Consider the following 72089-nt stretch of genomic DNA (forward strand, 5'->3'; position numbering starts at 1 on the left):
AAGAGAGTAAAGTTTATAGTGGGGGAATACATACATATTGTGTGTGTGTATCCATACATCTATTCAAATAAACATATATATACAACTTTCAAATTCCTAAAAATCAATAGAAAAAACACAATATTGAATAAGCCCTTCAAAAGGAAAAAAAAGAACAGCCCCATTGCCAATAGGCATATGAAATGGTATTAAATTTCTTTGTTTATCAGGAAAATGCAAATTAAAACCATGAGCTACTATTACTACTACTATACACATACCCACACATGCACACACTCCAAGACTTTCCAAATTAAATAGAATAATAATACAAGTGTTGGTGAGAATATGAAGCAACTAGAACTGTCACACCTGCTGATGGCAGTATAAATTGAGATAAACAACTTGGAACACCATTTTACAGTATCTACCAAAGATGAGCTCATGCATAGTACATGACCTAATTTCCACTTTAGGGAATCTACTCAATTAGAAACTCATATATGTGTACACACACATAACAGCAAAGAAATTTAATATTTGGCTTAAATTTCCCTTTGTTACTAATAATGGAATTTGAAGAAATAATTTAACTTGTCTAAATATGAATATATATAGACATACATATATCTAAAAAGTGGGGAAAATAGTGTATACTTCATAGAACTACAGTGCTTGTAAAAATAGTGTCTTTTTTTAAGATAAATTATAAAATCAACACTAACCAGCCCAGGGGACGAGGACGAGAAGGCAGAAAGGCACAGAAAACTGGTAGTGGGGAACTGAAGGTAGAGAAGAGGATGGTGTTGACATGTCGTAGGGTTGGCAACCCTTGTCACAAAAAAGATGTGTATTAATTGTTAATGAGACGTTAGTTTGCTCTGTAAATATTCATCTAAAGTATAGTATAAAAAAGAAAAAAATCAACACTAATATTCTTGTTATTAAACTTAAAGACAAAAGTTTAAATTGATGGATAAATAATATTATTAGTCCCATTATTCCCCTTTGTCTTCCTACTTTTTAATACGTTCCAAAAAAAAAAAAAAAACCAAACCCGTTGCCATCTCATGGATTCTGACTCAGTGACCCCCATAGGAGAGAGCAGAACTGCCCCATAGAGTTTCCCAGGAGCACCTGGTGGATTTGAACTGCCGACCTTTTGGTTAGCAGCCACAGCTTATGCAGTAGATAATTCTACCTTTAATAATGGAAGAAATATGAGTTCTAAGATAGACCCTCCATTGCGTTGTCTGGTTAGCTCTCTTTCTTGAAGAAAATCCGGAGCACTCGCTTCCTAATCTGTTTAGTCCTGACCCCATAGATTACAGGGTTGAGGGCTGGGGGCACAACCACATACAAACTGGCTGAGAAGATGTGGATATATTGGGGAACATTGTGGCCAAAACGATGTGTTAAAAAAGAGAAAAATGCTGGCATAAAAAAGGCTAAGATAACAACAATATGCGAGCCACAGGTATTAAGAGCTTTAAGCCTGGCTTCCCAAGAAGACAAGTGGAAAACAGCATAGAGGATCCTGACATAGGACAGGACAATAAGAAGCACATCCAATATTAAGAGGGTAATGTTGCCTAGGCCAAACATAATGTTCATTTTGATGCTGGCACAGGCCAGATGGGCAATGCCCATGTGCTCACAGTAGCTATGAGGGATGATATGGTGCCCACAGAAGGGCAGCCTAAGGAGGAGAAACACTAGTGGAAGCACCATGTACAGGCTTCTCAGGATAGCAATGCCTGCAAAGATGCTGATGATTTTGCTGGTGAGGATCATGGTGTACCGAAGAGGTTTACAAATGGCAATGTAGCGGTCAAAGGCCATAGCTACAAGCACAATGCTTTCCATGGCAGTGAAGAAGTGGATGAAGAACATCTGGGAAAGGCAACATCCAAAAGATATATCCCTGAGGCTAAACCAGAAGATGCCCAGCATTTTGGGGATGGTGGCTGTGGAGAGGCCCAGGTCAATGGAGTCCAACATGGCCAGGAAATAGTACATGGGCTCATGGAGACTGTTCTCAGTCTGGATCACAAACAGAACAACAGCATTCCCCAGGAGCGCAACGAAATACACAAATAAAAATGGGAATCCAATCCAGATGTGCACATCTTCTAGCCCTGGGATCCCCACTAGGAGGAATGAAGACGGATAAAACTGGGTGTCATTAAGCACTGACATTCTTCCTGCCCAAATTAGATGTTCTGGCATGCCAGAGACAGTTCTTGGCTTCCAATTAGTGATTCTTGCTCCACTTCCTTCTTTTTTCCAGATTCCTTTTAAAATACAAAATAACATGGTCACGTTCCATCATTCCCATTCAAAAAGGAGTTAAAATACTCTTGTTATGCTAGCCCCACCTGATCATTACTCAGCACCAAGAATAGAGTCAGTCTCACTCTACTGCCACTTTCCCTACTAGCAAGATTGGGCATGAAGAGACCAGAGAAGAATATCTATCAGCCAGATGGAAATTTATAGTCAGGAGTGTAGCCAGAAATAAATGAGAAATAAAGATACAGAGTCTGTATTTTTGATATTTTTAAACACATTTTTGGTTAATAAGCATGATAATTTCTTGGGTATTTATAATGCCAACGATCCCTCTATCTGAGAATGTAAAATCCTAAAAATTTAATGTGTTTAACACTTTCTGTGTGTGTGTTTATTGTGTGTGTGTTATTGAATACTAGATGGTCTGCCACATAAATGTTCTCAATTTTAAAAGTTCCATAAATAAAGGATTTCAGTAAGAGAAGGCAAGACAACAACTAATTTCGATGTTGTGTTTCAGACATTAAACAATTTAGGTCTCATCATAACTGGTTTTTGAAAAAAAATCATATCCATTAGATATGAAAAATGGATAAAGACAAGGAAAGTGAGATGCTTGACAAAGAGTATTTTGCTGTTATGATGAAATATATGTTGGGAGATTATTTTAATCCAGATAAGTCTATGTCTTAGACACGCCACAGGAAACACATCTAGTAAAGATAGAGTCCAAAGAAGGACAAGCTACAGAGGGAGGGGTTAAATTTTCTGAGCTAATTTTTAAATAGTATGTTAGCCTTGTATGATGAGAGGAGGAAGCACTTTAGATACCCTACAATTTACTTTCTACAAAGACTCTATCCCAGATCTTAGTGTCTTTATGGATGCTCCCTCTTTAGCAACACAGAAAGAACTATTAAGTGATTTTGTTTTACAACACTTATCCAGACTCTATGGAAATTCTGAATTTACAGTAAATTAGAAACAAACTTGGGAGAAATCATTACTGGAAAACTTTGTGGGTAAAACTAGTTTTACAGAAAATACAAAAGAGGTCAAATGTGATGTGTGCAGCTGCACAGAGAGTTTGATTCAAATTTAATGGAATGCTTGGAGGTTGGAGTAAGTCAGAGTTGAGAGGTAACCATAAGAGATAAACGAAGATTAGTACACACTGCTTTAAATCCACGACAAGTGCCTGGCCAAAAAAAAAAAAAAAAAACTGAGCTGATTTGAAGCATATGAAAAAATAGAAGAAATGATAGATAATTTGGGAAATTTTCTCAGGGAGGATATATACATAGGACTTAGAATATATACATGAGCTCTGGTGGTGCAGAGGCTAAAGCACTTGGCTGTTAACCAAAAGGTGGGCTGTTCGAACCCACCAGCTGCTTCGGGGGAAAAAGACGTGGCTGTATGCTTCCGTAAAGATTACAGCCTTGGAAACATGATGGGGCAGATCTACTCTATCCTATAGTGTTGCTATGACTAGGAATGTATTGGACTATTTGAGGTCAAGGGGTTTTCTTTGGATATATATATAAACTTCGGTTACTGGATTGTTACTGGGGCTTAGAAGGGAATAGCTGAAGTTTTTAGTGCTTTTTTAATTGTAAAAATACAGAGAACACATTTGCCAATTCAACATTTTTTGTGCTTACAATTCATTAAAACCAGTTACATCAATCATGTTGCTTAATCAACTGCCAGAGATAAGGGTACAATTCTCCTATTTCTCTTTAGTAGAAAATACAATGAAAGTGGAGGGGTATCTGTCGTAATGGTTTCCATCAAATGTTAATGAACTCTTCTATGTGCCAGCCTTGATGGGCAAAGGATACAAATTTGAATAAGATCCACCATGTACCCTCTAGAGGATTACTTGTAGTGAAGAAGATGATATTCCAAAGCTGAAATTTGAAAACTGGATTTCAAGCATTATGGTCAGAGTATGCATAGAACGTTATAGAGTTGGGTTAATAAAAATTACATGGAAGAGGTTAGGCTTATACTAAGACTTTTTTAAACTATGAAAAACAAGAAAAGAAATTTCATGCCACTTGGAGAGAATAGCAAGGAAAAGAAAGCAAAATGACCAGTAAGAATATAAAAAAGGAATTTGTTGTCATTTCTATGATCTTGTCCAAAGATTCAGTAGATTAATGACCAAACTCTTAAGGGCTCAAGGCCTAATCAGCCATAAGGGCCACATACAGCAGAAACTCAGGGGGAAAAAAAAAAAGTATATATATATATATATCCCAAAAAACTCAAGTACTCACTTAACCCTGTGGAATTTCCAGGAAGGTTCTCAAAACTGATGCTTTCCTTCTCTCTGTGAAAACACTATTTCAAAAGTCAATAATCTTTGCTCTTGCTTAATCATTACATAAATGTATACTGATATCTTATTTCAAAATATATCCATATACCATCCCATCTGTGCTGGGTTTGCCAATAAGACTGTCCTAGCTCCTCCCAGCCCCCCTAAAAAATAAATAAATAGATGATTAAAAAAAAAAAAAAACCCGAGGGCTTTTGGGGAAAACAAGACTAGAACATAACTCTGAAACACTTTGTCAGGAGGGATCAGTCCCTGGAGAAGGACATGATGCTTGGCAGAGTACAGGGTCAGCGGAAAAGAGGAAGACCCTCAATGAGGGGGATTGACACAGTGGCTGCAACAATGAGCTCAAGCATAACAACGATCATAAGGATTGCTCAGGACTGGGCAGTGTGTTTCATTCTGTTGTGCATAGGGTCGTTATGAGTCGGAACTGACTCAGTGGCACCTAACAACAACAACATATATGTATAAATCACATCTATACCTGGTACAATTCTAGAAATTAGGGAAACAATAGCCAAACATACAGGATATAGAGGTACCTCTCCATCATCAGTTCACTGTCCCTATGGCTGTGTGTGTGAAACTTTGCAGAGGTATAAAACCCACCACCCACTGCCAGAGGTATATGCATATATAAAAAAACAAGAGTAGACTTGAGGGGTTATCATTAAAAGAATGTGCTTTCTTCATCGTTTTTTTCATATTTTCACTCATCTAATCCTCCATTTCTCCATGCTAGCTTGGCATAAACCCTTTCCTCATCTCTCTTACTATTTTTCACAGCCCAACCATAAGATGACTTACCTTGATCACCAAATTTCTAAGAGCAGAACTTTGAACAAAACCCTTGACACCTTTCTGGGGCACCCAATTTCCAATGCTTAAGAGAAGTACCTATATACATTGTTATTGCAGCCCTAGTTCCCTTGGGATGGGAACTATAGTATCTTTGAGAACTGGACATTTAATTATAGGCACTGGAGAATTCTCTTTGCAATCTCCTTCTCCCTACATTAAGCCTGTTGGTGTTGTTGTCACATGCCTTTGAGTAGATTCTGACTACTAATGACCCTATAGGACAGAGTAGAAATGCCCCAAAAGTTTTCCTAGGCTGTAATCGTTATGGGAACAGATCTCCAGGTCTTTTTCCTCACAGACCCACTGCTGTGTTCGAATAGCTTTCAATTAACAGTCGAGGGCTTTAACCATTGCACTGTGGTCCTAATACTAAGGCTTGTTGTTGTCGTTAGGTGCTGTGGAGTTGGTTCTGATTTATAACAGCCTTCTGTACAATAGAAGGAAACACTGCCTGGTGCTTCACCATCCTCACGATCATTGATATGTTTGAGCTCATTGTTGCAGCCATTGTGTCTTTCTACCTAGTTGAAAGTCTTCCTCCTTTTCCCTGACCCTCTAATTTACCTAGCTAAGACTAATTTTTTTTTTCTAAGACTAAAAGGCAAAATTTTTCATTACTTCTTTACTTTTACCAAATAATCCATTCCTTTACCAACACTGATAGAATTTGTGATATGATTTCTCCTTTCAAGATTAAATTTTAAAGTTCTTGCTTTTTGGCCCTGGCTCTATCATATCCTCATTACCTTATCCATTACTTCTCTCTCTCTCATTTATCTGGAAACTCTTTTCCCTAATCATAATAAAATATTCAAGTTGCCTCGACTAAACCAAAAGCAAAGAAGTTTCCAGAATAAACTGAATGCTTTGAAGGCCAGCTTGATATAAGAACTATATCCAAAATCAACTATATTTCTTTACGGCAAAAATAAACAAGAAAAACTCTTTAAATTATAAAATCTAAAATAACACAAAATATCACTTACTTTGGGCTAAATCTAGCAAACAATTTGCAATATTTCTATAATAAAATTATAAAAATTATTGAGCATAATTTTTTAAAAATAAATGCTTAAGACATACACTATGTACATGGTTTGCAAAAACAGGTAATTTTTTAAATTATCCTCTATACTGAGCTATGTATTCAATGTACTAAATATTCTTGAGGGCTTGTTTGTCCATTTGTTTTCAAACTGTAATATATATTAAAAAGCAGTAGGTCTCATGGTCTCGGGGAACATCCATCTCAATTGGCATAACATAGTTCATAAAGAAAATGTTCTACATTCTACTTTGGTGAGTAGTATCTGGGGTCTCAAAAGCCTGTGAGCAGCCATCTAAGATACTCCACTGGTCTTGCCCCTTTGGGAGCAAGGGAGAAAGAAGAAAACTAAAGATAAAAGGGAAAGATTAGCCCAAAGGACTAATGGACCATGTCTACCACGTCCTCCACCAGACTGAGTACACTGGAACTGGATGGTGCCCAGCTACCACCTGTGACTGCTCTGATGGGGATCACAATAGAGGGTCATGGACAGAGCTGAAAAAAAACATAGAACAAAAATCTTGCTCACAAAAAAAAGATCAGAGAAACCCCGAGAGTATGGCCCCTGGACACCCTTTTAACTCAATAATGAAGTCACTCCCAAAGTTCACCCTTCAGCCAAAGATTAGACAGGCCCATAAAACAAAATGAGACTAAAGGGGCACACCAGCCCAGGGGCAAGGACTAGAAGGCTGGAGGGGAAAGGAAAGCTGGTAACAGGGAACCCAAGGTCAAGAAGGGAGAGTGTTGACATGTCATGGGTTTGTTACACAACGTCATAAAACAATGTGTGTACTAACTGTTTAATGAGAAACTAGTTTGTTCTGTAAACTTTCATCTAAAGTACAATTAAAAAAAGAATTGAAACAAACAAAAAGTAATAGGTCACAAATTACCAGACAATCTTGACGAATTTAGCTTCATTAATTAAAATTGTTGGATATTGGTTCAAGAATAGGTAAATGGGCAGCACAATAGTCTAGAAACAGAACCACATATACATGAATGCATGATTTATCACAAAGATAGCACTGAAGAACAGTGAAGAAGGAATAGACTTTTAGACAAATGGGAAGAGTCAATTTAATAGCCAATATGAATCAATTGAATATTTAAACATAATAAAATTTGACCTCACTTCCTTCCATAAAGAAAATTTAATTCAAAATGGAATGTTGATAAAAAGATGAAATATATAGAAATAAAGTTTCTAGAATAAACCATAGAAGAATGTCTTTATGATCTCAGTGTAGGTGAATATTTCCTAATAGGTGTACAAGTTGTAAAAACGACCTTAAATTCTTGCTTCCCTGAGGAGTGCCCTTTCAATATGATGTTTAATATCCTCTCATCAAGAGATGGAGCCATTTTTCCTGCCTCTTTAGTTTGGTTGGGTATGTGATGTGTCCTTTGGTATTAGTAAACACAGTGTAACTAGAACATTCTGGATAAGATCGTGAGGGAAGAAGGCCTGTTGGCTTTGGACTATACTGTCAGAGATTAGCACCCTCTTCCACACCCCTGGAAAACTTCCCTCCAAAATGGTGGTGGTTGAACAACTTGATGAACGTAATTCATGTCATCGAACTGTAAATGTGAAGACAGTTGAAGAGTCAAATGCTTTGTTACATTTATATTTACATCAATAAAAAAAATGTTTCCAGAAGACACAGTAGAAGAATTTTGAATAGCAGAAGTATAGAATATAGGATCAGATTAGAGAACATAATGACAGCCTAGCAGAAATGCAGTTTTCATGTCCCAAAATAATGTAATTTGGCAATGCCTGAGCACCTCCTACATTCAAGTCATTTTGCTTGGTGAGAATCAAAGGATAGAACTGAGTTAAACTTCATTATAATATCAGTCTATTAAAAGAATGGGAATGTATATGACAACTATTCCTAAAAAGATATGCATATAACCAGTTGTTGTCAATTCCAACTCATGGTGGCCCATGTGTTGCAGACTATAATAGAGCTCCATAGGGTATTCAAGGCAGTGACCTTTCAGAACAGATTAGCAGGCCTTTCTTCTGAGATGCCTCCAGGTGGGTTCGAATAGCCAACCTTTTATTTAGTGGTTAGGCACTTAACCATTTGTGCCATGCAAGACTTCTTCTCTGTATGTATATACACTGTTTCCATTTTTTTGGTTGTGTGTGTGTGTGTGTGTGTGTATATATACATACATACATACATATATATATATATATATATATATATATATATATATATATATATACACCCATGTTTGTCAAGTTGACTTCAACTCATAGCGACTTTATAGGACAGAGTAGAACTGCCCCATAGGGTTTCCAGGTAGTGGCTGGTGGACTCAAACTGCTGATCTTTTAATTTGTAGCCCAGCTCTTAACCACTGTGCCCACAGGGATCTCTTTTCTATATGTACATATACACATGTGTATACGTACACACACACATGCACACTGATGTCCTATGTCCTAGCATTCACAACTTGTCTGTTAGATTAATGCAGAGCCTACTCCCTTGTCTCCAGTCTGTTCCTCATGGTACTCATCCTCCCCATTATCCTCAAATTTATGTTCCCAAATCAAGTCTGATTCTATGCAATCTCTGCTTAAAAATCTTTCCAGAGACTCCCATTTTCTGCATCGTATACTGTATGTAGGCATTATATGATAAAAATACAAACACCAAAATAATCGAAGTCCTTCACTTATTGCCCAATCAACTTTTTAACCTTTACTTGCACTTCATGACTCCTCAATCCATATCCTGGTCTTTGGTCACCAAGTGACCTCCATAAAAGTTATCACCTCTCATTTCGATTTGCCTTCAACTCTTCCCTCAATTACTGCTTTCTCCACGATAATTTTCCATGTGAACCAACCAGGTGTGATCTCTCTGTCCTTTGTATCTTCATAAGAGTTGTTACCACTATTTTAACATTATAACAGTGTATGTGTGAATACAGACATATATATATATATACACGCATATGAATATACACACACATACACACACACACACACACATATATATATATATGGAAACCCTGATGGCTTAGTGGTTAAGTGCTATGGCTGCTAACCAAGAGGTCGGCAGTTCGAATCCACCAGACTCTCCTTGGAAACTCTATCAGGCAGTTCTACTCTGTCTTACAGGGTCACTATGAGTCGGAATCGACTCAACGGCAGTGGGTTTGGTTTGGATATATATATATATAATACAAAACACAAAACAGAAAGATTTGCTAATGACAGTTTCTTAAGTCACACCATGAAGACTTCATGCCATAAATTTAATGCTTTAATGGCTCTTGAGGAAGACGCAATCAATATCATCCCCCATCCAGGCTTCAACTCCCTAAAGGATAGTCCCCTTGCTAGCAGCTAACCTTACACTTTCTCATGAGCTAAAGAGTTATATTTGGCATGGTGTTTCTCTGCAGCCATATTTATCCCCAGAGGATTCTGAAGACTAAGCTCAGGGATTCTGGGATATACCTAGACTTAGGAACACCATCACTGACTATAAAGGTTTTCTCCATGTGACTGGATAGACACTTGGAAGTGTTCCCCATCACCATTTTTAAGCATCTGCTCCCATGCTCATGATTCAGCTTCAGGTGAGAACAAGGAATAGAAGTATTACAGGGGTAAATCTCTCTCTCTCTGTCACACACACACACACACACATACAGGTTCACACACTCACACACACACGTGCATGTGTACACACATACTCACACAGCACACTGCTCACAACTAGACCATGACAAATACAGTCTCGTAGTAACATGAGTCTACTTGCTGTCACACAATAGTTTAGATTTTTTCTGGCCAGCAAATTAATTGTTGGCAGGGAACCAGTTCCTTTAACTGGACTTCCTGTGGTTCATCTGAAGGAAAAGAATGTTTGTTGCAGACCACTGTTGTATGTCTGTGTTTGGGGAGGGGAGTGGAGGTTTGACCAGTGTCAATATTCAAAGAAAATGATCTAGGTGTTATCCATGTGGTCTTCACTATTTTCTTCTTTCCTCTCCCTCACAACCTTAGTGAATTTAGAGATTGTCAATTGTGGCTTGGACCCTGAGTGCCCATATTGTTTTATGAAGACCTATCCAAGCCTTTTTATTGTAAGACCAATATACCTATTAGATCACACAGAACTCAGGGATTCTGGGTCATCCCTACATTTAGGAACACCATCTCTGGCTATAAAGTTATCTCCATGTGACCGCTCGAGCAGACTTGGGCGCCAGCAAATTGAAAGTTCTGACTCTGCTTCATGGCCCAATCATGAAAGTACCTGAATGGAGGATGTTATTTACTCCTACAATTGCCGCTGCAGCAGCATATTGACAGGGAACTGCCAGAAATTCAGGCAGGATTCAGAAGAGGACGTGGGACCAGGAACATCATTGCTGATGTCAGATGGATCCTGGCTGAAAGCAGAGAATACCAGAAGGATGTTTACCTGTGTTTTATTGACTATGCAAGGGCTTTCGACTTTGTGTATCATAACAAATTATGGATAATATTGTGAAGGATGGGAATTCCAGAACACTTAATTGTGCTCATGAGGGACCTTTACATAGATCAAGAGGTAGTTGCTCGGACAGAATAAGGGGATACTGAGTCAGGAAAGATGTGCATCAGAGTTGAATCCTTTCACCTTACCTATTCAATCTGTATGCTGAGCAAATAATCTGAGAAGCTAGATTGTATGAAGAAGAATGGAGCATCAGGATTGGAGGAAGACTCATTAACAACCTGCATTATGCAGATGACACAACCTTGCTTGCTGAAAGTGAAGAGTGCTTGAAGCACTTACTAACGAATATCAAAGACCACAGCCTTCAGTATGGATTGCACCTCAACATAAAGAAAACACAAATCCTCACAACTGGACCAATAAGCAACATCATGAGAAACAGAGAAAAGATTAAAGTTGTCAAGGATTTCATTTTACTTGGATCCACAATCCACACCCATGGAAGCAGCAGTGAAGAAATCAAAAGATGCGTTGCATTGGGCAAATCTGCTGCAACGGACCTCTTTACAGTGTTGAACAGCAAAGATGTCATCTTGAAGACTAAGGTGTGCCTGACCCAAGCCATGGTATGTTCAATAGCATCATATGCATGTGAAAGCTGGACCAAAAAAGAATTGATGCCTTTGAATTGTGCTGTTGGTAAAGAATATTGAATATACCAGCTACTGCCAAAAGAATGAACAAATCTGTCTTAAAAGAAGTACAGCCAGAATGCTCTTTAGAAGCAAGGATTGTGAGACTGGGTCTTACATACTTTGGACATGTTGTCGGGAAGGATCAAGGCCTGCGTTGCTGATGCCTATGCCTTTAATTGAAGAAGGTTCTTGCCTCTCACTGGTTAAGAATGAACAGGTAAGGCTCTGAGAATTTTTCCACACAAGCAAAGCTTTATTAAAAGAGGCTTGCAAGCAGAGACAAGGAGGGCCTAGGCAATGCTTACCCCCGTCTCCCAGAACAAAGAGCTTACATGGATTTTTAAAGGTTTTTGAGGGGGAAAAGGTTTATGTTTACTCATAAGTAAAGGCACGGTTTTCCAGAAAGTGGCTCTTGTGGGCAGGGATATGTTAAGTATGGTACTTGAGCAGCAGTTTTCTAGGATGGCTTCAAGATAGTTCCAGTCCTGGGATTCATAGCAGGACTTATTTTAGGGTGCTGGAGCTGAACAGTCTTTTGGTCCCAGAGTTCGATTCCGTGGATCTGACTGTAGCTCTCTGTTCCCCTGGTAGAAGGTCACATAGCGGTCAGAGGTGGATGTCCTGTTCATGTCCCTGGGACTGGTTCCATCCATTTGCTCCTGAAAAAAGAAAAAAATAGCTTTGAGGAAACCTGTGAGTGTTATGATTAGGTCTCCTTGACTCGTTCCAGGATGTGTTTGGTCTGTTGGTGATTGTCTGTCCCTTATCATCTATTTGCAACTCTGGTTACATACAAGGCTAGAGTCGACCTCAGGAGCCTCCAGATTCCCTGTCTTACCTGGAGAAGGACATCATGCTTGGTAAAGTACAGGGTCAGTGGAAAAGAGGAAGACCCTCAATGAGATGGATTGACACAGTGGCTGCAACAATGGGCTCAAGCAAAACAATGATTGTAAGGATGGTGCAGGACCATGCAGTGTTTCGTTCTGTTAGGCATGGGGTCGCTATGAGTTGGAACCAACTTGACAGCACCTAATGACAACAAGAATTGCTCTGGTCCCACCCAGCTTGAGAAACCTGTGAAGAAAGAAGGGAATAAATTGTTTCTTTTCAAACCAAGAAGCATTAGGTTATATACATGTTCTTAGGAATCTCGAGAAACATAGATCTGAGTGGCTGTGTGCTACTCCTTCACTCTGACTTCTTCTGTGCCATCCCTCCCTCTACACCTCCTTCTCCTTACTTGATGGTTCATTGAATATAAAGTGTGGACTCTTTGTAGTGAATTGATATTTCATCCTTTAGATAAATGAGTTTTAGCTATCTGCAGCTAAAATAAAAATAAAATATTGGAGAGCATTAATAATTTAAATAACTAGCTTTTATTGAGGCTATGCTATGAGCCAGTCTCTTTACATATTTTGGTTTCATTTATGTTTAAAACGAAACACGTTAGTTAGCATTTATTATCCTAATTTTACAAGAGAAGAAACTGTGCAGTCAGTTAAGGACGTTTTCCAAGATCTCCATCTAGTAAATGGCATCACAAAATTTCAAGCCTTGTCTTACTTCCAAGTCCACATAAACCACCTGTAATACATTGCCATTAGAGTAAACAGGAAAAACGGTCAGAGGGTAAAAACAAATCGCAAGCTCATAGAATTGAGAGATGTTGGGCGCTAAAGGGGGAGGATCTCTAGCTAAAAGATCTTATGGCATATAATGTATATATATAACTAAAGCTATTATCAATTTAGCTTTGGAAATGAACTTTCAGGCTGGGCTCTTTGTCAGTGTGAACATCTAGGAAAGGGTGGCCTTATTACTTTGCCTGCCAGGAGTGATCTTTGGGCTTATTAGTCACACAGGGTCTGCCATTGTCTATGGCACACAGCCGTGGAGAGACATTCTTGTCAAAAATCTGAGAGGGTGGAAGTCTCGTTGGTTTTGAACTCTACTGTAACAGATTGGTCCCTCTGACACTAGTCTGAATATTTTTCTTGATGTGGGAAAGTGTCACATTGAGAAAAAGCAGCACTGAAGAAAGGACTGACTCTAGACTGTAAATCTCATGATGTGTCATCCTACATAATTTCTGAGGAAACATCTCTTCAAGTCAAGACCCAGAAAGCACTGCCCTCTGATTTCCCAGCCTAGAAATTTTCCCCTTAGCACTGGCAAACTCGGTGCTCTGCTCTACACAGGGACAACTTTCTCTCCAGCTCCTCTAGAGAGATTCTGCTTTCCTTCTCATAGAAAACAGAATACTAACTCACTTGCCTTGGTATTTCTACTACTCAATCACTATCTGTAAATTTGCAGACCAACTTATATGTGCATCTAATGCATACTAAAAAATATTCTCTCTCTTTCGTATTCTCTCTCACTCTCTCTCTCCAAACACACACACAGATACAAACACACAACACTTGATTCAATTCAACAGCTGAATACCGAAGAACTAGAAGCAAACACTCATATGGCTGTGTTGGGAACATTAAAATCAATACCTCCTGGTTTTTTGCCCCTAGTAACACTGTTTTGTTGATAAAGATAAGGAAAATACATAATGAATATTATATAATAGTATACAATTCAGGTTACATTAGTTGCTACAGAGTTGTAGGGGTAAAAAGAGTTTTTATAAAAAAGTAATTTCATTTACAGGAATCTAAGATTCCTTAAAAACTTTTTACTTTCTGTATCACCAAAATTTGCTATATTTTTAATCTGCTCATAAACTATGTGCAAATTTAGGCTGGTATAATTTTGTATGTGATTATTTGTGTTAGAGATTGTGAGGAAGTTTAACTTGATTTGGCTGACAAGCTGAAGACAATCTATTGGAAGGACATCAGGCTCACAGAATGAACAGGAGGCTGGAGAAATGGGATTAGAAACTAAAGCAATTTCAGAAGATGGTTGTTGTTGTTATTGTTGTTGTTGTGTGCCTTTGACTCACTTATGACTCATAGCAACCCTATAGAACAGAGTAGAACTACGCACAGGGTTTCCAAGCAGTGGCTGGTAGATTTGAACTGCCAACGTTTTGGTTAGCCTGAACAATTAACCACTTTGCGACCAGGCTCCAACAGGAGATTAGTAAGCATCAAAAACAACATTGGTCTCAGAAAGAGTCTGCTCAGAATAACAGAATTAGAATAAGAAAATGACTAAAGGAGACCATCTGAGTGAATTTCCTTATCCACTTCACTGTCTAAACATTAGCGAGGCAAATGCCTAGATCTACATCATATCAAAACATAGACAATGGTATAAGGCAGCAGTGCTCATTTGGACTTAGTATTCTTTAATACTTCTACAAATTATTATAAAACTCAAAGAGCTTTAGTTCATTTGAACTATATCTATCAAAATATTTACCACATTGGAATGTAAAACTGAAAATTCAAAAACATTTTATGTATTATTTAAAAATAGCACTGATAAACCCATTATATAAACATAAATTACACTTTTTTCTTTTAAAGCAAATCTATTTTCAAAAATAGTGAGAAGAATGATATTGTTTTACATTTTTCAAATTGCCGTAAAGTCTGATTTAATAGAAGAGAGCTGGAATCTCTTTTTTACATCTGCATTTTGTCTATTATGATGTCACATTTCACATAGGCTCTGAAAATCTCCAGGGTGCGCTAATGACAGTATGATAGTAAAAAGGGAATATAATGTCTTATTATGAAATATAATGTCTTATTGTGAAAACAGCTTTGACCTTACAGACTCCTTGAAAGGGTTACCAAGACCGCACTTTGAGAACCACTGGGTAAGAAAATTTTCCAAAAGTACAAAGGGGTTATTTGCAAAAGGAATAAGAGAGTGCCGAAAAAAAAAGTAAACATCCACTTTTATATTCCTCTTGAATATTGCCAGTTCTTTCAAAGATATCAAATATTAAAATAAATAAAGCCTGGGGACAATATTTCCTATGATGGATCTTTAAAACAATAATGGGTGTTGAAGGCTTTGCTCAGTTATCTAAAAAAGAAGAAATCTCCAATGTTCGTAAGTTAACTATTTCTACCATTACCTCCAGCATGCTGATTAGAGGTCTTCCCATCCCTCCAGGACCTTGACAACAGAAAATATTAAAGTAAGTGAGATCCTTCCTTCATAACAGGATTTCAATGACATTTGCTAGGAGAATGCCTTCAATCAATGACACCCAGTTCCATCCTCCCTCCTTTCTCCTACTGGGAATACCAGGCCTGGAAGCTGTGCATATCTGGATTTCTTTGCCAGTCTGTATTGTGTACCTGGTCACCCTTCTGGGGAACATCACCATCCTCTTTGTGATCAAGACAGAACACAGTCTCCACCAGCCCATGTTCTACTTTCTGGCCATGTTGTCTATGATTGATCTGGGTCTGTCCACATCCACGATCCCCAAAATGCTGGGGATCCTCTGGTTCAATCTCCAGGAGATCAGCTTTGGGGGATGCCTTACTCAGATGTTCTTTATCCACATATTTACAGGCATGGAGACTGTTCTACTGGTGGTCATGGCCTATGACCGCTTTGTTGCCATCTGCAAACCTCTCCAGTACACCATGATCCTCACCAATAAAGCCATCACCATTCTAGGCTCCGTTGTTGTTGGAAGGAATTTAGTTCTTGTGACCCCATTTGTGTTTCTCATCCTGCGGCTGCCCTTCTGTGGGCATCACATCATCCCTCACACTTACTGTGAGCACATGGGTCTTGCCCGATTGGCCTGTGCTCCCATCAAGGTCAACATCATCTATGGGCTCATGGTGATTTCTAATATTATTGTGGATGTGATCCTGATTGCCTCTTCCTATGTGCTCATCCTCCGAGCCGTTTTTCGCCTTCCCTCTCAGGATGCCCGACTAAAGGCTCTCAATACCTGTGGTTCCCATGTTTGTGTCATGCTGTGCTTCTACACACCAGCATTTTTTTCTTTTATGACCCATCGTTTTGGTCAGAACATTCCCCGCTACATCCACATTCTTTTGGCTAATCTATATGTTGTTGTCCCACCTGCCCTTAACCCAGTCATCTATGGAGTCAGGACCAGGCAGATCCGGGGACAGGTTGTAAAGACATTTGTACAGAAAAAATAGTTCTAAAGAGTGAAAACATATATGCATACCCTACCCAAAATAAATAATCTGAGCTCTCTTTTACATCTTCTCTAACACAGGGTAGTGCTGGCCAAACTTTTCATTTTGTTTGGCAGTAGTTTAGGGTTGGCAGACAAAGGAAAGCTATTTTACTCCTTCCGTGTGTAACTGGGCAAAGGACAGAGAGTAATGGAGAAAACCAATGTCGTGAGAGCAGTGGTTTTGAAGTAGAACAACAGATGGAGAAGAGTGCAATGTCTTCATTTCTTCATATGTCTTCTCTTATACGTAAGATTAAAACTTGAAGGAACTCTCAACTAATAAACTAATTTTTATAGATAAAATAAGCTTATCCATCAGTTTGTGACAATGTCTGAATTAGAACATCTCCTGATCCACACCTTTTACATTATTTATAGTATTCCTCAAATTTCTTCCCCCTTCTTTAGAATAATTGACTCATTTATATTTTTATATTCTCTAGTCGTGTTCTCATTGCCATTCTTGCTCTCTTTCCTCTTTTTTCTTTCCCTTCAATCTCTGTCCCTTTCCTTTATTCACTCTTTTTCCAATAAACTAGTTTTTGTGAATTGAGGACTATGAGAGACTAAGGTATGGGCATTAAGGAGACACGATATTGTTTCCTCACTCTAAGCAAAGTTGTTTTAGATGTAAGTAATTGTATGTGTGCCCAGGTCTAAGTCTAATTGACTTTTGTCTTACAATTTTCCTTCTCTTCTATACCATTTACACAGGACTTTAGAAAAATCATAAAATGAAATCATAGTTTCTTAGGTTCAAGCGTAAGTATCAGTGTGATACCAAAATCAGAATAATCTAAGTATATTTATTAATCTTGTAGATACTCAATATTTAGTTCCATTTCCAAACTGCAGATATACCTGGATAATAAGATGTCCTTAAGTAAATTGAAAGAGGTATTCAGCTGAGATTTGTAACTGACCAGAGCACTCTTGCTGAGAAATGAGAAGCCTCCATATTGTTCCGTGATTTAGCTCCACTCTTTAGACCTGCATGATGATAACAAGCAATTAGCAGCACACCACGGTAGGGTACTAAGAAATGGGGGCATATGCAGCCAAGTAGACAAGGATAGCAACATTATCTGTGCAATTTCTGTGAACCTGGTCAGGCCTTCATCTGAACTTCGATACTGGCTAAAGCACAATTCCAGCACTGAAAAGCACCTTGTGAGATTTTGTTATGTCTGTGAGCATGGGTTAAAATTTGTTTGTGTTTTTGTTTTTTCTTCTCTCTACCTCCTGCCCCTAAATTTTATCAGAACACAGAATATTAAAGATGGAAAAAATGTTGAGGCTCAACTGATCTATCCTCTTCATTCTACAAATGAGAAAACTGAGTTGCAAAGAAAGACAGGAACTTATTTTCACAAAATATATAAACTGCACCCATCCTTAATATCATTTTCATGTAACAAGAGGTGGACAATCATGCAGATAAATTCTTTTGACCACACACTCATAACTATTTGGAGCAGAAAATATTTTATGTATGTATGTGAGGCTCCACTATTGGGTCCAGGTGGGGATATCTAGAAAAGCAGGAGATAAAGCAAGTAGCCTGGGCCCGGGGTTAGTAATGAGAAAATGGAAGTTACAAAAGTTCTGAGTGCAAGTGCAAGTAGGGTAGTACCAAAGAGTGGCAGAAATTGGTATAGCCTTCATTACTGCATTTGTAAGTACTGAGTGGCAAGAAATGACCAATTCCCTGGTCTGCAACATATGTACCACACATAACATGCTAAATAAAGGCTATGTTTTTTCTACTGGCAATGATAAGAAGGGGTCTGTGGCATGTATAAAGCAATCTTCTGGTTAAATCTGTAACTGGGAGTAGGAAAAGATTCAATATAAACATAACAATGTGCACAATGTGGATTAGAGTGCACAATAATGGTGACCATGAAGAAGTTCACAAATTGCAGTATCATGCTTAGTCCTGGGTGAGCAGAGCCCCTGACCTGGACGCCCATCTTAGGGATCCTCTGTGCTTTGGAGTAGATTACTCAAAAACAGTTAAGTCCCCTTCTGGTGCTTCGCAGTAGCTGGTGTCATCAATGCCATCTGGGTGGGGTACCCGAAGCCCAGAATAAACATGCATAGGTCAGTCCCCATTTCTCCTCTTCCGAGAACTCTATAACTCTCTTTCCCCAATGTCTACTAGCTCATGGGGTTGATCATTTGTCTTAAGATGCTCTGCAACCCACATCTATAGGTTTTTCCAAGGGCTTTGTGTCTGGGACCTGATTTCAAGGGGGCGGCCTGGAGAGCAGAAAACTCCCTCTGGACACCATAGTTCTTTCATGAAATCTATATAAAATGGGACTGCCAGAATTGTGCTGACATGTTGATTTAGGGTGAGTCTCACTCGTGTCAAGGAGCCCTGGTGACGCAGTAGTAAAAGTGATCGACTGCTAACCAAAACGTCAGCACTTTGAAACCACCACTGGCTTCATGGTAGAAAGATGTGGCTGTCTGCTTCTGTGGAGATTTATAGCCTCAGAAACCCTATGGGGTTGCTATGAGTTGGAATCAGGTCCACAGCAGTGGGTTTGGTTTTCTTCATCCCACTCATGTCAGGCATAAGATGAGTTCAGGCCTCTGGGCAACCCATGATCCACTACTCATCTCTAGCCTTTAGCCATGAGCATAGAGCTGTATATTGGCTCTCACCTACCTGCATTCTGACTCTGGTGCTGTCTCCTATCTACAGCATCCAACAATAGCAGTTACAACAGCAGAGATTGTTTACCCTATCTCCTCACCACCACTTGGCTCTGGTTACCAGGGATCATCCATAGGCTCACGCCAACTCTTAGGCAGCCCTTCAGAAGTGGCTACTCCAAGGATTTTCAAGGCTATCACTCTGAAATGCCATCAAATACTTTCAATCTTTGAATTGATGTGGTAGCATCACGCTTTCCTGATCTTAAGTAATACTAGCTGCGGCAGGGGTATTCCTGTATGAATGGGAACAGTCCTTTCACCCTGCCCACAGACCCATTGCCTATACTTCATACTGATGGCACTGGGTGAAAGTAAACAGTCAGCCAGAATTGAAAGAGCTTACATTCTAGAAATGCAGTGATTAAAGACCTAAAGATTTCAGATGGTTGGAAGGTGTATTTTTGCTATAAAGTTTCAGGCAGTAAATTTACGTGAACAGGAAAAAAATTATCAGGGGGTAGAGCCAAATGGAACTACAGACAGAAGCATCACACTTTCCTTCCAAACAAACACCTCAGAAACTAAGTAAAACAGAGACAAGTGTCAATCCTGGAACCCTAAGTGTCAAATAAAGAAATAAAAAAACTCGACCAAACACCAAATGGAGTAAGAAACTGACAGAGAGCAGACAGCAATGAGAGATATGCAGTGGGGGTCACCTATGAGTTAACATGGCTCAGATTCACCATCTTGAACTCCTCAGCCACCAAGATTAGCAGACAGGGAGTATGGAAGGCAGTCCACAGAGCTCTCAGCAAGAGTCAGGGCACCCTGTACCCAGGGATACAGGCTTTCCCACCCATACCCTTCTTCCCCCTGCTCAACCTCCACTGTATCCCAGCAGGCAATGGTCACTCAGCTGGGGAGGCACCAGCTCTGTGCCTCTTGGATTCACTCTGCCCACACTGGCCCATTCTTTCAGTGCCGTTTTTTTATGCTGTTGTTGCTTTGGAAACCCTGGTGGTGTAGTGATTAAGTGCTATGGCTGCTAACCAAAGGATCAACAGTTCGAATCTGTCAGTCACTCCTTGGAAACTCTCTGGGGCAGTTCCACTCTGTCCTATAGGGTCACTATGAGTAAGAATCGACTCGACAGCACTGGGTTTGGTTTTTTTTTTTTTTTCTTTTTTGGCTGTTGCTTTTTTTGGTTTCTTCTCTCTCTCACATTTTTCCCTTCCTTTCTCTAATACCTGGCTGGATGTGCCATCTCCACTTCTTCTTGACAGGCTGTGCAGCACTGCTTATCTGGGGAACTGCCTCCCAGTCCATGCTGCCAGTGGGATTCCTGGAAACATTTTCTTTTTCTCTTTCTTTTTTCCTTTTTGTTCTTCTTCATTTCTCAGTTTCTTTTCTCTTTCTACTTTCCTTCTTTTCCTATCTCCTGAACACCTGACACTGTGTGTCATCTCTGCCTCTTCTAGACAGGCAGGGTGTGCCTCATGGCTTGGGAGCCACTTTGAAGGTTCACTCCGCCATCCCAGAGGGGTCCCTGGGGGCATTTTTTTTATTTTTATTTTTTTTGTTTCTCGGTTTCTCATCTCTCTTTCTACTTTCTTTCTTTTCCTGTCTCCTGAATACCTGGCACTGTGTGCCATCTCTGCCCCTTCTAGACAGGCTGTGCAGTGCCTAGTGACTTCTGAGCCACTTGCCCAGTTCATGCTGCCAAGCCGGTGGGATCCCTTGGGTTTTTTTTTCTTTTTCTTTTCTTTTCTCAATTTCTCATCTCTCTCTACCTTCCATCCTTACCATTCTCCTGAACAACTGGAGATGTGTGTCATCTCTGCTCCTTTTTTTTTTTATAAACTTTTATTAAGCCTCAAGTGAACGTTTACATATCCAATCAGTCTGTCACATATAAGTTTACATACATCTTTCTCCGTACTCCCACTTGCTCTTCCCCTATTGAGTCAGCCCTTTCAGTCTCTCCTTTCGTGACAATTTTGCCAGCTTCCCTCTCTCTCTATCCTCCCATCCCCCCTCCAGACAGGAGATGCCAACACACTCTCAAGTGTTTACCTGATATAATTAGCTCACTCTTCATCAGCATCTCTCTCCCACCCGCTGACCAGTCCCCTTCATGTCTGATGAGTTGTCTTCGGGAATGGTTCCTGTCCTGTGCCGACAGAAGGTCTGGGGAGGATGGCCACCGGGATTCCTCTAGTCTCAGTCAGACCATTAAGTCTGGTCTTTTTATGAGAATTTGGGGTCTGCATCCCACTGATCTCCTGCTCCCTCAGGAGTTCTCTGTTGTGCTCCCTGTCAGGCAGTCATCGATTGTGGCCGGGCACCAACTAGTTCTTCTGGTCTCAGGATGATGTAGGTCTCTGGTTCATGTGGCCCTTTCTGTCTCTTGGGCTCTTAGTTGTCGTGTGACCTTGGTGTTCTTCATTTTCCTTTGCTCCAGGTGGGTTGGGACCAATTGATGCATCTTAGATGGCCGCTTGTTAGCATTTAAGACCCCAGATGCCACATTTCAAAGTGGGATGCAGAACGTTTTCATAATAGAATTATTTTGCCAATTGACTTAGAAGTCCCCTCAAACCATCTTCCCCAGACCCCCGCCCCTGCTCCACTGACCTTTGAAGCATTCTTTTTATCCCGAAAACTTCTTTGCTTTTGGTCCAGTCCACTTGAGCTGACCTTCCATGTATTGAGTGTTGTCTTTCCCTTCACCCAAAGCAGTTCTTATCTACTGATTAATCAATAAAAAACCCTCTCCCTCCCTCCCTCCCTCCCCCCTTCGTAACCACAAAAGTATGTGTTCTTCTCAGTTTTTACTATTTCTCAAGATCTTATAATAGTGGTCTTATACAATATTTGTCCTTTTGCCTCTGACTAATTTCGCTCAGCATAATGCCTTCCAGGTTCCTCCATGTTATGAAATGTTTCACAGATTCGTCACTGTTCTTTATCGATACGTAGTATTCCATTGTGTGAATATACCACAATTTATTTACCCATTCATCCGTTGAAGGACACCTTGGTTGCTTCCAGCTTTTTGCTATTGTAAACAGAGCTGCAATAAACATGGGTGTGCATATATCTGTTTGTGTAAAGGCTCTTGTATCTCTAGGGTATATTCCCAGGAGTGGGATTTCTGGGTTGTATGGTGGTTCTATTTCTAACTGTTTAAGATAACGCCAGATAGATTTCCAAAGTGGTTGTACCATTTTACATTCCCACCAGCAGTGTATAAGAGTTCCAATCTCTTCGCAGCCTCTCCAACATTTATTATTTTGTGTTTTTTGGACTAATGCCAGCCTCCTTAGTGTGAGATGGAATCTAATCGTAGTTTTAATTTGCATTTCTCTAATGGCTAATGATCGAGAGCATTTTCTCATGTATCTGTTGGCTGCCTGAATATCTTCTTTAGTGAAATGTGTGTTCATATCCTTTGCCCACTTCTTGATTGGGTTGTTTGTCTTTTTGTGGTTGAGTTTTGACAGAATCATGTAGATTTTAGAGATCAGGTGCTGGTCTGAGATGTCATAGCTGAAAATGCTTTCCCAGTCTGTAGGTGGTCTTTTTACTCTTTTGGTGAAGTCTTTAGATGAGCATAGGTGTTTGATTTTTAGGATCTCCCAGTTATCTGGTTTCTCTTCATCATTTTTGGTAATGTTTTGTATTCTGTTTATGCCTTGTATTAGGGCTCCTAGGGTTGTCCCTATTTTTTCTTCCATGATCTTTATCGTTTTAGTCTTTATGTTTAGGTCTTTGATCCACTTGGAGTTAGTTTTTGTGCATGGTGTGAGGTATGGGTCCTGTTTCATTCTTTTGCAAATGGATATCCAGTTATGCCAGCACTATTGGTTAAAAAGCCTATATTTTCCCCAATTAACTGACACTGGTCCTTTGTCAAATATCAGCTGCTCATACGTGGATGGATTTATATCTGGGTTCTCAATTCTGTTCCATTGGTCTATGTGCCTGTTGTTGTACCAGTACCAGGCTGTTTTGACTACTGTGGCTGGATAATAGCTTCTGAAACCAGGTAGAGTGAGGCCTCCCACTTTCTTCTTCTTTTTCAGTAATGCTTTGCTTATCCGAGGCTTCTTTCCCTTCCATATGAAATTGGTGATTTGTTTCTCTATCCCCTTAAAATATGACATTGGAATTTGGATCGGAAGTGCGTTATATGTATAGATGGCTTTTGGTAGAATAGACATTTTTACTATGTTAAGTCTTCCTATCCATGAGCAAGGTATGTTTTTCCACTTAAGTATGTCCTTTTGAATTTCTTGTAGTAGAGCTTTGTAGTTTTCTTTGTATAGGTCTTTTACATCCCTGGTAAGATTTATTCCTAAGTATTTTATCTCCTTGGGGGCTACTGTGAATGGTATTGATTTGGTGATTTCCTCTTCGGTGTTCTTTATGTTGATGTAGAGGAATCCAAGTGATTTTTGTATGTTTATTTTATAACCTGAGACTCTGCCAAAGTCTTCTATTAGTTTCAGTAGTTTTCTGGAGGATTCCTCAGGGTTTTCTGTGTATAAGATCACGTCATCTGCAAATAGTGATAACTTTATTTCCTCCTTGCCAATCCGGATGGCCTTTATTTCTTTGTCTAGCCTAATTGCCCTGGCTAGGGCTTCAAGTATGATGTTGAATAAGAGTGGTGATAAAGGGCACCTTTGTCTGGTTCCCGTTCTCAAGGGAAATGCTTTCAGGTTCTCTCCATTTAGAGTGATATTGGCTGTTGGCTTTGCATAGATGCCCTTTATTATGTTGAGGAATTTTCCTTCAATTCCTATTTTGGTAAGAGTTTTTATCATAAATGGGTGTTGGACTTTGTCAAATGCCTTTTCTGCATCAATTGATAAGATCATGTGGTTTTTATCTTTTGTTTTATTTATGTGATGGATTACATTAATGGTTTTTCTGATATTAAACCAGCCTTGCATACCTGGTAAAAATCCCACTTGATCATGGTGAATTATTTTTTTGATGTGTTGTTGGATTCTATTGGCTAGAATTTTGTTGAGGATTTTTACATCTATGTTCATGAGGGATATAGGTCTATAATTTTCTTTTTTTGTGATGTCTTTACCTGGTTTTGGTATCAGGGAGATGGTGGCTTCATAGAATGAGTTGGGTAGTATTCCATCATGTTCCATGCTTTGAAATATCTTCAGTAGTAGTGGTGTTAACTCTTCCCTGAAAGTTTGGTAGAACTCTGCAGTGAAGCTGTCCGGGCCAGAGCTTTTTTTTGTCGGAAGTTTTTTGATTACCGTTTCAATCTCTTTTTTTGTTATGGGTCTATTTAGTTGTTCTACTTCTGAATGTGTTAGTTTAGGTAGGTAGTGTTTTTCCAAGAATTCATCCATTTCTTTTGGTTTCCAAATTTGTTAGAGTACAATTTTTCGTAGTAATCTGAAATGATTCTTTTAATTTCATTTGGTTCTGTTGTGATGTGGTCCTTCTCGTTTCTTATTCAGGTTATTTGTTTCCTTTCCTGTATTTCTTTAGTCAGTCTAGCCAATGGTTTATCAATTTTGGTAATTTTCTCGAAGAACCAGCTTTTGGCTTTGTTAATTCTTTCAATTGTTTTTCTGTTCTCTAATTCATTTAGTTCAGCTCTAATTTTTATTATTTGTTTTCTTCTGGTGCCCGATGGACTCTTTTGTTGCTCACTTTCTATTTGTTCAAGTTGTAGGGACAGTTCTCTGAATTTGGCTCTTTCTTCTTTTTGTATGTGTGCATTTATCGATATAAATTGGCCTCTGAGCACTGCTTTTGCTGTGTCCCAGAGGTTTTGATAGGAAGTATTTTCATTCTCCTTGCATTCTATGAATTTCCTTATTCCCTCCTTGATGTCTTCTATAACCCAGTCTTTTTTCAGGAGGGTATTGTTCATTTTCCAAGTATTTGATTTCTTTTCCCTAGTTTTTCTGTTATTGATTTCTAGTTTTATTGCCTTGTGGTCTGAGAAGATGCTTTGTAATATTTCGATGTTTTGGACTCTGCAAAGGTTTGTTTTATGACCTAATATGTGGTCTCTTCTAGAGAATGTTCCATGTGGGCTAGAAAAAAAAGTATCCTTTGCAGCAGTTAGGTGGAGAGTTCTGTATAAGTCAATGAGGTCAAGTTGGTTGATTGTTGTAATTAGGTCTTCCGTGTCTCTATTGAGCTTCTTACTGGATGTCCTGTCCTTCTCCAAAAGTGGTGTGTTGAAGTCTCCTACTATAATTGTGGAGGTGTCTATCTCACTTTTGAATTCTGTTAAAATTCGATTTATGTATCTTGCAGCCCTGTCATTGGGTGCATAAATATTTAATATGGTTATGTCTTCCTGATCAATTGTCCCTTTTATCATTATATAGTGTCCTTCTTTATCCTTTGTGGTGGATTTAAGTCTAAAGTCTATTTTGTCAGAAATTAATATTGCTACTCCTCTTCTTTTTTGCTTATTGTTTGCTTGATATATTTTTTTCCATCCTTTGAGTTTTAGTTTGTTTGTGTCTCTAAGTCTACGGTGTGTCTCTTGGAGGCAGCATATAGATGGATCGTGTTTCTTTATCCAGTCCGAGACTCTCTGTCTCTTTATTGGTGCGTTTAGTCTATTTACATTCAGCATAATTATAGATAAATAAGTTTTTAGTGCTGTCATTTTGATGCCTTTTCATGTCTGTTGTTGACAATTTCATTCTTCCACATACTTTTTTGTGCTAAGACGTTTTTCTTAGTAAATTGTGAGATCCTCATTTTCATAGTGTTTGACTTTATGTTAGTTGAGTCGTTACGTTTTTCTTGGCTTTTATCTTGAGTTATGGAGTTGTTATACCTTTTTGTGGTTACCTTATTATTTACCCCTATTTTTCTAAGTAAAAACCTAACTTGTATCGTTCTATATCGCCTTGTATCACTCTCCATCTGGCAGTTCAATGCCTCCTATATTTAGTCCCTCTTTTTGATTATTGTGATCTTTTACCTATTGACTTCCATGATTCCCTGTTATGTGTATTATTATTTTTTTTAATTAATCTTAATTTGTTTGTTTTTGTGATTTCCCTATTTGACTTGATATCAGGACGTTCTGTTTTGTGACCTTGTATTGTGCTGGTATCTGGTATTATTGGTTTTCTGACCAAACAATATCCTTTAGTATTTCTTGTAGCTTTGGTTTGGTTTTTGCAAATTCTCTAAACTTGTGTTTATCTGTAAATATCTTAATTTCGCCTTCATATTTCAGAGAGAGTTTTGCTGGATATATGATCCTTGGCTGGCAGTTTTTCTCCTTCAGTGTTCTGTATATATCGTCCCATTCCCTTCTTGCCTGCATGGTTTCTGCTGAGTAGTCTGAACTTTTTCTTATTGATTCTCCCTTGAAGGAAACCTTTCTTTTCTCCCTGGCTGCTTTTAAAATTTTCTCTTTATCTTTGGTTTTGGCAAGTTTGATGATAATATGTCTTGGTGTTTTTCTTTTTGGATCAATCTTAAATGGGGTTCGATGAGCATCTTGGATAGATATCCTTTCGTCTTTCATGATGTCAGGGAAGTTTTCTGTCACGAGTTCTTCAACTATTTTCTCTGTGTTCTCTGTCCCCCCTCCCTGTTCTGGGACTCCAATCACCTGCAGGTTATCCTTCTTGATAGAGTCCCACATGATTCTTAGGGTTTCTTCATTTCTTTTAATTCTTTTATCTGATTTTTTTTCAGCTATGTTGGTATTGATTCCCTGGTCCTCCAGATGTCCCAGTCTGCATTCTAATTGCTCGAGTCTGCTCCTCTGACTTCCTGTTGCATTGTCTAATTCTGTAATTTTATTGTTAATCTTTTGGATTTCTACATGCTGTCTCTCTATGGATTCTTGCAACTTATTAATTTTTCCACTATGTTCTTGAATAATCTTTTTGAGTTCTTCAACCGTTTTATCAGTGTGTTCCTTGGCTTTTTCTGCAGTTTGCCTTATTTCATTTGTGATGTCTTGAAGCATTCTGTAAATTAGTTTTTTATATTCTGTATCTGATAATTCCAGGATTGTATCTTCATTTGGGAAAGATTTGATTTTTTTGGGGGGGGGTTGGAGAAGCTGTCATGGTCTGCTTCTTTTTGTGGTTTGATATGGTCTGCTGTCTCCGAGCCATCGCTGGGCAACTAGTTTTTCCAGAAAATCTCTAAAAGAAAAATGCTGTCAGATCTCTATCAGAGTTCTCCCGCTGGCTCAGGCTATTCGGATGTTAATGAAGCCGCCTGGGGAGGGTGGGGAAGGAATCAGAGAGATAGGAGAGTAGCACCTCAGAATATAGCCAGAGTTGCTTGTCTTGCTTGGAATGACTATTATATCTGAGATTTCCGCGGGGTGCGTCGCCTATGTGTGCTGGCTGTGTGGAGATTGCCCCCCGGGGGTCTGGTCCGCTGGAGTCATGGTCAGATCCTCCGCTGCCAGCCCCACGCCTAATGTCAAGGTTGCCCTACTGGGACGGTGCACTCCCGACTCCAAAATCAGTCGCTGCCTCCTGGGGACTGTCCTTCCCGCCAGTCGCATCGCCGCGCAGCCCCCGAAAACCGGCTGGGCCCCCCCGAGGTCAGCTCAGGTGAGTGGAGCAGCTCCCCACGCCTGCGCCCTGACCGCGCGTCCCGGCTGGGACACCGCTCTCCCCGCTCCAAGACCAGTCGCTGCCCCCGGGGGACCTCCCCCACCGGACGCGTCGCCATGCCGCCCCTGCGAACCGGCTTGGCCCCCCCCGGGGCTAGTTCAGGGGGGTGAAGCAGCTCCCGCTTCTATGCCTTGCCTGCGCTCAGTCAAAATTCCGGCGGGACGGCTCCCCGGCTGGGACGCTGCTCTCCCCGCTCCAAGACCTGTCACTGCCTTCCGGGGACTTCTCCTACCGGCTGCGCTGCCATGCCAGCAGCGCGAACTGGCTGGGCCCCCTTCTTGAATGAGTTCGGGGGTCAGGGCTGGGCCCCTTGTTTGTGCCGTCTGCCCCCCTAGGCTCTGCCCCAAATCGGGCGCCGAAGGTCACCTGAGTGGTACACTGGCTTCAGGCTCTGAAAACAATCGCTGTCTCCCCGTATTTGTTCGTTCTCCATCTCTAAATCTGTGTTTGTTGTTCAGGGTTCGTAGATTGTTATGTATGTGATCGATTCACTTGTTTTTCTGAGTCTTTGTTGCAAGAGGGATCCGTGGTAGCATCCACCTAGTCCGCCATCTTTGTCCTGCCTCTTATCTGACATTCTTTATCCTTTCCTGTGTACTTACCCACAGGACCTAGACCAAAGGGCATTAATCACCAAGAGTTTCACTTGTTGACTATCCTAACTATTCCATCCTGTGTGTTTATTCCACAAATTCTCACTAAATTTTATTTTATGTGTGAAAAGTGTCCTTGTTTCTTCTCTATTTCATGTTTTCTCTATCAAATTTGAGGTCTTAGAATAAAATATCTGTGGTTGTTTATTGCATTAATGGCAGAAAATTCAGGTATTTTATTCTGTAGTGAGCTCATTTTTGTTGAATTTTGCATTTGCTTTCTTCATTTATAACTTTTTTCCTTATCTTTATACTAAATGCAGAATTCTATATCATATATTTATCTCACACCCAAAATCTCTCTCTCTAAAGGAAGATTTGATCACTTCTTCATGGATCTGCTTGGTCTTTACTCCATAGACAATTGGATTCAAGGTGAGAAGCAGCAATAGGGAGAGGTTGGCAATAAAGGTGTGGGTATGGTGAGGTATGGTGCTTCCACCAAAGCGGTGAGTGAAGAAGTTAAAGAAAGCTGGAACATAGGTAATCACAATAGCACATTTGTGTGCTGTACAGGTGCTGAAGGCTTTGTGGTTAGCATCTGCAGATGACAGATTCAGTACAGCATGGATGATCATGATGTAAGACACAGAGATACAGAACATGTCAAATCCCGCAATCAATATGGCAGCTATGAGACCATAGATAGCATTAATCTTAACATTGCCACAGGATAATTTGGCCACAGACATATATGGTCGCAATAAGTGTGTTGGATTAGGTTGCCCCTGCAGTAGGGAAGACACTTGATCAGGAAAGTGAATGGGATCAAGAGCAACACAGTTCGCATGAATGCAGCAAGCCCAACCTTGATAATTACAGTGTTGGTGAGGATGGTAGAATAGTGTAGAGGGCAGCAAATGGCCACATAGCCGTCCAGAGCCATGAGCATGAGCACCCCAGACCCCATGCCTGTCAGCATACGTATGAGAAACATCTGTACAAGCAAGCATTAAAGTCAATCTCCTTGAGGCTGAACCAAAAGATGCATAACATATTGGGGACAAATGAAGTACAGCCAATAACATCTGTAAAGGACAACAGGGCTAGAAAGTAATACATGGGCTGATGCAGGGGCTCCTCATGGCTGATGAGGTAGATGAGCCCACAGTTTCCCAATACAGCAATAATGTATATGAAGCAGAATGGCAGGGATATCCAGCTGTGTGCATCTTCCAGCCCAGGAATTCCTTTGAGGATGAAGTATCTTGGTGTCAGAGTGGAGGTGTTGGCTCCATGCATGGTGGTCAGCTGGAGGGCATGTTACTCTCTGCACTCTTCTGTAGAGGCAGAGAGCACTGTTGCTATTTTCAGCCAGAGGAAAAAGATGAACGAGTATTTTTCACAGTATAAATAAAGGATTTGAGAAAAAAAAAATCATCTCTTTGTATTTGTATCTAGACTGTATTCTTTGATTCTACTGAGTGATCCTGATCCTGTTACTGAATCAACAGAATAAAAAAATCAATTACCATTCAGCCAATTCCAACTCATGCTGACCCCATGTGTTAGAGAATAGAATTGCTTCATAGTGTTTTCTTGGCTGTGGAAAGCAGATTTCCAGGCATTTCTTTGGTAGCATTGATGGGGGGATCTGAACCCCCAACTTCTGGGTTAGTAGATGAGCACAAACCGTTTGTGCCGCCCAAGGATCTAACAAAATGAAAGCATATTAACAAAGCCCTAGCCTGGCTTGATTTTACCCTGTAAACTCTATCTACATGTATGTCTAAAAAAAGACCAAAAAAATAAGCAAAAAAGAAGCCAACACCTAAAAACAAAAATGACAACAAAAAGCCAACAAGCCCGTCACCGTGGAGTCCACCCTGACCCATGTGAGCGTGTGTTACGGAGTAGGACTGCTTCACGGGGCGTTCTTCGTTTTAATCTTGGGAGAAGCAGTTCACCAGGCCTTTCTTCCTCAGAGCCTCTGAGTGAGTTGGAACCACCAAACTTTAGGTTAATAGCTGATGACAAACCACTTGTGCCACCCGGGCTCTTTTGTGCATATGTGCCTGCTCTTATTCCCAGGCCAGCTACTAATACTTGCTTTTGTTCCATCAACAATTTCCAAATTGTCAACACTGTTTAAGTACTACTGATTCTCTTCCCCGCCCCACCCCACCACATAATTTCCCTTCCTCTAAGAAGTTTTTTGTATGTGCCCAATGGGTTATAGTCAATTAAGTATGTGAGCACCTACTTATTATAGAAATATTATGGGACTCAGCCGAATCTACCTACAAGTCTAAAACCTGTCAAGTCTAGGTTTTTTAAGTCAGAACTATCAAAAAACAGAAGACCAGACAGTTATATAATAAGTTACAATTTATAGAGTGTGGCCATCTGCATTTGCATTAAATCTCTAATTGTTTATTGCTGGTAAATATCAAAAATTTTTGTAGCATTTATATTGAACCAATAACTTTGTTAAACTCTTAATTCTCCTAGTTTCTAATGATTCTCACCAAATTTTTATGTAGATTAGTGCAAAATTTATAATAAACATAATTTAGTGATTTGGTGTATTATTTCTAGCCCTGAAATAACTGTGAAAAATTATATTGGGAAAGGTGCAATCCTTATTAATTTATTTGTTTTTTATTTTTTGAGAACTGTTAGCTTTCCACTTTTTTCTGTGTTTTGGAACATGCATCTAACTTGAAATCTTTCCTGATTAAAATCATAAGACTCTAGGGTCTTTTATTTATCTTTTGAGAAAATTCTTCTTTATATTTTTTTAACTTCTATCTTAGTTATTGCTGGTTTTAGACCATGAACTTGAGTTATCCATTTTCCCAAAGCACTGGACATTGTACTGCATTTTCACAAATTATTATATATCACCTTCTGTTATCTTTTAATATAACACCTACCCAGTCTGTACTGCAGTTTTCATTTTGGTACTTCTTTTTTGACAGGATTTAGCCTAGAGTTTTCTACAGGAGCTATATTTTAACCATTAGTTTCAATCATAAAAGATTTTTAAAATGACATCATATAAACATTCTCAATGTATAAAAAAGATAAATTCAAATAGTTCTAATTGAAGCACAGAGAGATTCTGAAAAGTGCCAGCTTTGGCTCTGTTTGATAGCCAAAGGTTGGAAACCATTGACATGCATTTTACCTTGTGTTTTGCCCTTTTTCATTGCAAAAATTGCTTTAAAAAATCATCAGCTCTAGTCTTTTCCTGATTTCTGGTATTTAATAAAAGTTTTGCTGATACAATTTTCTTTCTCCTCTCCATTATTTCTTCATTATTGTTTTGTAGAACACCTCGGTCTAAATAATTGACTTATTTTCATTTTAAAAGCATGACATGATTGTAAATCTATTTTAGCTCTGAAAATAGCATTGCATCTATGCCATATCCAGTCTTGGTAATCTTATTTTTATGGTTTCTAAAATGATTTTTTTTTTAAATGATAATTTTCTTTCTTTCTTTCTCACTTTCTTTCTCTGTCTCCTTCACTCTCTCTTTATTTCTCCCTCTCCCTCCACCCTTCAATTAGGAGCTGTTTATGATGATGAACTAACCAAATAGAACATGCTTGTGGGGTTCCACAGACCACAGACTTAAGTGGAATTTTGGGAAGGCCAGTCTCTCCCTCTCCTAAAATAGCCCTACTTCAGGGGAAAGGAAAATGGTGTAATTCTAGATACAGAAATTCTGAGCAGACAACAATCTTTTCATCTCAACAGAGGAATAAAAATTAAGGTGCCTCTAGAAGTTGAATCTACTTGACGGAAATGGGTTTTTGTTTTTTCTTTGGAATGAAACACATCAAGGTTAAATTCTTGGTCACTTACCAGCCCTGTGAATGCAGTAACTCTAAACTTCAATTTGCTCCCCTCTAAAATACTTTTAACCATTGACTAGAGTAAACCTTGGAGATTTTCAGCGCATCCTGGAATGTAATAATACGTATAATACTATCACAATTAATTTTAGTAATTTTATTTTGCTTATAAAGTAAATGTAATTAAGATCATGTCTAGCCATTCCTCAAAACCTCCAGTGTTCTTTCATCTCACTTAGTGCAAAAACCAAAGTCCTTACTATTGTTGGCAAAACCCTACATGATTAGGACCCTTTTAAATCTCAGATTGTGCCTCCCACTACTCTAATGCTGACTCTCTTAGTCCATCCATACCTACCGGAGGTTTCTCAAACTCAACTAGCATGTGTACAACTTAGGGCCTTTGAACTTGCCTTTGCACTTCACTGTCTGATAAGTTCATCTCCAGGTATTACCATGATCGGTATTTTGATGATTTCAGGTCTCTCTACTCAGTGTCAACACAAAAGTGAAGCTTTTCTCTGCCTCCGAATTTTCAAGTGCACCACTCTCGCCAATATTGACATTACACATCTTACTTTCCAGTTTTTTTTTTTTCTCCACAGCAAGTAGTATTGTCTGTTGTTCCTTTTGAATGTAAAATTTATATGCATAGTGATTTTTGTCTTTTGTTCACTGTTGTATTTCTTGCACTTAAAATAGCTATTGGCACAATAAAAATGTGTGGAATGAATAAATAATTAAATGTGTGGAATGAATAAATGATTGACTGGATGAATAAATTTCAAACCATTTTTTTCTTTATTGTTGTTCTCTGGTTTGTACATAAATACTTTAATAAGTTAATGTACATATTAAACACTAAGAGTGCATCTAGAGTAAGGCAAACATAATTTTATGATACCTGGGATTTAAACATAATTTTAAGGAAATTGGAGATAATACAATTGGCTAGAGAATATGGGAAGCCCTGGTAACACAGTGGTTAAGTGCTTGGATACTAACGGAAGGGTCAGCCGTTCCAACCCATCAGGAGCTTCTCAGGTGAAAAGATGCAGCAATCTGCTCCCATAAAGATTACAGTCCAGAAAACCTTATGGAACAGTTCTAATCTGTCATATACAGTAACTATGAGTCAGAATGGACTCAACAGCACACAACAACAGAGTATATGGAGTAGATACAAGCACTTGCCTCTCCTGTCATTTCACATGCCCTAAGGGCAAGTGTATGATGCAGAGGAAAAGTTGCAGAAGAACAGATTTGGTTTTGAGTAATATTGAACCTATACATGCAGTTAGAAATTCCTAATAAGGTAATGAGATTACTGTCACTAGATGTATCCAAGCAATGGGAGAATGGCATGTGTCGTGAGCTTTCTTGTCAGGAAGTAGGGCTACACTGGAGTTCCTTCCAACGCTTGCACTAATTCATTTTCAGCAATAGTGATCTTACCACTGTCTAAGGAAATCTTCTCCATCTATGGAGAGTAGAAACATTTACTCTATTACCGTACAGAAGTGTGCTTGCCTGTAAAATTATCTGTTTGGTCCCTGTTGTCACATTAGTATCACGGATTCTCCATCCTCCAGTGGCTAAAAGCCACTGCCATCAAGTCAATTCCAACTCATAGCAACCGTATAAGACAGAGTAGAACTGCCCCATAGCGTCTCCAAAGATGTACTCTTTATCAAAGCAGACTGCTGCATCTCTCCTCCATGGAGTGAATGGTGGGTTTGAACAGCCAACCTTTTGGTTAGCAGCCAAGCATTTAACCACTGGACCACCAAGGCTCCTTCCAGTGTCTAAACAATGTTTCATTTTTCCCACTTCTTTTTCTCTGTCCTAAAGACAATTTGAAAATCTCTTTGGTTTCAGAAGTCTAGAAAGTGAGATAATTCAGAGTATTCCTTATTCAAACATGTTCTGATTCAAATCCCTCCTATTTAGTAGCAAGATTGCTTGTTCATCTTGTTTTATTTTTCCTTTTGTATCAACCAAACTCACCGTGTCACCAGATGCTTTAAACCCCACGTTCATGACTGGTATTACTCAGAGAAAATTGCAACGCATTAAAAAAAAAAAATAAAAATAACAGCACATACCAGGTTATCTGGGGAGTTTCTACACAGAAGGACAAATAATTGTTTGGAGCTTCACAGATAGATTTCCCAAAGTCTCTGTTACCAGAGGAGTGAAATTTTAGTTTTGCTCAAACTGGATCTATATTTAGATTATATTTGAGCGGGAGGAAAATATATATATAAACTTCAAATTTTAACATATTTTCCATAGGGGGAAAAGACATCTACTGAATTATAAGCATGGGGTTATATCTAGCTTCCCAGAGGACTTCAATTCTAGCTTTATAACTTTTGGCCTAGCTTTATCTACATGGCATGTATGGGTTTCAAAGCTTTCTCAAAAATATTAAGAATAAACACTTTCAGAATCTTCTATACTGGAGACTCATTAAAATATATTTTCTGCAATAAAGTGGGGTTCTATTGATCATTTGAAATAATGCAGTATTAAATGCATTGTTTATCCCTTCCTGATCCCCCCTGTCTTAGAAGAAATCTAACATTCTTTACGTGATGTTACTTTATCTGCTCCTAATCAAATGTAAGGAAACGTTGTTGTTGTCAGGTGCTATGGAGTCAGTTCCGACTCACAGCGACACTGTACACAACAGAACAAAACACTACCTGGTCCTGCAGCATCCTCACAATCGTTGCTATGTTTGAGCCCATTGTTGCAGCCTGTGTGTTGATCCATCTTGTTGAGGGTCTTCCTCTTTTTCACTGACCCTCTACTTTACCAAGCATGATGTCCTTCTCCAGGGACTGGTCCCTGCTAATAACATGTCCAAAGTGCTTGAGACAAAATCTCTCCATCTTCCCTTCTAAGGAACATTCTGGCTGTACATCTTCCAAAACAGATGTGTTGGTTCTTCCGGCAAGAAACAAAGAGGGCTGAAATGAAACTGTCCCAATGGTGAAAATATTTCTTGGAAGAAAATAGAAAACATTGTGACCAGAATTTAATATCACCCCCTAGTTTGTCGACTCATAGATTCTAGCCTGTTGGCCCTAATTCAGTTGTGTCTTAGTTTTCAAAGGTATCATTTGTCATGGTTATCCATAACTTTTTGTGTGTGTAATGGGAAAAATGATATAAAACGAATTGGAGGTTGTTAGGTTTCTCAAATCAGTTTTGCTTGTTGCATTTTATTTCTGCGGATTTTCAGTTTATGTTCTGGTTTTATTTTGTTGCTGTTGATGCAGCTGCTGCCTCCAAATCCCACCCCACTGCGTATTGTTATTGTTATTTTTATTAATATTCCATCTTAATGTTTTGAGATATATCTAGCCTTGCTTTTTGTATAGTTCATATTCCTTATCTATAAAATGGAGATAATTAAGCCTATCCCATAGTTTTGATGTAAAAGTTTAATGGAATAAAATATATAAACCTTTATACTTCCTGACAAATTCATCTGTTTAATAAATGACATTTTAGGAAAAGTACTTTCTTGATCAGTTTGACAGTGTTTTGGTATGGGTTCAGTGAAAACACTCTGATGAACAAAATTTCCAAAACCAAAAACATAATCCCAAGGTATAATAAATTTATTAGTGATAAGCTACTCAACATCCTACAGTTTATTTTAGGTGGGGTCACTTCTATAATTTTAGTATTTTTTAAAATGTCAGGTCTTGCTCTCAAATGTGTGAAAATTGTATTGTAAAAATACATTTGATTAATATATTTCACAATCATTTTATCCTATACAGCATAATATTAAAATATATCATTTATATTGAGATAAAAGGAAATTAATTTTTACCAATATAATTAATCTCTCTAACTGCGTATCTATTTATATCCATTTCATGATCACATTCAATTTATTACCCCCATTATCTCTTGGGCTATGCTCTTTTTCTTTCTCTTTTTCCACTCAATCTTACTATTTCTGAATACCACACTAGTCCTTCCACCTCCCTTTTCTTATTCCTCAGCTAGTTCCAGAAATCTGAGTAAGGTACTCATTTCTCCATTGTCCCTGACCACTCAACTGTTTCCCCTCTACAAAAAAAATAATAAATAAATACAGGTAAAGCAGTGAAATCAAGAAATCCTTACTTGGTAAATTACATAGATTTTCTTTAGTCTCCTTTGTCCTGCTTCTAAATACTGTCTTCAAACAGCTGGCAAATGGTACCCACTCTTTTTGAAAATTCTGCTTGATATTAATTCCAAGGAGTACTTCACAGCTCATGTTGAACTCCAGTGATGATACTTACTCCAGTTTCATTTCTGTACACACTGGTATAGTCCTATGAGTCTAAATGGGCCATAAGATATCAATGTGCAGACAAAGGGATTTTTTTTTGTAAAGTTATACAGAGTAACTATGAGTTGTAACTGACTCAATGACAATGGGGGTCAATGGGGATACAAACTGTGTATAAATATGGAATAGGAAAGATGATAGGACCCTGAAATTTAGCACAGTTGCTCTTGGGAAGAGTTTCATGCTTTCCTGCAGTGTCCCTTATGTCCCTTCCACAATTTTCTTGAGCCTTTCTAGGTAATCTGACATTCTTTATCCTTTCCTGTATTATTACAGGCAGTACCTAGACCAAGGTGCATTAATCACCAACAGTTTTAATTAAAGTTGAATATCGTAACTATATCAACCTGTGTGTATTTTCCACAAAGTCTCACTAACGTTTAGTTTATTTGTGAAAGGTATACTTCTTTTCTCTCTATCTCATTTTTTTTTCCTATCATATTAGAGGTCTTGGGTTAAAAATTTTACGTTTGTTTAGTACCTTTTATGGCAAAAATCCACAGGTATTTTATCCTGTAATGAGCTCATTTTTGTTGAATTTTGCATTTGCTCTCTACATCAATAATTTTTCTTTCTTTATCTGTATGCTAAATGCAGAATTCTGTATCATATATTTATCTCATAGTCAAAATACCTTTCTAGAGAACAATTTCATCACTTCTTCATGGATCTGCTTGGTCTTCACTCCGTAGACAATTGGATTCAAAGTGGGAGGCAGCAATACATAGAGATTGGCAATAAAGATGTGGATATGGTGAGGTATGGTGTGTCCACCAAAGCGGTGAGTGAAGAAGTTAAAGAAAGCTGGAACATAGGTAATGACAATAGCACATATGTGTGATGTACAGGTGCTGAAGGCTTTGTGGCGAGCATCTGCAGATGACAGATTCAGTACAGCACGGATGATCATGATGTAAGACAGAGAGATACAGAACATGTCAAATCCCGCAATCAATATGGCAGCTATGAGACCATAGATAGCATTAATCTTGACATTGCCACAGGATAATTTGGCCACAGACATATGGTCACAATAAGTGTGTTGGATAAGGTTGCCCCTGCAGTAGGGAAGGCGCTTGATCAGGAAAGTGATTGGGATCATGAGCAACACACTTCGCATGAAGGTGGCAAGCCCAACCTTGATAGTTACAGTGTTGGTGAGGATGGTGGAATAGCGTAGAGGGTAGCAAATGGCCACACAGTGGTCCACAGCCATGCGCATATGTATATGTATGAAAAACATCTGTACAAGGCAAGCATTAAAGTCAATCTCTTTGAGACTGAACCAAAAGATGCATAACATATTGGGGACAAATGAAGTGCACTCACTAAAATCTGTAAAGGACAACAGGGCTAGAAAGTAATACATGGGCCGGTGCAGGTTCTCCTCATGGCTGATGAGGTAGACAAGCCCACAGTTACCCACTACAGCAACAACATACATGAAGCAGAAGGCAGGGAGATCCAGATGTGTGCATCTTCCAGCCTGGGAATTCCACTGAGGATGAAGTACTTTGGTGTCAGACTGGAGGTGCTGGCTCCATGCATGGTGGTCAGCTGGACGGCATGTTACTGTCTGCACCGTTCTGCAGAAGACGAGAGCACCGTTGTGCTGAAGACATGGATTTAAGAAAAAAAAATCATCTCTTTGTATCCAGACTATAGTCTTTAATTCTACTGAGTGATCCTGATCCTGTTCCTGAATCAACAGAATAAAAAAAACCAATTACCATTCAGCCAATTCCATCTCATGCTGACCCCATGTGTTACAGAGTAGAATTGCTTCATAGTTTTTTCTTGGTTGTAGTCTTTATGGAAGCAGATTCCCAGGCATTTTTTCAGTGGCACTGCTGGGTGGGTTTGAACCCTCAACCTCTGGGTCAGTAGATGAGCACAATCCGTTTGTGCCACCGAAGGATCTAAGAAAATGAAAGCATAGTAAGAAAACCTTAGCTTGGTTTGATTTTATACTGTAAACTTTGTCTACATGTGTGTCTAAAAAAGAACAAAAAACAAGCAAAAAAAAAAAAAAACCCAACATCTAAAAACAAACAAACAAAAGCCAACAAACCCATTGCCACTGAGGACATTCTGACTTATGTAACCATATATTACAGACTAGAACTGCTTCTTAGGGGTTTCTTGGTTTTAATATTTGGAGAAGCAGTTTGTAAGGACTTTCCTCCTCAGAGCTAATAAGTGAGTTGGAACCACCAAACTTTAGGTAAACAGCTGATGACAAACAGCATGCGCCACTCAGGTTCTTTTGTCTATATGCACCTGTTGTTATTCCCAGGCCAGCTTTTGTTACCTCAACAATTTCCAAGTTATCAAATCTGTTTAAATACTACTGTTTCTCTTCTCCCCCCACCCCACACACATAATTTTCCTTCCTCCAAGAAGTTTTTTATATGTCCCCAATGGGTTATAGTCAATTAAGTATGTAAGTACCTACTTACTACACAAACATATTATGGGACTCAGCCTAACCGACCTACAAGTCTAAAACCTGTCAAGTCTAGGTTTTTTAAGTCAGAATTATCAAAAACAGAAGACCAGACAGTTATATAAAAAGTTACAACTTATAAAGTGTTGCTGTGTGCCTTTGCATTCTCTAATTGTTTGTTGCCGGTAAACATGAAAAGTTTTTGTAGTATTTACATTTAACCAATAATATTGTTAAACTCTTAATTAATTCTTATAGTTTCTAATGATTCTCATCAAATTTTTATGTAGGTTAGTGCAAGATCTATAATGATCATAATTTAATGTTTTCTTTTGGTGTATTATTTCCAGCCCCCAAATAAATATGAAAAACTGTATTGGAAAAGATCCAATCCTTATTAATGTATTGGTTTGTTTTTTTGAGAACTGGTGGCTTTCCACCTTTTTTCTATGTTTTGGAACATGGATCTAACATGAAACCTTTCCTGATTAAAATCATAAGACTCTACGGTCTTTTATTTATCTTTTGAGAAAATTCTTCTTTATATTTTTTAAATGTCTTCCTTAGTTATTGCTGGTTTTAGACCATGAACTTGAGTTATCCATTTTCCCAAAGCACTGGACATTGTATTGCATTTTCACAAATTATTATATATCACCTTCTGTTATCTTTTAATATAACACCTACCCAGTCTGTACTGCAGTTTTCATTTTGATACTTCAATTTTTTTTTCTTTTTTATTGTATAGGAGTTATGTTTTAATCATTAGTTGTAACCATAAAAGAGTTTTTAAATGACATCATATAAACATTCTCAATGTAAAAAAGGCTAAATTCATATAGTCCTAATTGAGGTACAGAGAGGCTCTGAAAAGTGCCAACTTTGGCTCTTCCTGAAAGCCAAAGGTTGAAAACCATTGACCTGCATTTTATCTTGAGTTTTGCCCTTTTTCATTGCAAAAATTGCTTTAAAAAATCATCAGCTCTAATCTTTTCCTGATTTCTGGTATTTAATAAAAATTTTGCTGACACAATTTTCTTTCTCCTCTCCATTATTTCTTCCTTACTGTTTTGTAGCACACCTTGGTGTAAATAATTGACTTATTTTCATTTTAAAAGCATGACTATGATTGTAAATCTATTTTAGCTCTAAAAATAGCATTGCATCTATGCCATATCCAGTCTTGGTAATCTTATTTTTATGGTTTCTAAAACGATAATTTTCTTCTTTCTTTCTTTTTCTCTCCCCCTGGCCCCTTTTTTCTTTCTCTTTCTCTCTTCCTTTCTCTGTCTCTTTCACTCTCTTTTTCTTGATTTCTCCCCCCTCACCCATTTTGTGATGTTTCATTAACTAAATGGAACATGTTTGTGGGGTTCCACAGAGCACAGACTTAGGTGGAATTTTGGAAGGCCAGTCTCTTCCTCTCCTAAGATAGCTCTACCTCAGGGGGAAGGAAAATGTTTTAATTCTAGATACAGAAATTCTGAGCAGACGGCATTCTTTTCATCTGGAATAAGGAGTAAAAAGTAGGGTGTCTATATAAGTTGGAATCTACTTGATGTCAATGGGCTTTTTTTGTTTGTTTGTTTGGAATGAAACAGATTGAGGTTAAATTCTTGGTCACTTACTAGCCCTGTGAATGCAGTAACTTTAAACTTCAATTTGCTCACCTCTAAAATACTTTAACCATTGACTAGAGTAAACCATGGAGATTTTCAGCACAGCCTGGAATGTAATAATACGTATAATACTATCACAATTAATTTTAGTAATTTTATTTTGCTTATGAAGTAAATGTAATTAAGATCATGTCTAGCCATTCCTCAAAACCTCCAGTGTTCTTTCATCTCACTTAGAGTAAAATCCAAAGTCCTTACTATTGCTGGCAAAACCCTACATGATTAGGAGCATTTTAAATCTCAGATTATGTCTCCCACTACTCTAACTCTGACTCTCTTAGCCCATCCATACCTTACTGGAGTTTTTTAAACCAAACAAGCATATGTACAACTTTAGACCTTTGAACTTGCCTTTGCACTTCACTGTCTGATAAGTTCATCCCCAGGTATTACCATGATGGGTATATTGATGGTTTCAGGTCTCTCTACTCAGTGTCAATACAAAAGTAAAGTTTTTCTTTGCCTCCGAATTTTAAAATGCACCACTCTTGCCAATATTGACATTACACATCTTACCTTCCAGTTTTTTTTTTTTCTCCACAGCAATTAGTATTGTCTGTTGTTCCTTGTGAATGTGAAATTTATATGCAGAGTGATTTTTGCCTCTTTTGTTTACTGTTTATTTCTTGCACTCAAAGTAGTTACTGGCATGATAAAAATGTGTGGAATGAATGAATGATTAAATGGATAAATATATTTCAAATCTTTTTTTGTTCTCCTGTTCGTACATAAATACCTTAATAAGTTAATATACATATTAAAAACTAAGAGTGCATCTGGAGGAAGGTAAACATGGTTTTATGATATCTGGGACTTAAATATATTTTTTAATGAAATTGGAGACATATAGAACTGGCTAGAGTATATGGGGAGCTCTGGTAACACAGTGATTAATCACGTGGCTGCAGCCCACCAGCAGCTTCTCAGGAGAAAAGATGTGTCGATCTGCTCCCACAAATATTACAGCCTAGGAAACCTTATGGAACAGTTCTACTCTGTCATATATAGTCACTATGAGTCAGAATTGACTCAATAGCACACAACAACAGAGTATATGCAGTAGTTCAAGCAATTGCCTCTTGTGTCATTTTGCATGTCCTAAGAGCCAGTACATGATAAAGAGGAAAAGTTACAGAAAAATAGATTTGGTTTCCAGTAATATTGAACCTATTCATGCAGTTAGAAATTCCTAGTAAGATAACGAGATTACTGTCATCAGATGTATCCAAGCAATGGGAGAATGGCACGTGTTGTGAGTTTTCTCATTGGGATGTAAAGCTACACTGAAATTCCTTCCAACTCTTGCACTAATTCATTTTCAGCAATAGAGATCTTACCACTGTCTAAGGAAACCTTCTACATTTACGGAGAGTAGAAACATTTATTTTACTATTGTACAAAAATGTCCTTGCCTATAAAGTTATCTCTTTGGTCTCTGTTATCGTATTAGCATCATGGAGTCTCCTTCCTCCAGTGGCTAAACCCATTGCCATCAAGTCAATTCCAACTCATAGTAACCCCATAAGACAGAGTAGAACTGCCCCATAGTGTCTCCAAGGATGTAATTTTTACTGAAGCAGTCTGCTACATCTTTCTCCCATGGAGTGAATGGTGGGTTTAATGACTGTGCCACCAAGGGTCCTTCCAGTGTCTAAACAACGTTTAATTTTTGCACTTATTTTTCTCTCTCCTAAAGACGGTTTGGATACCCTGGTGTCGTAGTGGTTAAGTGCTACAGCTGCTAACCAAGAGGTCGGCAGTTCAAATCTACCAGGCGCTCCTTGGAAACTCTACTGGGCAGTTCTACTCAGTCCTATAGGTTCCCTATGAATTAGAAATGACTCGATGGCAGTGGGTTTGGTTTTTTATTTTAAAGACAGTTTGAAAATCTCTTTGGTTTCAGAAGTCTAAAAAGTGAGGTAATTCAGAGTGTTTCTTATTGAACCATGTGCTGATTCAAATCCCTCCTATTTAGTAGCAAGATTGCTTGTTCATCTTATAAAATTGTTTTGCTTCTCCTTCTATATTACCCAAACTCACCCTGTCACCAGATATCGCCACGTTCATGACTGATATTACTCAGAGACAATTGCAATGCATTAGAAACCTTAAATAACAACACTTGCCAGGATCTCTGGGGAGTTTTCAAGCAAAAGCACAAAAAATTGTTTGGGGCTTCACAGATAGATGTCCCATAGGTTTCTGTTAGGAGAGGATTTAAATTTTAGTTTTGCTCGAACTAGACCTATATTTAGATTATATTTGAGCAGGAGGAAAAAAATATATAAATCTTAAGATTTAGCATATTTTTCCTGTGGGGAAAAGACACCTACTGAATTATAAACATGGGATTATACCTAACTTCCCAGCGGACTTCAATTCCAGCTTTATAACTTTTGGCCTAGCTTTATCCACATGCCATGTATGGGTTTCAAAGCTTTCTCAAAAATATTAAGAATAAACACTTTCAGAATCTTCTATGATGGAGACTCATTAAAATATATTTTCTGCAATAAAGTGGAATTCTATAGTTCATTTGAAATAATGCACTATTAAATGCATTGTTTATCCCTTCCTGCTCCCCTCTGTCTCAGAAGAAATCTAACATTCTCTACATGATGTTTTTTTACTAGCTCCTAATCAAATGTAAGGAAACGTTGTTGTTGTCAGGTGCCATCGAGTATGTTCGGACTCATAGCCACACTGTGCACAACACAGCAAAACACTGCCTGGTCCTGCAGCATCGTCACAGTCATTACTGTGTTTGAGCCTGTTGCTGCAGCCACTGTGTCAATCCATCTTGTTGAGGGACTTCCTCTTTTTCCGTGACACTCCACTTTGCCAAGTATGATGTCTTTCTCCAGGGACTGGTCCCTCCTGATAAAATGTCCAAAGTACTTGCGACAAAATTGCTTCATATTACCATCTAATCTGTACATCTTCCAAATCAGATTTGTTCATTCTGACAAGAAACCTAGAAGGCTGAAATGAAACTGTCCCAATGGTGAAAAGATTTCTAGGGAGGAAATAGAAAACATTGCGAACAGAATTTAATATCACGCCCTAGTTTGTCGACTCATGGTCACCCCATATACTTCAGAGAAATGTGCTTCAAAGGGTTTTCAAGACTGTGACCTTTCAGGAGAAAATCTAAGGATCTTTCTTTTGAGACATCTCTCATTGGGTTTGAACTACCAAACTTCCAGTTAGTAGCCAAGCATTTAACCATATGCGCCACCCAAGGACTCCTCCATGATATTTAGGGGTTGCCATGAATAGGAATGACTCTACTACAACTGTTAGTAGTAGGTAGTTGGTCAAAGTGAGTGCAGGCTACGGGAAGGCAAAAACAGTAAGGAGAAATCTGATGCAGTAGTCCATCTTTCTCTTTGAACAGGCAGCTACAGTGAGCAGGAACCCAGAAAATCTGTATTTTCTCTGGCGGTGAACCAACCTAGCCAAAGCACACAACACAAAACAAAACAAGCCATACACCACAGGAAGAGTGAGAGTCACCAATAATCAGAAATCTCATCTAGAGCAGACAGCTACATACGTAAATGAAAAAAAACAGAAGGCAAACCTGCCACTTGAAATATGCTGAATTTCAGTATTAATAGCATTGTGTAAAGTAATATTTAAATAAAATAAATAGTAAACTAGCAAGGGAAGATATGCTCCAAGTCCTAGGCTCTGTTGGAAAGTTTCCCAAGTTATGAAAACTTTGAATAACAATATACTTGCCTGAAGTCCTTTTTGTATCTTTGTGTTTCTAGTTAAAAACTGTATCAAGCAAATAAAAGGAGATCTACATAAATGGAAAAACATGCCATGATCATGGATAAGTAGACTTAACTTTGTGAAAATGTCAATTCTACCCCAAACAATCTACAAACGCAAAGCAATTTCAATACAAATAACAACGGCATTCTTTAAGGAGATAGAAAAACTACTCATTAATTTTCTATGAAAAGGAAAAAGGCCCTGGATAAATAAAGCATTGTTGAAGAAGAATGGCCTCTCGATACCTGACCTCAGAACCTACTATACAGCTATCGTAGTCAAAACAGCCTAGTGCTGATACAATGACAGATATGTTGGCCAATGGAACAGGATTGAGAACCCAGATGTAAATCCATCTACCTACGACCACCTGATCTTTAACAAAGGCCCAAAGTCCATTAAATGGGGAAAAGACAGTCTTTTTAAGAAAAGCTGCTGGAAAAACCAGATGTTCATTTTTGAAAAAAATGAGACAGGGCCCATACCTCACATCATACACAAAAACTAATTCCCAATGGATCAAAGGGCTAAATATAAAACCAAAAACTATGAAAATCATGGAATAAAAAAAATTAGGTCTACACTCAGAGCCCTTATATATTGCATAAACAAGATATAAATTATACTTGATAATATGCAAACACCAGATAATAAGCAGGATAAATGGGTTTGTCTAAAAATTAAACACACTCATCAAAGGCTTCACCAAAAGAGTAAAAAGAGAACCCACAGATGAGGAAAAAAAAAATGTCTATGACATGCCTGACAAAGGTCTTATCTCTAAAATCTATATGAAAATCCAACACCTCTACCACAAAAAAGACAAATAATCCAATTAAAAATGGACAAAGGATATGAACAGACACTTTACCAAAGAAGACATTAAGGCAGCTAAGAGACCCATAAGGAAGCGCTTGTGATCACTAGCCATTAAAAAGAGAAATGCAAATCAAAACTATAATGAGATGCCATCTAACCACGACAAAGCTGGCATGAATGAAACAGAAAATAACAAATGTCACAGAGGTTGCAGGAAGTTTGAAACTCTTACACACTCCTGGTGGGAATGAAAAATGGTAAAAACAAATTTGGAAAACAATATGAAGCTTCTTTAAAAAATTGAAAATAGAAATACCATATGATCCATCAATCACACTCCTACGAATATATCCTAGAGAAATAAGAGCCATCACATGAATAGAAATACACACACCCATGTTTGTTGCAACATTATTCACAACAGCAAAAAGATGGAAACAACCTAAGTGCCCATCAACAGATGAATGGATAAACAAACTATGGTATATACACACAATGGAATATTAGGCAGTGATAAAGAACAATGATGAATCTGTGAAACATCTCACAACATGGATGAATCTGGAAAGCATCATGCTGAGTGAAGTAAGTCAATCACAAAAGGAAAAATACTGTGTAAGACCACTGTTATAAAAAACACATGAAAATGTTTCCACACAAAAAGAAACAATTATTGATGGTTAGGAGGGTGGGGTAGGGAGAGAAAAATACTCGCTAGGCAGTAAATAAGTGGTAACTTTGGTAAAGGGTAAGACAGTACACAATACAGGAAAGTCAGCACAACTTGACCAGGGCAAAGTCACAGAAGCTTCTCAGACACATTTAAATTTCCTGAGGTACGGAGCTACTGGGTTGAGAACTGAGAACCATGGTTTCGGGAGACATCTAGCTCAACTGGCATAACACTGTCCATAAAGAAAATGTTCTACATCCAACCATGGTGAGTTTCATCTGGGGTCTTAAAAGCCTGTGAGTGGTCATCTAAAATACATCTACTAGTCCCATCCTGGCTGGAGCAAAGGAGAATGAAGAAAACCAAAGACACAAGGAAAGAAGGACTAATAGGCCGCAACTACCACAATCTCCACTGAACTGAGCCCAGAACAACTAGATAGTGCCTGATTCCCACCATTGACTGCTCTGGCAGGGATCACAGTACAGGGTCCTGTACAGAGCAGGAGAAAAATGTAGAACAAAATTCAAATTCACACACACACAAAAAAAACCAGGCTTTGTGGGTCTGACAGACTGGAGAAACCCTGAGAGTATGGCCCCAGACACCCTTTTAACTCAGTACTGAAGTCACTCTTGAGGTTCACCCTTCAGCCAAAGATTAGGCTGATCTATAGTGCCAAACTTGATGGTATTGGGTTTTGGGGATAGTGCCAAAAATAACACACATGAGGAACTTGCTTCATAGTTCAACCACGTATATGAGATTAATGGGCAGACCAGCCCAAAGTCGAAGGTAAGAAGGCAGGAAGGGACAGGAAAACTGGAGGAATGGAAACAAGTAACTCGAGAAGAAGAAGGGGAGAGTGTTGATAACATTGTGGGGTTGGCAACCAATGTCAAAAACAATTTATGTATTAACTGTTCTGTAAACTTTCTCCTAAAGTACCAAAAAAAAAAAAAAAAAGACTATATTAATCAAAGACACCTGCTTCTAAGATTGCTGTTGTTAACCTGCTGTCCAGTCCTACTCATGTGTGCAGAGTAGAACATTTCCATAGGTTTTTCAAGGCTGTGATCTTTCAGAAGATCACCAGGCCTGTATTTCGAGGATCCTCTGAGTAGGTTGGAGCCCTGGTGGAGCAGTGGTTAAGAGCTCAGCTGCTAACCAAAAAAAAAAAGTAAACAGACTCCTGGGGTCGCATACCTAGTAGCAGCTCTAACCACCTGGTGACAGGACGTTAGAGATTCAAGGATGCCAATAATCAAAGTAGCTCACATGACCAGCCTATCTGGGCATATCAAAACAAACCAAAACAAGAAGCTAGGACACAGTAAGCAAATGTAAAATAAATAAATATAATAAATTATTGATGGCTTGGAGACAACAGTCAATATCAAATCACAGAAAGAGGCAGACCAGGATGGCTTCACCAAGCAACCAGAACAAAGAATCAGGAAACCTCCTGGAGGAAGATAAGTTCTTAGAATCACTGGAGATAAAATTCAAAAAAGGTTAATAGGCAGAGCTCTTCAACAGTCCAGGAAGGAGATCAGGCAAAACACAGACTAAGCCAAGGAACACACAGGTAAAGCAACAGAGGAATTTAAGAAGGTTATATAGAGCAAAATCACAAATTACCAGGCTGCAAGAATCCATAGAGAGATAGCAAATAGAAATCCAAAAGATTAACCCATCCTTGTATTTCTGGAATAAACCCCAAATGGTTATGAGGAATTATCTTTTTAATATATTAAAAAATAATTAAAATATTGCTAGGTTTAATTTTTAATATTAACACTTTGGAATTTTTTTGTATCTGTATTTAAAAAATATTTTGACCTGTAGATTTTCTTTCTTGTAGTATCTTTGTAAGGTTTTATTTAGAAGTCTTATGGCCTAATTAAACAAGTTAGCAAGTGTTTCATCTTTCTCTAGTCTCTGAAGTTGTTTGTTAATTCTTCTTTAAATATTTGCAAGCATTCATCATTAATGTCAACTGGGTCTGGAGATTTCTTTATGGAAAGAATTTAATTACAGATTTTATTTCTTTAATACATACAGGCTTCTTTAGATATTTCCTATCTTCTGTCAGTGTTTGGTATTCAATATTGCAAATTTTTTTTATCTACCTTATCAAAATTGTTGGACTCTTCTAGTTAATTTATAAAAGTTATATCCTGAAAAACTTAAATGCAAGGGGTGGAACAAAAGCAACTCTGGTAATTGAGAGCCAGAGAAACACCTCTGATAAAAATTCTCTTTTTAAAATAAAAACAAGCAATTCCAACCTTTTAACTCACAATGTAAATAAAGCGCAAATATGTGGAGTAGTTAAAATGATAAAATATTCAATTTATTTCTAGCAAGATAATAACAAATGCAAGTAGCCTTTGAAAAATGTCTTTTTCCTAAACAAGATATACGATTTTCAGTCAGTTTCTTGAATGTAGACTCACATGAGCTTAAAAAATGGATCTTTTTTCCTTCTTTTTATTTGTCATAAACACACAGCCCTGCTCTTTAAATAAGAAATAATCAAAGCATGAGTTTTGTCACATGGAGAAATGACTTTCAACTGTGTTTGTTTTGTTAGAGAAGAAATAACTCCCTGGTGGTTTGTACGATGTTAATTTGGCTAAGATGGAACTACATTTCCTGAAATCTTCTTCTTGTATGTTGGTGCTTAGAGCTGATCAACAGAAGAATTTGAATGAGATTTGGAAGGCAGAAGTGCAGCAGCTTCTGTTGCTCTTTTATGGTTATCATGGACATATGTGGTGAAAAACAGACACAGAGGTGAAGGCTGGCTCCTGCTGGTCCTTGCACTACCCTACTCTACATCTGGTTCTTCTTCCCAACCACCACCCCTGCTGACCGAAAACAGCCCCAAAGTCACCAGCAGACTAGTTGCTCTGCAGAGCCAATCACTTATTTTTAGACTTTTCTACTTTCTCACCTTTTTGGTTCTACTCCAGCACCTGAGCACAGCTAACTTCCCAGATTCCCTTCCATGGCTTTTCTCTAATAATTTAGCTATTCTTTCGGGCTTTTATCTTTCTAGCTTCTTCCAGATTCATTACATACACCTTGCTCACCCATCCCCTAAATATGTCAACCAGGAAAGACCAGAGGACAATTTCATCACCAAATGAATAACAGTTATTTTGTTGATGAGAACATGGGTTTTTTTTGAAGAGTTCTGGCATGGTTTTACTCAAAAGAAGATGAGTAGCAGTGAGAAAATATACCATATAATTGTTCTCACTGAATTCAATGGGCATGATCGGATCTTGGGGTATCATGGGCTAAGTGGCAGCACTTAATTGCTAGACACAGATGAGAATGGTTACTCCAACGGACAGTAACAGATCCTAAGTAGTAAGCAGAATGGTTCGACCTGCAGAAATCTTTGGTGTTGCCAAATTTATCATGGTATACCTATAACCAAAAGAGATAGGCAGCACGCTGTGGTCTTTCTTAAATTACATAAGCAGAAAAGGTCTAGATCTGGCAATAGAAGTGTTATCTAAATCACCACAATGAAGGTTTATGGTCCCTCAAACAATTCTAAGTCCTTTGAGTAAATGGGAAAGTCACAGTCCTTCGAAGAAAGACACTGTTAAATAGGCAAGAAATTCCACTGTAGAATTTTCTTCCAGTATTCCCAATAAGGAGCCCTGGTTGGTGGTTCAAATCCACCAGCCATTCCTTGGAAACCCTATGGGACATTTCTACTCTATCCGATAGGGTCACTGAGTCGGAATCGACTATCAGTCAGAATTGACTGGACAGCAACAGGTTTGGTTTTGATTCCTCCTAAGGACCTGCAACCATTTACCAGGTGAATGTACTTTGGGGAAAGGAAAATGAGCAGGGTTTGGGAGATTTCTGGATATTGGCTCTGAATTGATACTTCCTGGAGATCAAATATACCATTGCCATCTAATGGTTAGATAATCCAAAATAATCTATAGGAAAATTGTTGTAATCTATAAGAAAGTTTATCATGTTTGCTGAGCATAAGATCACACATAAAACTCAATTGTTTTTATATCAGTATAATCTAGTTTTTCCCTAAAAAAATATATTTTTCCATACCCACTTTGCATATGACCTTGTGCTGAGCTTTGAAAAAGGTAGAAAATAGGTCTGTGTTCCAAAAGGATCTCGTTCTGAAATTCCAAAATGGTTTCAGGCCGACACCTTCTCATATTACGTCCCAGAATGTGGGACTAGATTATGTCTTTCCTAGGTAAGAATCCTAGACTATGATGTTTTAGCTCCTAAGGCAATTCCCAATAGCACAGCCAAAGATCTATGGCACAGATACACTTGATTCCCAAGTCTGTCTCTTTTATCCATATTATAAAAAAATAACACTTGGGGAATATTTCTCTTTCGAGACTATAGTAGATGAGACAGTAACAACTAAGCTTCCCTTACTTCACTTCAGAATATATATTCTTTTACACACAAATATCAGAGACACACACACATAGTAGAAATGTCCCCTCTTCCACCTTCCCCCCGTGGTCTCAATATAGGTCGTAAATCTGTCCTGTAGGACCAAGAGCATTCCACAGATGGGAATATGACTTACCTTGTGAATACGTCTTTATAGTTTCTGTAGGAACGCCAGTAGCTTTCAGGGTGAGCACATTTCTAAATTAACATTATATTCTTAATATAAAGGAATGAGTGCAGGTTTTAATAGCTGAGGGACTGGTGGAAAATGAATATGAGAGTTGTCAGATAGAGTTATTCTGTAAACTTTTGAAAAGGTGAAATGTACAGTACTATATGGCTGCTTTAAATGCTGGCTTCTTTGATCCATTTTTGATTTGGATAAAATATGTTTCAACTACTGTAATATACTCTTGTGGGTATGTTCTTATGAGAAGTAGTCAGTTCCACTGGCTGTGAAAGCTAAAAACAGGATTTTAGAGAAAAAGGAATTTCTCCTCCTTAGTTTCTGTTACTTGTCTATTATTCCTACTATTGCCTGCATTTTGCTTCATAGCTATGATACTTGAATTAGTTTTCAATTCATATGACCCTACATGTCATCTACTCAGTTCACACCCTTAAAATAAATAAAGAGATAAAATTTTATTAAAAACCATGAGAAGAAAGGAGAAACAACTCCACCCCACCTTTAATTTCCAACAGAGACACTTCTGAAGCAATAGGCAGCCCACCGCCCATGTGCCCAGGAAGCACTATCAAATTTGATATTTTGTATTTAAAGAGCCTATTTATCTTCCCTCCAATAGCCCCCTCCACAGGGCTGCACTCCTTGTCATTCTCCTTGTAGATGTTTTTCTAAAGCAGCACATGCCAGCAGAACATAGGCTGCTCTTCAGACTTGTGCACCGTAGGTGCTTCCATCCTTCGGTCACCACTTTGTCCTCAGCTCCTCTTTTTCCCTCACAACATATCATCGCACCAAGTCTTCTCTGCCTCACTGCTTGTAAGTGTTTTGTCCTTCTTTATTCTCCCAGATCCTCTTTTTCTATGGACTTAAAAAAATGTATTTTTTTTTTTTTTTTTTTTTTGCTAGAATGAATTGTTAGGCTATTACGTAGGCAGAGAAGCATTTGACTCTATGGCTCTCTGGATTTTTGATATGAGTAAAAAATACAGACCATGTTCTAAATAGAATTTCAATCAATTTAGTTTAAAATGATAAATATTATCCTTATTGGATTACATATTTGTCTCTAACTTTAGAAAAACATTAGCATCTCATAATTTATTGCATTTCCAATGATTCTTCACCATCTATTTAATGTGATGTTGATTTAAATATCAAAGGGGTTAATAGATAAATTTCTTTGTATGTGTTTTAAGTTTGTTTTATTTATTTTTTCTTGTTGTTGAGAACATATACACAAGAAAACATACACCAATTCAACAGTTTCTACACATGCAATTCAGTGACATTGATTACATTCTTCTAGGTGTGCAATCATTCTCACCTTCCTTTTCTGAGTTGTTTCTCTCCATTAACATAAACTCACTGCTCCCTGAGGTTCCTCTCTAACCTTTTGAGTTTCTCTTGTCAATTTAATCCAATATAGTTAGTTCTGAGAAACGTGTAGCGCTCAACAAGTTCTTTACCTGTTAAGCTAAACTATTGTTTGGTTGTTATTCTTTAATGAAAGTGCTTGTTGTTGTTGTTGTTGTTAGGTCCTGCTCAGTGGATTCAGACTCATAGTGACCCCATTCAACAGAGCAGAACTGCTCCAAAAGGTCACCCAGGCTGCAATGCCCATTAGAGCAGAGTGGCATGTGGGCTCAAATCACTAACCCCTCAGCCAGCAGCAGAACACTCAACCATTGTGCCACTGGGGCTCTTTAAAAAGTATTTACCTAACTAATAATAATAACTTAGCCTGTGAGTCACACCTGCCTCAAGTGCTGAAGTTCATCTGTGGTGCAAGGCCACCAAGAGATGGCCTTTTGATGATGTTGGGAGGGGATTATTTTTTTCACATTTAGGATAATTCTATGATTCAGCTTAAAGAAAGCTGTTGGTACAAAGTAACTAATTCATAATTTTCTACATGCCAGAAGGTGGATGCTTGGGCTAAAATGTCATAGTCAGCTTGTCTACAACATAAGACTGATCAAATGTGAAAGGCATACAATGAAGAATGTTAGCATTTCAGAAAAAAATAGACATCTCTATGGTGGTGAGCACCTAGAAGACAGTAAATATTTAATCAATCCTTGGTCATCGAGTTGTTCAAGTGGTGGCCAACTTCAGCCTGGGGAATGAACTACATTATAAGAAAAGGCCCTATCCAGGCACATCGGCTAGGCTCAAGTTAATTCATCTTGTGAAAATCTAATGCTTAAGACATGGGCCCAAACATAGTATATACCACATATTCAACATAGGAGAGCATATTAAGTTAGGTATCATGGGGAAAATCTTGGTTGTCAGTTACTCTGATCTATTTTATTTTATTTTCTGCTTACAGATGCAATTCTGTAACTTTTGTACTATGAACTTCCAACAGTTGTTATGTCATTTCTAAATGATACCAGCCTAATCCCAGCTTCATTCATCCTCAATGGCATCCCTGGGCTGGAAGAAGTGCATTTGTGGATCTCCTTTCCCCTGTGTACCATGTACAGCATTGCCATTACAGGGAACTTTGGCCTTATGTACCTCATCTACTCTGAAGAGACCTTACACAGACCTATGTACATCTTCCTAGCCCTTCTGTCCTTCACAGATGTGCTCATGTGCACCAGCACACCCCCCCACACCCTCTGCATATTGTGGTTCAACTGCAAGGAGATTGATTTTTAATGCCTGCTTGTCCCAGATGTTCTTTGTCCACACGCTTACTGGGATGGAGTCTGGGGTGCTCATGCTCATGGCCCTGGACCTTTATGTGGCCATCTACTACCCCCTGAGCTATGTCACTATTCTCACTAATTCAGTCATTGCCAAGGCCGGGCTCAACATTTTTCTTAGAAGTGTAATGCTTGCCATGCCTTTCACTTTCCTCACTAAGCGCCTACCATACTGCGGAGGCAATGTCATGCCCCACACCTACTGTGACCACATGTCTGTGGCGAAGATATCCTGTGGTAGTGTCAAGGTCAATGCTATCTATGGTCTGATTGCTGCCCTTCTGATTGGGGATTTTGATATCTTGTGCATCACAATTTCCTACACCATGATTCTTTGAGCAGTTCTGAGTCTGTCATCAGCAGATGCTCGACAGGAGACCTTTAGCACCTGCACTGCCCACATTTATGCCATCGTCATCACCTATGTTCCAGCCTTCTTCACCTTCTTTACACACCATTTTGGGGGACATACCATTCCATCCCACATACACATTATCATGGCTAACCTCTATCTACTCATGCCCCCCACAATGAACCCTTTTGTGTAGAATGAAAACCAAGCAGATACGAGAAAGAGTCATTAGGTTCCTGTTTAAGGGAAAGGACATTTCTTCTCATAACATTTAAAGAACCTTCTGTGGAGTTGGAGATTTCTTAGCCAGGTTGAGATCACCAAGTCAATAAGGAACCAAGCAAAGGAAACGAGATATTTAGTCACACAAAATATTTTCACATGACTCAGGTATTTCAACTTTTTTTGAAAGGGTACCACCATGCTCATGTAGCCAAAGATCCACTCTTCTGAAATTTCATGTTCTCCAAAGTCTCTTTACTTGTAGGGGACTTCAAAGTTCATTGTATTTAATTATCAAGGAGAGAGAACTCTATCTTGAATGACAACCTGTATGAGTTTGCAGCCCAGTGGCTGGATCACTAGGACTGGAGCTGAACTTTTTTTTTTTTTAATTCCCTAGCAGAATATAAGCCATTTTCATCTATGTCTGTGCTAATTTATTTCAGGAATCTCCTCCTAAGACCATTTTGAGTTCATTCATATTTCTGAACTTCTGATCTGCTTTCTATATCTAGTAGTAAATCATACACGTGATCACCAAAAAGTCTTGTAAAAGTTGTTAATAGCAGAATATTCAGAATATCTAGAACAGAGAAATGACCCAAATGTTCATCAGCAACAGAGTGTGTAAAATAATTGCAGTGTATTCAAATATAATATTGAGTGAAATATATATGCTATATGATTCCAGTTGTATAAAGTTCAAAATCAGGCATAACTAACATCCAAACAAACAAAAAAAAACAAACCCAGTGCCGTGGAGTCGATTCTGACTCATAGTGACCCTATAGGACAGAGTAGAACTGCCCCACAGAGTTTCCAAGGAGTGCCTGGCGGATTCGAACTGCCAACCCTTTGGTTAGCAGCCGTAGCACTTAACCACTACACCACCAGGGTTTCCATAACTAACATACGGTGTTGAAAATTAGAATAATGTATACCTTTCAGAGAAAGAGAACAGGTAGTGATTGGACAGAATGTGAGATGTGCCTCTGCGGGTCTGCCAACGCTTTAGTCCTTCACCTGTATGGCAGTTCAGGGTGTTTCCAGTTGGTGATATTTCGTCAAGCTGTGGTTGTATGGCTTGCTGTCTTTTCTGCATGCGTACTACCCTCCAATAAAATACTTCTTTAAAAGAATATGTCGGGAGCACATACTCGGACCTCTCTAAACTGTGAAACATGATTCTTCCCTGCCTCCTATACTGCCTGTCTCTGGTTTACAAAATATGTGTATTTTGGTTTCTGGGAGAAGCAAATAATTTAAGGTAAATAATATGTGAATATTTGTACACATTATCATAACACAATACAATTGTATATTTAAAAAAAAAAAAAACCTCCCTCTTTAAAATGTTTCTATCTAGCTCCTTTTGAGAGGCAGACTCTTAAATTGTTGGCTGTGTGTGCGTGTGTGTTGATGCTGTTCTTCTGGAGACTACTCTTTTTTCTTCAAGCCATGTCTGAGCTTCAATTAGCTTACCTACCCTCTGTTTTAGACAGTAAGGATTTAACTTAATTACATTACCTGTCAATTACTTATGCCTACAAAATATTTTATAAAGTTCCCTTTACCTAAAACTTCCAACCTATAATCTTGGTTGTTAAGATTATACCCAAGAACAAAGGATAATTGCAGGAGGTCAAATATTTTAGGATTACCCTAAAATGAGAAAAGTACTGAAACAAAGTGAATAGTTTACTCAAACAATTATAATATTTCCTAGAACTAAATTCAGATTTTTTAATTGAAGTAGCCCACAAAATAACCAGATAAATTCTTTATAAAAGACTGAAACCTGGACCTACCACTATGAAATTGAAGTACATAAACATAATACAAAGACTCAAAAACTTTGAAGTGGAAGTTCAAGCATGAAAAAAGCAAGTCATATTTAAGCATATGAAAAAGGATATCTACTAGCATCTGCTAAATATGAATGCTGGAATACAAAGGAGCAGTGTTTTTTACTTATGAAAATAAACATCATTAGACCAAAATTCTGTACCCAACTTGATAATCAATCAACTGTGAAAGCAGTAAAGATATTCAGATGTGAAAAAATGAAGAAAATTGACATGCATAGCAACTTTTCTTAGTAAGCTATGTGAGGACGTACTCAGGAGAAATTAGAGAATAAACCAAAGTAGACTGAAAGATGGAATTAGTGGCATCAGTCTAGGAAAAGAAAGAAAGAACCCCTACAGCTCTGCAGATGCTGCAAGAGTACAATAAGCCTGATCAGAGAAGGCTAAGAATAGGAAAAAAGAGAACCACCACCTGTCAGTTTGTCATACTGTGGTGGTTTGCATGTTGCTCGGAACACTGGTGGCACAGTGGTTAAGGCCTCAGCTGCTAACCAAAAGGATCTGCAGTTTGAATCCATCGGCTGTTCCTTGGAAACCCTGTGGGGCAGTTCTATATTGTCCTATAGGGTCGCTAGGAGTAGGAATCCACTCAACAGCGAGTTTTTTATGATGCTGAAAACTATGCCACTAGTATTTCAAATACCCACAGGGTCACCCATGGTGGACAGGCTTTAGTGGAATTTTGAGACTAAGACAGGCTGGGAAGAAAGGCCTAGTGATCTACTTCCAAAAATTAGCCAATGGAAAAATCTATGTATCACAATAGAATATTGTCCAATATAGTGGCTGGAAGACAAACCCCATAGATCGAAAGGAACTCAAAATACACTGTGGTTGAAACAATGAACTCAAGGATACCAATGATCGCGAGAATTGTGCAGGACCGTGTAAGATTTTGTTCTGTTGTACATGTTACCATGCGTTGGAGCGAAATCAATGGCAACTAACAATAATAACTGGGTAAAAATAATTTTTGGGACATTTTAAAATAATATGAAATCAATGCAAGAAAAATGCTCCCAGAGGTAAAGAAGACCAGTTACGCTTAGAAAGCCTCCCTGAAAGAGGTGAAATATATAATTGCCATTGTTCAGGGGTATGGAGTAGAGAGTTTTGGTGTAACCTTTCTGGGAGAAAATATGGCAATATAAATCCTTTAAAATTAGTTAATTTTTGTTGCAACATTTCCTTATCTATGGATTTTACTATGGAATTAATTATGAATATGTTGATATTTATTATAATATTATCGTTAAAAAACATGTTAAAAATGAACTCGAAGTCCTAAATTAGAGGACTAAATGTTTAAAAGAAAGGTTATAACCATCGGTAGAATATTATGCTAACTTTGGAATTCATGTTGAGGAAGAGTTACTGATGAAATATTCATGACGTATTTTTAGTGGAAGTAAACAGTTATGAAATAGTCTGCAAATTATGATCCTGATTTTTTTTTAATTGTTACAACAAAGACAAGAAAATCCTAATTGCAGGTATCTCTGAGTGTAAAGTAGTACATGTCATTTTAATCAATGACCGTTTACTATTTCAGAAGGTCAGAATAATAAGAAACTATTTTTTTTTTTAATCCCACACATCTATGCATCTTTGCTTTATTTTTAATTGCATAAGGACAAATTTCCAACTTCTACTCCAAATGGCTATCTGGCATAGGAGTTCCTTTCTGAGTTGTCATCTTTTTGGGCCCAACTATGGTAGAGGCAGATTCCCCTACCCTCCCCTAATATGTGAAACTTAGCATCCTGCTTTCTCTTAGGGCTGTGTGTTCTCTGGGAGCACCTAAGCTCTGTTCACACTGAGAGAACTCAGGACTCCTGAGGATTTCAGAGGTTATGCCTATTTCCTGTGGGAAGACAGCTGGGCTAAACACTTCTAACCCAAGGTCTATAAGGTGAAGCCAGGGTGCACCTGGCATAGCATGAATTCTGGGCCCTCGCTCTGGCATGACCACTCTTCACATTCTTTCTTCTTTGAAGCTGCATTGTGGGTAAGGAACACTTTCTACCTTCCTGACAATTGTTGTATGACAAAGTCTAGAATTGTCCCGAACCCAAAACCAAACCCATTGCTGTCAAGTCATTTCTGACTCATGGAAACCCTATAGCTCAGAGTAGAACTGCCCCATAAGGTTTCCAAGGAGCAGCTGGTGGATTCGAACTGCCGACATTTTATTGGCAGCAACAGCTTGCCATAGCTCTTAATCATTGCATGACAAGGGCTCCTAGAATTTCCCCAGTCTGTCTGTATTATCACAGAGATCAGAAGGACTGCTCTATAGAGGATTTTGCATTTCACTTCCCACAGGTCTCTGTGTGTGAACAATTAAGAATATCATGATTATTTCACATTAAAAGCAAAGATAGGACTGGCAACAGATGCGTGCTCTTATGTGGGCAAGGGACAAGTCAAACGCACACAAAATTTCCTTCAGAGCATAGAGAATTCTTCTTTTCAAGTTTATTCATTGTTTTTCAAAAACAGGGTGCAATGCCAGAGATAATTAGATAGCAAAATTTCTGAGCACCCCCAAATCAAGGAAAGATGTACATACATCTTCTTTTCTCCAAGTCACTAGCCCACCATTCCCCATATCCATTTCCTTCTTCAATTTAGTCACAATTTACACTCAGCCAATCTGACTCCAACTTACTGAATATGCTTTTTTATTTGTTTTGTTTTCTTTTTTATTCATGTGCTTCCCTTATTCATGAAGTAAAACAGGAGAAAGATTTTTTGACCCACACCCTAGAACAGTTTGTTGTTGTTGTTTTTAGATGCCCTTGATTCAGTTCCAACTCATAGCAACCCTATGTACAACACAAAGAAACACTAACTGGTCCTGAGCCATCCTTACAACCGTTGTTAAGCTTGAGCTCATTTTTGCAGCCACTGCGTCAATCGACAACGTTGAGGGTGTTCCTCTTTTCTGCTGACCCTGTACTCTATCAAGCATGATATCCTTCTCCAGGGACTGATCCCTCCTGACAACATGTCCAAAGTAAGTACGTAAGACGCAGTCTCACCATCCTTGCCCCTAAGGAACATTCTGGCTGTACTTCTTCCAAGACAGATTTGTTCATTCTTTTTGCAGTCCATGGTATATTCAATATTCTTTGCCAACACCACAATTCAAAAGTGTCAATTCTTCTTCAGCCTTCCCTATTCATTGTCCAGCTTTCACATACGTATGATACGGTTGAAAATACCATGGCTTCGGTCTGGCGCACTTTAGTGTTCAAGGTGACATCTTTGCTCTTCAACACTTTCAAGAGGTCCTTTGCAGCGGATTTACCCAATGCAATGCGCCTTTTGATTTCTTGACTGCTGCTTCCATGGCTGTTGATTGTGGATCCAAATAAAATGAAATCCTTGACAACTTCAATCTTTTCTCCATTTATCATGATGTTGGTCACTGGTCCAGTTGTGAGGATTTTTGTTTTCTTTATGTTGAGGTACAATCCGTACGGAAAGCTGTGGTCTTTGATCTTTATTAGTAAGTGCTTCAAGTCTTCTTCACTTTCAGCAAGCAAGGTTGTGTCATCTGCATAATGCAGGTTGTTAATGAGTCTTCCTCTAATCTTGATGCCCCGTTCTTCTTCATATAGTCCAGCTTCTGGTATTATTTGCTCAGCATACAGATTGAATAGGTACGGTGAAAGAATACAACCCTGGCACACATCTTTCCTGACTTTAAAACAATCAGTTTTCCCTTGTTCTGTCCAAACAACTGCCTTTTGATCTATGAACAGGTTCCGCATGAGCGCAATTAAGTGTTCTGGAATTCTCATTCTTCACAATGTTATCCATAATTTGTTATGATCCACACAGTTGAATGCCTTTGCGTAGTCAATAAAACACAGGTAAACATCCTTCTGGTATTCTCTGCTTTCAGCCAGGATCCATCTGACACCAGCAATGATATCCCTGGTTCCACGTCCTCTTCTGAAACTGGCCTGAATTTCTCACAGTTCGGTGTTGATATACTGCTGCAGCCATTTTTGAATGATCTTCAGCAAAATTTTGCTTGCATGTGATATTAATGATATTGTTCTATAATTTTTATATTTGGTTGGATCATCTTTCTTGGGAATAGACATAAATATGAATCTCTTCCAGTCATTTGGCCAGGAAGCTGTCTTCCATATTTCTTGGCAAAGACAAGTGAGCACCTCCAGTGCTGCATCTGTTTGTTGAAACATCTCAATTGATATTCCATCAATACCTGGAGCCTTGTTTTTAGCCAATGCCTTCAGAGCAGCTTGGACTTCTTCCTTGAGCATCATCGGTCCCTGATCATATGCCACCTCTTGAAATTGTCAAACATCGACTAATTCTTTTCAGTATAATGACTGTGGGTATTCCTTCCATCTTCTTTTGATGTTTCCTGCGTCATTTAATATTTTCCCCATAGAATCCTTCACTATTGCAACTGGAGGCTTGAACTTTTTCTTCAGTTCTTTCAGCTTGAGAAATGCTGAGCATGTTCTTCACTTTTGGTCTTCCATCTCCAGTCCATGGCACATGTCATTATAATACTTTACTTTGTCTTCTCAAGATGCCCTTTGAAATCTTCTGTTCAGTTCTTTTACTTCATCAATTCTTCCTTTTGCTTTAGCTTCTCAAAGTTCGAGAGCAAGCTTTAGAGTCTCCTCTGACATTCATCTTGGTCTTTTCTTTCTTTCCTGTCTTTTCAGTGACCTCTTGCTTTCTTCATGGATGATGCCCTTGATGTCATTCCACAACTCGTCTGGTCTTCAGTCACTAGTGTTCAATGTATCAAATCTATTCAGATGGTCTCTAAATTCAGGTGGGATATACTTAAGGTCACATTTTGGCTCTCGTGGACTTCCTCTGATTTTCTTTAGTTTCAGCTTGAACTTGCGTGTGAGCACTTGATGATTTTGTCCACAGTCAGCCCCTGGCCTTGTTCTGACTGATGATATTGAGCTTTTCCATTGTCTCTTTCCACAGATGTAGTCAATTTGATTTCTATGTGTTCCATCTGGCCAGGTCCATGTGTATAGTCACTGTTTACATTGGTGAAAGAAGGTATTTGCAATGAAGAAGTCGTTAGTCTTGCAACATTCTATCATTCTATTGCTGGCATTGTTTCTATCACCAAGGTCATATTTTCCAACTACTGATCTTTCTTCTTTGTTTCCAACTTTTGCATTCCAATTGCCAATAATTTTCAATGCATCTTGATTGCATGTTCAATCAATTTCAGACTGCAGCAGCTGTTAAAAATCTTCTATATCTTCATCTTTGGCCCCAGTGGTTGGTGCATAAGTTTGAATTACAGTCTTATTAACTGGCCTTCCTTGTAGGCGTATGGATATTAACCTATCACTGACAGCATTGTACTTCAGTATAGACCTTGAAACATTCTTTTTGACGATGAATACAACACCATTCTCCTTTGAGTTGTCATTCCCAGCATAGTAGGCTATATGACTGTCTGATTCAAAATAGCCAATACCCATCCATCTCAGCTCAGTAATGCCTAGGACATCGATAGTTCCATTTCATTTCTGATGATTTCCAATTTTCCTAGATTCATACTTCTTACATTCCAGGTTCTGATTATTAATGGATGTTTGCAGCTGTTTCTTCTCATTTTGAGCCATGCCACATCAGCAAATGAAGGTCCTGAAAGCTTTACTTCATCCACGTCATTAAGGTCAACTCTACTTTGAGGAGGCAGCTCTTCTGCAGTCGTCTTTTGAGTGCCTTCCAACTGGGGGGGCTCATGTTCCAGCACTATACCAGACAATGTTCCACTGCTATTCATAAGGTTTTCACTGGCTAATGCTTTTCAGAAGTAGACTGCCAGGTCCTTCTTCCTAGTCTGTCTTAGTCTAGAAGCTCAGCTGAAACCTGTCCTCCATGGGTGATCCTGCTGGTATCCGAATACCAGTGGCATAGCTTCCAGTATCACAGCAACGTGCAAGCCCCCACAGTATGACAAACTGACAGACACATGGGGACTAAAACAGTTTACAAGTCAGTAAAGAGACATGATAAATACCCAGATAGTTCTGGCCCGACCACCAAGTTATAACCATCATGAAGGGAGGAGAAAGAACAAGTGGAGCATAGAGAAGAAAAGTAACTGCCAAATAGAGAGATGGGCAAGTGTTTCAACAGGGTTTTATGTAAAGATCACAAATATTGCATACGTTTGGACAAACCATTGAATAAATTGAGTCTCAGTTAGATAAATGGTTATGAACTGGTAGACTCATTATAAGAACATGAATAAGTTCATAAATTAATTTAAATAGTAACTTGTAAGTACAGATGCTCAAATAGTACTATTCCTGGTTTTCTCCAGGCATGTGGGTAAATATTTGAATTTGTATGTAAGTTGATTATTTATGTTCAAGGTAAATCTAAAAGTAGTAGAGTGGAGGCACAAGAAGCCTTCTGCTAAGTGCCAAAAGTACATTGCCTAGAATATTGTAGATCCTAAATGGAATCCTAAATGGAATTTTAACTTAATTTGGAGTCCATACACTTAATACATTCAGGCTCAGTGATAGCACTTCATGTTACTAAAGGGCTAGATATGATATTTCTGAAAAAAGATGAAGATGAAGCAGTAGCAGGGAATCTAGAACCCTCTTTTCTGTATTCAGGTCTTTCCTGACATACCTCTCTAGGGAATTCAGGAAAGCAGTGTTTAGATGGGTGGTAGGATTTTATTTTGTGGTACAGTTCCTGACTTTTCCCTAAAAAAAAAAAAAAATACTTACCTAGACCATCACTAGAGAAGCATAACATGGAAACGAAAAAGAAGTTAAAAAGCAAGACTCCTAGGCTTTCCTAGCTCTTAAGCAGTGCCTGCTTCATCCTGATTTTTCTGAAGACTGAGATTAAGTGATAATCCAAAGGGATCTCTTTTAACAGTCAGAGGCAACCGTAGGTGCGGACACTCTTTGTGTCAAACGGATGCCCAGTGTGGGATGAGGAAACAGCAAAAGAGCTGGCAATGATAGCATCAACCTCTATCCCTTCCATCAGGTCCTGGGGGCTCAGACACCTGGATCAGGTAATGGAACCTACTGTCATTGAGGAGAGAAGAGGAATTGTGACTGATATGTATTGGGATGATGCATCATGTCCAGATGTGGTGTGCTGTTTTCTAGTTACAGCATGTTGTTTGTCTTTTTCATGGAAAAAGGCTTGATATAACACTAAGGCAAGACCCTCAGCCAGGGGGATGTCTTTCCCTAAGGTTTTGTCATGATTTTACTTTCGTCGTATTCCTAAATCCTGTCTCCTTTTTACTCCCCCAGAACCACAAGTATAAAAAGGGGGCAGGGGCTCAGGGTAAGTGTAAATGGTACTTGTAACCAGATCTTCAATTCTTTGAAAGAGAAAGTATGAATTATCTAACACTATCCCCTTGCTCTTTTCTATAATGCTGTGCAGGGAAGAAATTGTAAGCAGCAGGAGCCATAGAGGACCCAAGTTGGAAAAATGAAGCCCCTTATTCCTCCAGAGAAATCAACCAAACAAATGTAAAAGCAAATAAACTATAAATAATTGATCCACTGCTTGATAGCTCAAAATTTCTCTATTAATTGCCTTTATGAAGGACTTGGTTTAGGGTAACAGATGAGGAAATCTAGGAAAACCTGGATTTGACTTTCAATTAATCACTAATAACTCTGGGAAAGTGAATTAAACATCCTGTACCTGGATCAGGGAAGCTCACCTTGGACTCTAGTATACAGTTATCCTCATAGGAAGTGACTTTATATCTTAGTGTTTGAGGTGAACAGGAGTTTATCTGGATGTGTATATGGCAGGGAGATTTGCAAATAAGGGAAAGAAATGGAGCAAGATCAACATAGGCTTGAAATAAGGAAAAGTATATGTAACATGTAAAGTGTATGTATATGCAATATTTGAATTTGCAAGTAGTCAGCAAGGTTTAAACATGAAATGCTAAGATACAGTGACCATATAATTTATCCCCAAACCAGGACACTTTTGAAAGTTTAAGGAAATGGTAAGAAATAAAGTTGGAAAGGAAAGATAAAATCTTTAAAATTTACTTTCTTGAATACCATGCTGATGAAATTGAGCCCTACCCTTAAAGTAAAGAGAAGATGTTGAATATTATTAAGCAGTGGATTGAAATGTCCTCATACTTATGTTGTAGGACAAATTAGATCTGAAAAATTCAAGAAGCAAAACAAAGCAATAGGTGGATGTGACTAGGTGGTCTTTAAAAGAGATATGTGAGTATAGGAAGAAGTGGCTAATGTTAGAAATATTTCTGGATTAGAAATACAAATTCTTATTCCTTGAGGATTTACTACAGATAACAGACATGCTGAGGTGGTCTGGATGAAGTAACAATGAAGAAACTTTGAGCTATAAAGAAATTATACCCACGATAAAGTTGGGGAAGGTCAGAGAAGATTAGAAAATATAAGTTTGGATAATGTGGTGGATGATAGCACCATTATCAAAGGACAGAACTCGGAAGTGGAGCATAATTTTGGTGGAGGATAAAGGTTGAAATGATCAGCTAAGTTTTAGGCAAGATAAATTTAAAGTGTCCATGGAAATTTATGGTAGAAATATCCAGCATGTATTAGAAAGAAGACTCATCAGTTGTGCATAGCTTACTTATAGAATTAATGATCTGAAAATTTTCATTGTGTTGGTTATACTTGAGGTCATGAGAGTGGAAATATTTCCCAGAGAAAGAACAAAGGGAAAGTCCAGAGAGCCTGCTTCTCAAAAATTAAGTAAAGACAGAAGACAGAGAACGGTAATAGGGAGATTTCTTATACTACTTCTTCGTACAATCAACTAAGCTCTGCCTTCATGATCATTGTTCTGACATATCTACATGTATATCTGCATTTCTAAGGATTATTATATCCAATATTCTAGGATACAATTTTAGGAGTAAAATATACTTCTGATTATGTTTCAGAAATCGTTGAGGTAGGTATCATTAGCCTTGCTTTAAAGATAAACTGAGTTTTCAACATCAAAGTAAATATCACCAAATCACACAACTGGTATAGGAGGAGCTGAAATTTAAATGAGATTCTATTTGGCAGAACCACCCATAGTCTCCGTTTGCATATTGCTGGAAAAAAAAAAACTATTACAATAAGCAAATCTCAGACAATCCTTCACATACAATTATAACTTTCTATTATAGAACACGTGCTCTGTGCAGTTAGGATGGATAGTTAAATATACTGTATGAGATTTGAGTCATATATGAATACCATTTCTGGCCCCAAATTTAGTTGCGTGACATTTGATATTTATGCAATCTCTCTGGGTCTCAGTTTCTTCTTCTATTTAATGGCAGAAAACAACAACAACTTTGTAATTGGGCTTTAAAAATTAAACTTACACTGCAAAACTTAAATATTGAGATATACACTGTATTCATTATTATTTGAATGTTTTTGTACTATTTTTTTTATGAATGTAATTTTATTCAAAATTTAAGTTTGGATTCACAAGGAAGCTCTGAATCAAACTCTGTATGTCTTAATTCCTTCTCAGGGTAGAGGCTTCAGGAAAAATAAAGAGGTCTTCTATTTATTATGCTGATCTCTAACAATTTATACGTGGCACCAGAATCTTTTACTGTTATGGCATTCCTGGTCTGGAAAGAGTACACAAATGGATCTCCCTTCCTCTCTGTGCAATGTATGTTATATCCCTTGTGGATAACCTTGGTCTTGTGTACCTCAAACGCTCTGAGGAATCCCCACATCATCCAATGTACTTTTTTCTGGCCATGCCCTTCCTCATTGACCTCTTCAACTGCACCACCATTCTACCCAATGGACTCTGCATCTTCTGGTTCAATCTGAAGGAAATTAGCTTCAATGGCTGCTTAGTCCAGATGTTCTTTGTCCATGGGTTCACAGGTGTGGAGTCTGGTGTCCTCATGCTCATGGCTCTGTTCCACTATGTGGCCATTTGCCACCCATTGCGTTATGCTACTATACTCACTAACCCTGTCATTGCCAAAGCTGGACTTGCCACCTTCCTAAGGAGTGTGATGTTGATGATTCCTTTCCCATTCTTGGTCAAACGTTTGCCCTTCTACCAGAGCAATATTATCTCCCATACATATTGTGACCACATGTCTGTGGTAAAGTTATCTTGTGCCAGCATCAAGGTCAATGTTATCTATGGTCTGATGGCTGCTCTTTTGATTGGAGTATTTGACATCTGCTGTATCTCTGTGTCTTACACTATGATCCTCCGGCCTGTGGTCAGCCTCTTATCAGCAGATGCTCGTCAGAAGGCCTTCAGCACCTGCACTGCTCGTATATCTGCCATCATTATCACCTATGTTCCAGCATTCTTCACTTTCTTTACTCATCGTTTTGGGGGACACACTGCTCCTCCTTCTCTTCACATCATTGTGGCTAATCTATATTTACTTCCCCCCCCCAACTCTGAACCCTGTTGTTTCTGGAGTAAAGACAAAACAGATTTGAGACAGTGTCCTACATCTCTTCCATGGAGAGAAATGTGCAAGTTGATCCAGGACAACTGAAATTAGATAGAAAAAATACAAATGAAAAACAGCAAAGAAGAAACTGGTTGTTCACTTATATGTGCAGTTTTATGTATTTCCCATTATCTTGCCCAGAGTATGTTTTCTGCAAAGATAGTGGAGAAATTTATAGCTAATTCTGAATTTTTACTTAGCTTGGTGCCTTCTGTTATTTTTTTATCCATCGCTTGTTTTAACGAAGTCTTTGATATGGGCTAACAACTACTTTCCTCTTTTATATCTGTCTAAGATTTTTTCTTAACTATGTCAGAGCATCTGCATGTTTCTTGGCTATGGTGGTAATCATCTATAAAAAAAAAATATACATAATAAATGACAGTTTCTAGCCTGGGATGTCCCTAAAGGTAAAATTTTGCTTATAGATTAATTCCAGATTTTCCTTTGTGTATTCAATTCAGAAGGTATCCAGTGTCACCATAGTTTCTAGCACTGACACAGAAGACTTACTTATCTGAAGGCTTGAATACTCCAGGAATCAAGACACAGCTGCTATTTGATATACAGCGTGGGTTTCTCAATTGAATGTTAGCCAATTGGTGAGATAATTGATTGATTCATTACTTTTTTCATTATTTTATTTTTCATAGCAGTGATATATTTCTAACAGCCCAACTAAAGCTTAAAATAGAACTAATCTCTCCATCTTCCTGGTTACCACATACACTGTATTATCTTAATACACATAATAATGTATTTATTTATTTACATGTTTGTTTAGTTTAGTTTATTTATTACATGTTCAGTTTATTATTATGTTTGTTTAGTTTGTTTATTACATGTTAGTTTGTTTATTACTAGAACGTGTTATCTTTGAAAGCACTAAATATATATTTATCTTTGTATTTCCAAGTCCCACATATTGTAAGGCACAAGGCATGACTAAAACTAGTATATATTAAGTGGCTAAATGAATGAGTCCATATTTCTCAGGCCCTATGTTGTTGTTGTTATTGTAGGTTCCCACTGAGTTGGCTCCAACTCATGGAACCTTACGTATAAAAGAATGAAATGTTGCCCGGTCCTGTGCTATCTCCATGATCTTTGATGCATTTGAGCCCTTTGTTGAGACTATTGTCAATTCATGTCATTGGGTGTTTTCCTTGTTTTCACTGATCCTCTGCTTTACCAAACATGATACCCTTCTCCAGCAATTGGTTTTTCCTGATGACTTGCCCAAAAGTAAGTGAGCTCTATATTTATATGTTTAAGGGGACTAAGAATAAGTGAGAGCTCTGTTCATGCCACTGTGTACTATACCATACCTGCTCCATAGTTTTGTTGAGAAGTGTATAAGCCTGAGTTGAAGAGAGGCAGCAGGCTCAGTGAGGTGGTCGTAGCAGACAGCCAGGCTAGCTGGGTGCAGAACCTCCTTGGCTTTATGTACATGTATGTAAAAAGGCTGAGCTTGGAGAGAAGACTCATCTAAAATTGAACACTCCTTGAGGTTTGGGGTTTAAAGCATTGTACATCTGTCAGTCAGGATAATGTTGATTTTTACTACACATATTTTGATTGGGTTATTATCTATCTCTTTTTTAAAAATAAAATTTAAGTGCATATATATATAAATCCATATATTAGAATTTACTTGGACTTTTTTTATATGGTCTGTGCATTTAAGTAATTAGGAAAATACATTAATGTAAAAAATTTCAGTAAAATAAGAGAATAAACTAGAAGCTAAGAAAAAGCTTTGGTGTGGATTTGGAATAGAAGTTCAAGGAAACTAGAAGATGTGGAGTTCTAATAACCAGAAAAAAGTAGATTGTGAAAGCCATGGGAGGTAATATATTGAATCAAACATCTAAAAAAAAAGCTAATATTCTTGCTAGTAGTTGACTACAAAATAATCCATTCTCCATACACTAGGGTACAGGGGATATGATGATACTTTTGTCAGTCACTTTTCCTATATTAAGATCAATGGATCCTAAACTCAATTGAAGCCTTTAATTTGCCCACAGCGCCTTATTCCTTTCTCTGAATTTATATCAGTAATATTTTTCGTATACGAGACCATAGCACAACTTCCTCCTGTGTTTGATCTGATTGAGAAAATTTTTCACCCTTCTCCGGAGGTTATGATGCGTGAAGAGATTTGGCCTCTGAGTACTTTTTGTTCTTCCCTTGAAAGCCTTCAGTGGTCCTTTTAAATGAATCTTTAATCTTTTAACTGAATCTCTGTCTCTTTCTCTCTCTCATCTTCCTTCTTTTTTCTATCTTTTAGTATGTTGTACTTGCTTTTCTTTCAAAGCAGAGAAACACTAATACATTCTCTCTTTTAGTCTAAATTGTATTCTATTCTTCTCTCTTAGTTTAAATCTATCTGTTCTCGGTGGCAGTCTTATATCTTACCCTTTCAGCCAATTATGTGTATGTAATTGATTGAAGACACTTGTAGAATTAATTTAATTACCTTCTCTCCATAGTACCTTTTCAAAATTTCTACTGCAATTTGGGTATCTTTAAATGAACCATGCTATAACATTTTATTTAATGACTGAAGGTCAAGAGGACTTACATTTTTAAGAAGGTTTATTCATATCAATACTAGTAAGACAGAAAGAACTGTTGATTCATTGTGCTTAATTTCCCTTACAACATTTCATTATAGACAGTGTGGTTTATTTTCCTTAATAACCTAGGGCAAGTTGCTCATATAAGAAATACTCTTATCAGAAATCCATGTTCTAAGAATGGCTAGTTACCTTGAGATGGTGACTTATCCTGGTTTCAGAATATTGTCATATTTGTCTCACACAGGGTGGTAACCAAAACCAAACCAAACCCACTGGCGTTGAGTCGATTCCTACTCATAGCCACCCTATAGGACGGAGTAGAACTGCCCTGTAGAGTTTCCAAGGAGCACCTGGTGGATTCGAACTGCCGACCTTTTAGTTAGCAGCTGTGCCACTTAACCACTACACCACCAGGGTTTCCCACAAGGTGGTAGAGTTAGCTAAAAAGACACAAATTTAGGAAGTCACTGAAGATAAACAATAAATTATAAGACTCTATGCTTGCTTGTTAATAGATGTTTAAATCTGTGGCAGAATTCGATCTGAAGCTTGTTAATATTTTAACCCACTGTCTCTTGGCAAAGTTGCGGGGGAAAAGTTATTTAGTAGTTATAATTCTAAACCAAGGATGTCACAAGAGTGCTGCACTTCCCTGTTCAGAGAGGTGGATGCAAGGCAGAGTCCTTGCTCTTGAGAAGTTTCATCATTTGTGATAGACAAGTTTGGAGAGAATTAATGTTATAACATACATGGATGAAAGTTAAGAGATTTCAGAAGTAAGTGGAATGTAGATATAACGATAGACAGGTAAACCCTATGCTAATGCAACTGGGATCAAAGGAATTACCAGCTTTTCCCAATATCTATTTCCAGTCACCTACCATTATTATTAGACTTTTATGACCACGAACCCTGGAATATTCTTTGAGTCATAACTAGATTTTCTAAGTGTATTTTTTTTTCTTTTTCTTTTTTACAGTCTTCTACAACCTTACATTTCTACCTCCTACATTTATTTTTAAGTTCTTCAGCAGAACCATAAACGAAGGAAAATTTTTCTTGTGATCACCCTTGGTTCTTCCAAAATCTATAAGAGTAAATATTCAAACTTGTCTACACAATCATACAACTATAAAAGCTAAACAGCTAAGATAAGGAAATAGTTGTAATTTCTAAATCACCCTAATGTCTAATCCTTTAACCTTTTACAGGTCAATCTACGTTGTCTTTGAGTCCTTGATGTCTCCATTTAGTTCTTGGGAAACTCCTCATAATCATATCATGTGACCATACATCAACCTATAAATGATAATTTGGATCTGCCAATATTTGTGTTGATTTGAGAGTTACTAAAATTTTAGTTCAATGGCTTTTCCACCTGAAGCACTCTCCTATGATTTTTCTCTCTTAACAGAGCCACAGTTCAACCAGTCACCAAGAATAAAATCTCGAGAACCATTTTTTACTCCAAACCATCAGATTATGAAATGTACTTTTTCTTTCACAATATTGCTTTTTTTTTTCTTATATCTTTCATTGATATAGCCCTATTGTAGGGCCTTCTTATAAGATTTTCCTATTTAATATAAAATTATCCAAAACAATTGGTCTCTATGACTATAATCAAACTCACTTTGCACCCAACTTCTAAAATCTTATAAAAAAATATTGATTTCATCATATATTCTCCTGTTCAAATAGTATTAATTACTCTGCTTTATACATAGAACAAAATCCAGTCTCTTACAGTCAAAATTCTAAAGAACCTGTTTACAAGTTAAGCTTCGAGGCACATCACCCAGCATGTTATTACATGAAGTCTAGGTTCCAGTGAATCTGTTTGATAAACTGCTACCAAACATGGAGTTAATTGAATGGGGTTGAAATAAGTTTACTTCATTTCCTAATACACTCCTTAATCAATGAATGTTATAGTTTTCAATGCAGTTTGATGTTAGCATACACAAACTCTACTGCTTACTAGGGAGGGTAAAAAAAAAAAAGGTAGGGACACTTTAAACATAAATAATATCATTTGCTCTTTCTGTTGTACTTTAGGAGCTTCAAGAAACTGACCCTGAGCTCCTGGGTCCTGAGTGCATACACCACAGGATTCAGGGCTGGTGGGATGATATTGTGTCGCACACTGAGAATCACAGGTATGAGGGTCACCCTCCTCTCAGCCAGGTGTGTGACAGACACTACAACAATGGCTGTATAGAAGAAGAGGATGAGAATGAGATGGGAAGAGCATGTGCTTAGGGCTTTGGATGATGCTTCTTTAGAGCTTAATCTCAGCACAGATCTTGAGATAAAAGTGTATGACAAGATGATCATGGCCAGGTCACCGCCCATACCAAACCAAGCCAGAATCAACTGGCAGGTTCTGTTTGGACTTATATCATCACAAGCCAGGTTGGTGACACCCAGGTTGGAGCACTGTGATCAATTTCATTCCCGGAGCAATAATTTCTCTGGGATCCCAACACAGGCTTTGGGATTACCAAGAGACCACTCCTGAGCACCATGACCATGGTGGCTTTGGTTACGAAGGATTCAGGGATGACAGACGGGTATCTCAAGGGGTGGCAAATGGCCACATATCTATCCACAGCCATACATAGAAAGATATCAGATTCCATGCCCAGAAAACAGTGGATGCCATAAGTTTGAACAAAACATTCAGGAAGACTACTGGATTTGTTATCAAACCAGAAGATGGCCAGGATCTTAGGCATGATGGTACTGGCTAAACCTATATCTACCAC

At 38.3% G+C, this 72089-nt stretch overlaps 2 protein-coding genes and 5 pseudogenes across 2 annotated transcripts; 3 read left to right on the top strand and 4 right to left on the bottom strand.

Annotated features, from left to right (window-relative positions):
• Window positions 1-1236: 1236 nt before the first annotated feature.
• On the bottom strand, window positions 1237-2181 carry LOC126079558 (olfactory receptor 52E8-like). Its single transcript, XM_049890652.1, has one exon. It carries the CDS (start codon window positions 2176-2178, stop codon window positions 1237-1239), a length of 942 nt encoding a protein of 313 aa, XP_049746609.1. The 5' UTR covers window positions 2179-2181.
• A 13691-nt stretch (window positions 2182-15872) lies between these two features.
• Window positions 15873-16811, top strand: LOC126079555 (olfactory receptor 52E4). Its single transcript, XM_049890648.1, has one exon. The coding sequence runs from the start codon at window positions 15873-15875 to the stop codon at window positions 16809-16811; it is 939 nt and encodes a 312-aa protein (XP_049746605.1).
• Window positions 16812-25275: 8464 nt separating this feature from the next.
• LOC126079550 (olfactory receptor 52N2-like) lies at window positions 25276-30071 on the bottom strand (annotated as a pseudogene).
• Window positions 30072-35454: 5383 nt separating this feature from the next.
• On the bottom strand, window positions 35455-38540 carry LOC126078971 (olfactory receptor 52N2-like; annotated as a pseudogene).
• Window positions 38541-53425: 14885 nt separating this feature from the next.
• On the top strand, window positions 53426-54390 carry LOC126078976 (olfactory receptor 52N1-like; annotated as a pseudogene).
• Window positions 54391-65813: 11423 nt separating this feature from the next.
• LOC126079468 (olfactory receptor 52N5-like) lies at window positions 65814-66722 on the top strand (annotated as a pseudogene).
• Window positions 66723-71352: 4630 nt separating this feature from the next.
• LOC126080040 (olfactory receptor 56B1-like) overlaps window positions 71353-72089 on the bottom strand; it is a 953-nt pseudogene continuing 216 nt past the window's right edge.

This window comes from Elephas maximus, chromosome 7, assembly GCF_024166365.1.
Source record: "Elephas maximus indicus isolate mEleMax1 chromosome 7, mEleMax1 primary haplotype, whole genome shotgun sequence".
Taxonomy (NCBI): Eukaryota; Metazoa; Chordata; class Mammalia; order Proboscidea; family Elephantidae; genus Elephas; species Elephas maximus.

Bases quoted from the DNA above. Each gene is read 5' to 3' on its own strand.
- LOC126079558 (XM_049890652.1), bottom strand. From the start codon at position 2,178: ATGTCAGTGCTTAATGACACCCAGTTTTATCCGTCTTCATTCCTCCTA.
- LOC126079555 (XM_049890648.1), top strand. From the start codon at position 15,873: ATGCCTTCAATCAATGACACCCAGTTCCATCCTCCCTCCTTTCTCCTA.